At 38.4% G+C, this 59,821-nt stretch overlaps 4 protein-coding genes across 6 annotated transcripts; 3 read left to right on the top strand and 1 right to left on the bottom strand.

Moving 5' to 3' along the window:
• Nucleotides 1-830: 830 nt before the first annotated feature.
• LOC113157338 (cell wall protein DAN4-like) lies at nt 831-13,407 on the top strand. The gene is made up of 4 exons (XM_026352773.1): nt 831-1,067; nt 8,709-9,742; nt 11,129-11,205; nt 12,166-13,407. The coding sequence occupies exons 1-4, from the start codon at nt 910-912 to the stop codon at nt 12,247-12,249; spliced, it is 1,353 nt and encodes a 450-aa protein (XP_026208558.1). The 5' UTR covers nt 831-909; the 3' UTR covers nt 12,250-13,407.
• A 395-nt stretch (nt 13,408-13,802) lies between these two features.
• Nucleotides 13,803-23,151, top strand: LOC113157339 (mucin-2-like). 2 transcript variants are annotated; one of them, XM_026352775.1, is made up of 12 exons: nt 13,803-14,089; nt 14,348-14,532; nt 15,391-15,531; nt 18,228-18,366; nt 18,490-18,667; nt 19,566-19,707; nt 19,846-19,989; nt 20,093-20,145; nt 20,247-21,092; nt 21,165-21,251; nt 21,499-21,575; nt 22,529-23,151. In XM_026352775.1, exons 1-12 carry the CDS (start codon nt 13,973-13,975, stop codon nt 22,601-22,603), a joined length of 2,184 nt encoding a protein of 727 aa, XP_026208560.1. In that variant the 5' UTR covers nt 13,803-13,972; the 3' UTR covers nt 22,604-23,151. The 2 variants fall into 2 exon arrangements, with proteins under 2 accessions (XP_026208560.1, XP_026208559.1); XM_026352774.1 differs by having other exon boundaries at nt 13,806-14,089; nt 20,247-21,251.
• A 2,660-nt stretch (nt 23,152-25,811) lies between these two features.
• Nucleotides 25,812-34,523, bottom strand: zgc:77880 (zf-DHHC domain-containing protein). Its single transcript, XM_026352778.1, has 9 exons — nt 34,369-34,523; nt 33,443-33,531; nt 33,274-33,347; nt 32,630-32,742; nt 32,466-32,527; nt 32,211-32,331; nt 31,589-31,661; nt 31,016-31,190; nt 25,812-30,880 (listed from the first exon to the last, which is right to left on the bottom strand). Exons 1-9 carry the CDS (start codon nt 34,491-34,493, stop codon nt 30,789-30,791), a joined length of 924 nt encoding a protein of 307 aa, XP_026208563.1. The 5' UTR covers nt 34,494-34,523; the 3' UTR covers nt 25,812-30,788.
• Nucleotides 34,524-35,750: 1,227 nt separating this feature from the next.
• Nucleotides 35,751-57,500, top strand: stk26 (serine/threonine protein kinase 26). Of its 2 annotated transcripts, none has more exons than XM_026352777.1 (12): nt 35,751-36,010; nt 48,898-48,966; nt 49,089-49,250; nt 49,512-49,568; nt 50,106-50,214; nt 50,946-51,103; nt 54,216-54,401; nt 54,729-54,871; nt 55,115-55,211; nt 55,399-55,461; nt 56,316-56,443; nt 57,103-57,500. In XM_026352777.1, exons 1-12 carry the CDS (start codon nt 35,990-35,992, stop codon nt 57,116-57,118), a joined length of 1,209 nt encoding a protein of 402 aa, XP_026208562.1. In that variant the 5' UTR covers nt 35,751-35,989; the 3' UTR covers nt 57,119-57,500. The 2 variants fall into 2 exon arrangements, with proteins under 2 accessions (XP_026208562.1, XP_026208561.1); XM_026352776.1 differs by having other exon boundaries at nt 35,752-36,010; nt 56,316-56,452.
• Nucleotides 57,501-59,821: the final 2,321 nt, after the last annotated feature.

The following is a 59,821-nucleotide window of genomic DNA, read 5'->3' on the forward strand; positions in this document are numbered from 1 at the left end:
AAACCAAATACAACAACCAGGACCACAGAAAGTAACACCATCGATTTGTTGACATCAACTATACCACAAACAACAACAACAACCACAACTATACTTTCTTCCACAACTATTCCAGAAACCGCAACATTAAGTACAATTACAAATTCCACTGTAAGCACAACCACTAATTCTTTAACACCTACTACACAAAACACGACAAACATCACTACATCAACAACAAATTTAACACTAAGTACAATTACCACGGCAACAGAAAGTAGCACCACTGATTTGTTCACATCAACTGTACCACAAACTACAACAACTCCAGTTACAACAGCCACAACTATGCTTTCTTCCACAACTATTCCACAAACTACAATTGTCACACCAAGTACTTTTACAACTACCACTGCGACTACTGCCACAGATTCTTCAACAACTACTGGACAAGACACGACAATCATCACCACGTCAGCTACAACTTCCATCCCAAGTACAACTACCACTGAAACTACTCCCACGTTGTCTTTAACAACTACTGCCGGAGACATGACAAGCTTCATTACTCCAACTACAACTTCCATCCCAAGTACAACTACCACAACCACAGAAAGTAGCACCACTGATTTGTTCACATCAACTGTACCACAAACTACAACAACTCCAGTTACAACAGCCACAACTATGCTTTCTTCTACAACTATTCCACAAACTACAATTGTCACACCAAGTACAACTACAACTACAACTGCAACTACTACCACTGATTCTTCAACAACTACTGGACAAGACACGACAATCATCACTACTTTAACTACAACTTCCATCCCAAGTACAACTACCACAACAATAGAAAGTAGCACCACTGATTTGTTCACATCAACTGTACCACAAACCACAACAACTCCAGTTACAACAGCCACAACTATGCTTTCTTCCACAACTATTCCACAAACTACAATTGTCACACCAAGTACTTTTACAACTACCACTGCAACTACTGCCACAGATTCTTCAACAACTACTGGACAAGACACGACAATCATCACCACGTCAGCTACAACTTCCATCCCAAGTACAACTACCACTGAAACTACTGCCGCGTTTTCTTCAAGAACTATTGCAGAAGACCCGACAAGCTTCACTACTTTAACTACAACTTCCATCCCAAGTACAACTACCACAACCACAGGAAGTACCACCACTGATTTGTTCACATCAACTGTACCACAAACTACAACAACTCCAGTTACAACAGCCACAACAATGCTTTCTTCCACAACTATTCCACAAACTACAATTGTCACACCAAGTACTTTTACAAGTACCACTGAAACTACTGCCACAGATTCTTCAACAACTACTGGACAAGACACGACAAGCTTCACTACTACAACTACAACTTCCATCCCAAGTACAACTACAACTACAACTGCAACTACTACCACTGATTCTTCAACAACTACTGGACAAGACACGACAATCATCACTACTTTAACTACAACTTCCATCCCAAGTACAACTACCACTGAAACTACTGCCACGTTGTCTTTAACAACTACTGCCGGAGACATGACAAGCTGCATTACTCCAACTATAACTTCCATCCCAAGTACAACTACCACAACCACAGAAAGTAGCACCACTGATTTGTTCACATCAACTGTACCACAAACTACAACAACTCCAGTTACAACAGCCACAACTATGCTTTCTTCCACAACTATTCCACAAACTACAATTGTCACACCAAGTACTTTTACAAGTACCACTGCAACTACTGCCACGGATTCTTCAACAACTACTGGACAAGTCACGGCAATCATCATCACGTCAGCTACAACTTCCATCCCAAGTACAACTACAACTACAACTGCAACTACTACCACTGATTCTTCAACAAGTACTGGACAAGACACGACAATCATCACTACTTTAACTACAACTTCCATCCCAAGTACAACTACCACAACAACAGAAAGTAGCACCACTGATTTGTTTACATCAACTGTACCACAAACCACAACAACTCCAGTTACAACAGCCACAACTATGCTTTCTACCAAAACTATTCCACAAACTACAATTGTCACACCAAGTACTTTTACAACTACCACTGCAACTACTGCCACAGATTCTTCAACAACTACTGGACAAGACACGACAATCATCACCACATCAGCTACAACTTCCATCCCAAGTACAACTACCACTGAAACTACTGCCGCGTTTTCTTCAAGAACTATTGCAGAAGACCCGACAAGCTTCACTACTTTAACTACAACTTCCATCCCAAGTACAACTACCACAACCACAGGAAGTACTACCACTGATTTGTTCACATCAACTGTACCACAAACTACAACAACTCCAGTTACAACAGCCACAACAATGCTTTCTTCCACAACTATTCCACAAACTACAATTGTCACACCAAGTACTTTTACAAGTACCACTGAAACTACTGCCACAGATTCTTCAACAACTACTGGACAAGACACGACAAGCTTCACTACTACAACTACAACTTCCATCCCAAGTACAACTACAACTACAACTGCAACTACTACCACTGATTCTTCAACAACTACTGGACAAGACACGACAATCATCACTACTTTAACTACAACTTCCATCCCAAGTACAACTACCACTGAAACTACTGCCACGTTGTCTTTAACAACTACTGCCGGAGACATGACAAGCTTCATTACTCCAACTACAACTTCCATCCCAAGTACAACTACCACAACCACAGAAAGTAGCACCACTGATTTGTTCACATCAACTGTACCACAAACTACAACAACTCCAGTTACAACAGCCACAACTATGCTTTCTTCCACAACTATTCCACAAACTACAATTGTCACACCAAGTACTTTTACAACTACCACTGCAACTACTGCCACGGATTCTTCAACAACTACTGGACAAGTCACGACAATCATCATCACGTCAGCTACAACTTCCATCCCAAGTACAACTACAACTACAACTGCAACTACTACCACTGATTCTTCAACAAGTACTGGACAAGACACGACAATCATCACTACTTTAACTACAACTTCCATCCCAAGTACAACTACCACAACAACAGAAAGTAGCACCACTGATTTGTTTACATCAACTGTACCACAAACCACAACAACTCCAGTTACAACAGCCACAACTATGCTTTCTACCACAACTATTCCACAAACTACAATTGTCACACCAAGTACTTTTACAAGTACCACTGCAACTACTGCCACAGATTCTTCAACAACTACTGGACAAGACACGACAATCATCACCACATCAGCTACAACTTCCATCCCAAGTACAACTACAACTACCACTGAAACTACTGCCGCGTTTTCTTCAAGAACTATTGCAGAAGACCCGACAAGCTTCACTACTTCAACTACAACTTCCATCCCAAGTACAACTACAAATACCAGTGTAAGGACAACCACGTATTCCTCAATAACTACTGCAGAGGACACGACAATCATCATCACGTCAGCTACAACTTCCATCCCAAGTACAACTACAACTACCAGTGTCAGCACAACCACTGATTTTTCAACAGCTATTACAGAGGACGCGACAAGCTTCACTACTTCAACTACAACTTCCAACCCAAGTACAACTACCACAACCACAGAAAGTAGCACCACTGATTTGTTCACATCAACTGTACCACAAACTACAACAACTCCAGTTACAACAGCCACAACTATGCTTTCTTCCACAACTATTCCACAAACTACAATTGTCACACCAAGTACTTTTACAACTACCACTGCAACTACTGCCACGGATTCTTCAACAACTACTGCAGAAGACACGACAATCATCACCACGTCAGCTACAACTTCCATCCCAAGTACAACTACAACTACAATTGCAACTACTACCACTGATTCTTCAACAACTACTGCAGAAGACACGACAATCATCACCACGTCAGCTACAACTTCCATCCCAAGTACAACTACCACCGCAACTAAAACCACTGATTCTTCAACAACTACTGCAGAAGACACGACAATCATCACTACTTTAACTACAACTTCCATTCCAAGTACAACTACAACTACCAGTGTAAGCACAACCACTGATTTTTCAACAACTATTGCAGAGGACGCGACAAGCTTCACTACTTCAACTACAACTTCCATCCCAAGTACAACTACCACAACCACAGAAAGTAGCACCACTGATTTGTTCACATCAACTGTACCACAAACTACAACAACTCCAGTTACAACAGCCACAACAATGCTTTCTTCCACAACTATTCCACAAACTACAATTGTCACACCAAGTACTTTTACAAGTACCACTGCAACTACTGCCACAGATTCTTCAACAACTACTGGACAAGACACGACAATCATCACCACGTCAGCTACAACTTCCATCCCAAGTACAACTACAACTACCAGTGTAAGCACAACCACTGATTTTTCAACAACTATTGCAGAAGACACAACAAGCTTCACTACTACAACTACAACTTCCATCCCAAGTACAACTACAACTACAATTGCAACTACTACCACTGATTCTTCAACAACTACTGGACAAGACACGACAATCATCATCACGTCAGCTACAACTTCCATCCCAAGTACAACTACCACAACCACAGGAAGTACCACCACTGATTTGTTCACATCAACTGTACCACAAACTACAACAACTCCAGTTACAACAGCCACAACAATGCTTTCTTCCACAACTATTCCACAAACTACAATTGTCACACCAAGTACTTTTACAACTACCACTGCAACTACTACCACGGATTCTTCAACAACTACTGCAGAAGACATGACAAGCTTCACTACTACAACTACAACTTCCATTCCAAGTACAACTACCACTGCAACTACTACCACAGATTCTTCAACAACTACTGCAGAAGACATGACAAGCTTCACTACTACAACTACAACTTCCATCCCAAGTACAACTACCAGTGTAAGCACAACCTCTGATTTTTCAACAACTACTGCAGAAGACACAACAATCATCACCACGTCAAATACAACTTCCATCCCAAGTACAACTAATACTGCAACTGCAACTACTACCACTGATTCTTCAACAACTACTGGACAAGACACGACAATCATCACTACTTTAACTACAACTTCCATCCCAAGTACAACTACCACAACCACAGGAAGTACCACCACTGATTTGTTCACATCAACTGTACCACAAACTACAACAACTCCAGTTACAACAGCCACAACAATGCTTTCTTCCACAACTATTCCACAAACTACAATTGTCACACCAAGTACTTTTACAAGTACCACTGCAACTACTGCCACAGATTCTTCAACAACTACTGGACAAGACACGACAAGCTTCACTACTACAACTACAACTTCCATCCCAAGTACAACTACAACTACAATTGCAACTACTACCACTGACTCTTCAACAACTACTGGACAAGACACGACAATCATCCCTACTTCAGCCACAACTTCCATCCCAAGTACAACTACAACTACCAGTGTAAGCACAACCACTGATTTTTCAACAACTATTGCAGAAGACACAACAAGCTTCACTACTACAACTACAACTTCCATCCCAAGTACAACTACAACTACAATTGCAACTACTACCACTGATTCTTCAACAACTACTGCAGAAGACACGACAATCATCACCACGTCAGCTACAACTTCCATCCCAAGTACAACTACCACAACCACAGGAAGTACCACCACTGATTTGTTTACATCAACTGTACCACAAACTACAACAACTCCAGTTACAACAGCCACAACTATGCTTTCTTCCACAACTATTCCACAAACTACAATTGTCACACCAAGTACTTTTACAACTACCACTGCAACTACTGTCACAGATTCTTCAACAACTGCTGCAGAAGACATGACAAGCTTCACTACTACAACTACAACTTCCATTCCAAGTACAACTACCACTGCAACTACTGCCACGGATTCTTCAACAACTACTGCAGAAGACACGACAATCATCACCACGTCAGCTACAACTTCCATCCCAAGTACAACTACAACTACAATTGCAACTACTACCACTGATTCTTCAACAACTACTGCAGAAGACACGACAAGCATCACCACGTCAGCTACAACTTCCATCCCAAGTGCAACTACCACAACCACAGAAAGTAGCACCACTGATTTGTTCACATCAACTGTACCACAAACTACAACAACTCCAGTTACAACAGCCACAACTATGCTTTCTTCCACAACTATTCCACAAACTACAATTGTCACACCAAGTACTTTTACAAGTACCACTGCAACTACTGCCACAGATTCTTCAACAACTACTGGACAAGACACGACAAGCTTCACTACTACAACTACAACTTCCATCCCAAGTACAACTACAACTACAATTGCAACTACTACCACTGACTCTTCAACAACTACTGGACAAGACACGACAATCATCCCTACTTCAGCCACAACTTCCTTCCCAAGTACAACTACAACTACCAGTGTAAGCACAACCACTGATTTTTCAACAACTATTGCTGAAGACACGACAAGCTTCACTACTTCAACTACAACTTCCATCCCAAGTACAACTACCACAACCACAGGAAGTACCACCACTGATTTGTTCACATCAACTGTACCACAAACTACAACAACTCCAGTTACAACAGCCACAACTATGCTTTCTTCCACAACTATTCCACAAACTACAATTGTCACACCAAGTACTTTTACAAGTACCACTGCAACTACTGCCACAGATTCTTCAACAACTACTGGACAAGACACGACAATCATCACCACGTCAGCTACAACTTCCATCCCAAGTACAACTACAACTACCAGTGTAAGCACAACCACTGATTTTTCAACAACTATTGCAGAAGACACAACAAGCTTCACTACTACAACTACAACTTCCATCCCAAGTACAACTACAACTACAATTGCAACTACTACCACTGATTCTTCAACAACTACTGCAGAAGACACGACAATCATCACCACGTCAGCTACAACTTCCATCCCAAGTACAACTACCACAACCACAGGAAGTACCACCACTGATTTGTTTACATCAACTGTACCACAAACTACAACAACTCCAGTTACAACAGCCACAACTATGCTTTCTTCCACAACTATTCCACAAACTACAATTGTCACACCAAGTACTTTTACAACTACCACTGCAACTACTGTCACAGATTCTTCAACAACTGCTGCAGAAGACATGACAAGCTTCACTACTACAACTACAACTTCCATTCCAAGTACAACTACCACTGCAACTACTGCCACGGATTCTTCAACAACTACTGCAGAAGACACGACAATCATCACCACGTCAGCTACAACTTCCATCCCAAGTACAACTACAACTACAATTGCAACTACTACCACTGATTCTTCAACAACTACTGCAGAAGACACGACAAGCATCACCACGTCAGCTACAACTTCCATCCCAAGTGCAACTACCACAACCACAGAAAGTAGCACCACTGATTTGTTCACATCAACTGTACCACAAACTACAACAACTCCAGTTACAACAGCCACAACTATGCTTTCTTCCACAACTATTCCACAAACTACAATTGTCACACCAAGTACTTTTACAAGTACCACTGCAACTACTGCCACAGATTCTTCAACAACTACTGGACAAGACACGACAAGCTTCACTACTACAACTACAACTTCCATCCCAAGTACAACTACAACTACAATTGCAACTACTACCACTGACTCTTCAACAACTACTGGACAAGACACGACAATCATCCCTACTTCAGCCACAACTTCCTTCCCAAGTACAACTACAACTACCAGTGTAAGCACAACCACTGATTTTTCAACAACTATTGCTGAAGACACGACAAGCTTCACTACTTCAACTACAACTTCCATCCCAAGTACAACTACCACAACCACAGGAAGTACCACCACTGATTTGTTCACATCAACTGTACCACAAACTACAACAACTCCAGTTACAACAGCCACAACTATGCTTTCTTCCACAACTATTCCACAAACTACAATTGTCACACCAAGTACTTTTACAAGTACCACTGCAACTACTGCCACAGATTCTTCAACAACTACTGGACAAGACACGACAATCATCACCACGTCAGCTACAACTTCCATCCCAAGTACAACTACAACTACCAGTGTAAGCACAACCACTGATTTTTCAACAACTATTGCAGAAGACACAACAAGCTTCACTACTACAACTACAACTTCCATCCCAAGTACAACTACCACAACCACAGGAAGTACCACCACTGATTTGTTCACATCAACTGTACCACAAATTACAACAACTCCAGTTACAACAGCCACAACTATGCTTTCTTCCACAACTATTCCACAAACTACAATTGTCACACCAAGTACTTTTACAACTACCACTGCAACTACTACCACGGATTCTTCAACAACTACTGCAGAAGACATGACAAGCTTCACTACTACAACTACAACTTCCATTCCAAGTACAACTACCACTGCAACTACTGCCACGGATTCTTCAACAAGTACTGCAGAAGACACGACAATCATCACCACGTCAGCTACAACTTCCATCCCAAGTACAACTACAACTACAATTGCAACTACTGCCACAGATTCTTCAACAACTACTGGACAAGACACGACAATCATCACTACTTTAACTACAACTTCCATCCCAAGTACAACTACAACTACCAGTGTAAGCACAACCACTGATTTTTCAACAACTATTGCTGAAGACACGACAAGCTTCACTACTTCAACTACAACTTCCATTCCAAGTACAACTACCACAACCACAGGAAGTACCACCACTGATTTGTTCACATCAACTGTACCACAAACTACAACAACTCCAGTTACAACAGCCACAACTATGCTTTCTTCCACAACTATTCCACAAACTACAATTGTCACACCAAGTACTTTTACAACTACCACTGCAACTACTGCCACTGATTCCTCAACAACTACTGGACAAGACACGACAATCATCACCACGTCAACTACAACGTCCATTCCAAGTACAACTACAACTACCAGTATAAGCACAACCACTGATTTTTCAACAACTATTGCAGAAGACACGACAAGCATCCCTACATCAACAACAACTTCCATCCCAAGTACAACTACCACGACCACAGGAAGTACCACCACTGATTTGTTCACATCAATTGTACCACAAACTACAACAACTCCAGTTACAACAACCATGTCTAAATCATCCACCCCAATCACATCATCTTCCATAGGAAATTTAACCTCTGTACCTTGTATAACTAGTCCACAAACTACAACTATTAGCATTACCATCACACAGAGTTTTCCCTCTACAGCATGTATGTCAGTAACATCAATTACAACCACACAAACCCCTAACATGAACATAACTGCTATGCAAAATACAACCTCATTTCCTTTGATCAATACTGATACACAATCTACAACATCTTTCAATAAGTCTAACACACAGAGTTCAACAACATTGCCACTAAATACAACAACTTTTCTAAATGAAAGTCTTTCTCCAACTACAACTGAAGCCGATCCATCTAGCAGTGCAAGTACTATACAAAATGCATCAACAGTCATGCAGAGTAGCATTGCCATTACATCTTCAACTACTTTACTAATTACTTCAACTGTGTCAGCAACAAGTTCACCTACCAACATGACACAAGAAGCCACAGCACCCCTTTCAACTCCATCTGCAGCTTCAAGTAAGTAATATAAATGTAATATGTTTTATTTTTATTATGTCATATTGACACAGTTGATGTTTTGTTTGTTTTACAAGAAAAGGTGTAATTTTCAGGGTTACTGTAATGTACATTATTAAACATTTGATGTGTGTGTGCCAGAATAAGCTTGAATCTAATTTCCAGGCCAAAAGATATTTAATCACATCACATACAAGAGACTTGAATTCAACAGCATCTATAAACATTTTCATTTCAATCAAACCTGGTCATTGAGAGTTTGTTAAAGACAGATTTGTTGTTTTAATAAGTTTTTTAAAGCATTTTATCAGGTTCCTTAAGATAAATATTTAAATACAGTAAATCTGTACCTTTCTCTTCCCTTGTGTGTGATGTGTATGTGTATTTTGATTTTTGAACTCCAACTGAGTGTTACAGTGGCAAGTTACAGTATCTGGAATTACCTGATTTTCTGCATTAATTTGTCGTAAATGTCATCTGATATATATCGAGTATAAAAAAATGTTGACGGTAATAACACCCAACAAACAATAATATGTGGTGTGTGAACCACACCAGCTATTCGGGGCAGCAAGTAGCTCAGGTGGTAGAGCAGTCGTGTACTAACACCAGGGTGAGTGGTTTAATTCCCTGTTCCTCCTGCCTACTTGTTGAGGTGTCCTTGGACAAGACACCAAAACCCTGTTGCAGCGCCAACATGTACTGTCAGCTGTCCAACCATAGTTTCCCCAAGAGGATCAATAAAGTATTCATTATTATTGGAATTGGACTCTTTTGTTATCTATAGTCAATCTAGACTCCAGTCAACAAAACAAGATTGGAGAATTTAACAACTCAGTTGTTTTATACATTTTCAGTTTGCTGTTCACATGCAGTATCTCCTTATTTGATCTATACCTAGCAAATAAGATACAGAATCACATACCAAAGGCCACATCCCAATGGTAAACTGTTCAGCTTGTGACTGTGGTTAAAAAAAACCCAGGCATACCCAACAAAGATACTGTGGAATGGAAACAAAAGACTTGTTCACACCAGATAAAGGACATTTAAATCTGTAGGCTTATTTATCTTTTCTTTCAGCTATTTGAACATTAAATACATATGTTTAAGACATTTTTTGTGCATATTCACCTTAAGCACATTGTGTTGTTTGTGTGACTTAATGTAAATGAATATCAGATCATGTTTGAGTGACAAATTGATGCAGCTAAACATTGCAAACACACACATCAAATCTACCTATACCTATACACAAATTCATCATCATATTAGATTAAAAAGTGCTTTAAGTACTTTAAGCAAAACCAGAAATGATGGACATTAAACCTCTTGCTCGACTGTAAAAAGCTTTGTACTGATATCTGATGTAAGTGATGCTCCTAGTTGTCTTAGGTCTAAGAGCAAGGATTTCCTCTTTGTTCCCACTGTCTGAGAACATCAAGAACACCTTTGTGAAACAGGTCAGTCTTTTCTAATCATTTTTAAAGCATTAAACAACCATCCCTCTAAAATAATTCCAGCTCTTGGTTATGATGTATACGTTCAGGTGTTGTTTCTGCAGTAGCCAAGAAAACAAACCTGATAGTTAAAGAGTAAAGGTATGGCAAAAGTTTCTACTGCCATCTAAGGTTTTGCTATCTAGTAGATAAATTACATTTCTCTATTATGGTTGTTTCTGTGATTAAAAAGTAAATTTATCTATACATTTTATATAAATATAACTGAAAACAGTCTAACCATTTCTATGAAATAAGAAATCCGAACAAGGAAGTATGAAACTAATTCACAGTCCTTTAAACACAATTTTGAAAAGCATCCAACAGATGCTGACAGAAGGGTTCCACCTAAACACTAGTTATGTACACACAAGAAACAGAATGTGGTCCAACAAGAATGTGAATAATTTATTATCACAATAAGTGCATTAAAATTAGTGTTGTTGTACTGTGTTTTGTTTCCTTTCAATTTATTCTCATATATATATATATATATATTTATTAGTCTGTAATTTGTTATGTAATGTACACTGAGAACTGCACTGATTGTTTAGTTCTTCCTAGGGCAGCTGCTGAGAAAGCATTAGTCCAATCTAGCCATGCTTGTCTACCTGCTTCATAATCTTTAAAGGGGAACAAAACCCCTGTTTAAATTTAGATGTTTAAGATTTATAAGTTTTGTTCTGCTGAATCCTCTGGTCCCTGACAAATCATTAGATTGGATTTTTACATGTCTGTGGCTCATCAAAGCCTAATGTGAGTCCAGATTTGTTCCACAAACTCAGTGTGTTGAAGGTCAGTCTTAGCACAGAAGGTTTTCAGATACTCAAAAACACTTGTTATGATCACAGATAACACTTACATAACAACAACAACAACGACGACAACAACAACAATTAACATTACATTTGTTTCCTTCCCAAGCTTAAAGAGGAACTGGTGAGACGAAGGCTACCAGCAGATATCACTGTAAGCATTGACCAACAGTGGGAAACCTCTGAAAATTGAGCTTTAAGTTGCTGGTAAGAGTTAAAGTCAGCCTGGAGGATTGATTGAAAACTGGTCCTGTCGTGAGTCTTTTTGTTTGTTTTTGTTTGTTTACTTGATGTTTTTTTAATACAGATTTTAGGTTATTTATTTAGATTAAATATTTTGTTTTATGTATTGCACAGAGTGCTTGGCACCTTAATCTTGTTGTACGATGTTGCAATGAGAATAAAGTCTATCTATCTATCTATCTATCTATCTATCTATCTATCTATCTATCGTGGCTGGTTGTAGTGGTAACATCACTGGTTCCCATGTGTTCAATCCCAGCTGTGGCCTAACTCCGGTAGGGGTCCATGGCAAGGCCTCCTAACGCTTACCCTGTCTTCCCTAGTACCCTACTTGAAAATCGCTTTGAATAGCGTCTGCTAAATGTAATGTATCTATCATCAATGTTATTATTTTACAATGTATTTTTATGTTTTAACAACTAAACTAAGTCAAGAAAAGTCTTTTTTTACTATTTTGTTGATATGTGAAATGTAATTTTGTTTACTCTCAGTTCTTTTCTACCTTATTTTACCCCAAAGCACTTTCTTATTCATCCATTAACACAATAATTGCAGAGAAGCTGCTATATTATTTCTTTGTTAATTGACTGTTATAGCCTAAGGCTTTATTATTAACATGTTGTTTCTCACTTTGAATATGATGACCAATCAAAGTCTATGACTAAAATGTTGTGTTTCTAATAAATTCAGTTCTCAAACATTGAACTGGATCTGAACTCAAACTCTTCTTTTTAAGAAATACAGGTATAAAGGTTGAGTTTCATTGTGTTATTTAAAAAGAAAATAACAGTTAATAATAACAGTTCTGCTTGGAAAAATTCAACACAGGGACATGATGTTTGTTTTCTATTGACATCTAAAGTGAGATTGAGTTTCAGAACAGGTAGAGGGAGCTGTTGCCTAAAGAAAATAACACATCAAACACCATCACTATCAAGCCGAGAGCACTGGTTCACCTTAAAACAGCCTAACAAGTGATTAAAACACCATCAGATTTAAATCCTAAAACAACAATCAAATAGTGTTTTAAAATCCTTCACGCAGCCACAGAAGCAACGGTTCCCAGCCTAGAGAGAGAGCACCTTTTAAAAATCCTACATCAAAACAGAAAAATAGAAGAAACTTCTATGAAAACTGAGATTCCCTTTATTTAATTTGACTACGTTAGCACCTCTTATAATAGCATTTATAAAGAAGTCAGTAGAAATAGAAAATACAAATTCTGCTCACAATTGCTACAATATCATATGGGGCTTTTAAAGTATAGTACATTTTATACTTCACATATTTTTTGACAATATTTTAGCAGTTCACAATTAGCAGTTCCAGTCTGCTGTCCTTGTCTCTGGATCATACGACACTGAACAAAACCTCAAAGCCTTCAAAACCTGATAGTGCCCACATGGACAAATGGTAATTTATTTATACATAACATTAGCCTTTGAAAGTAGAAGTAAAGTCCACTCCAAAAATATGTGTTCCTGTCTGTAAGCTCAGATTTGACAGTTGACTGAGAAGCAGCAGTGGAAGCTGATCATTATCTCACATCTACGGGTAAGAGAAATTTCCTCATTCCACATTTCCTGGTTCATTGTTTGCCTGACAGTCCCATACAAAAAGAGAGACAGGAATGTCTTACCACACATTTAAGGTGAGTCGCTACCACATTCACCATGCCGCTGTCTTTGCTGCTGTTGTTGGTGCTCATCTACAACACCCAAGCTAATCAATTCTTGGGGACAGTGATGACATACTATCCAAACACCAATAACACAGATGGGTCTGTCATGGTACGTATAGTTTCTTTGTAAAACAACATAGCTACTTTTCCATTTTATATGACTTAACTTTTTTTTTTTATAATTTTCCATTTTTCTTACTTTCTTTGGAGAGTTTTGAAGAGTAAGAACTACAGGCATATACTGTTTTAGAAGTCAGAAAACAAGTCACACCACACATTGTTTTGTGTTTGGATATATCAATGCATCTAATATAGTCAATATATGCAAAATATATCAATATATGAAAAACCTTTTAACTGTCTGTAGGTTGACCTTCGCTATAAGCTGAACTTCCAGTCTTGCACAGATTTAACATGGCAGTGTCTGACTGGGAACTGTGGTAATGAAAGTATAGCTGTGAACAATGTCAGCGTGGACAGTAGTGGGCAATGGTGTCAGACAGAGGGAATCTCGACTCGGCAGGTTCCCAGCAATGCCCCATTTCAGCTGTGGTAAGTGACAGATGGTCAGCTGATGACGGCAACAATATTCAGTATTTTGTCAACAATTACCAACAATGTCTCAACCCATCTCTGAATTGGCTTTATTGGCCTAACAATAAGTGCTGATAGCATTGCTATCAGCACTGAAGAAATCTGAGATATCTGAACTAAAATATGTTCCTGAAACCAGAATCCATTCAATTGTACTGAAAATGTAAATCTTTTGAAAATTCATTCACTGAAGATCAAATCATTTTCTAAAAGTCATGGTCTGGGCTATTGCCAAACATTGATTTTTTTTTTTTTTTTGGTGCACTAGTGAGTGCTGTGATTGTTTTAATGATAATGAAGGAGCACGTGATCCAGTGCAACAATATAGCCTTCACTCAACAATGGAACTCTGTCACAGAAAACTAAGACGTGTCAGGCTTACAGACAACACTTGTTACGTAGGAACAAGTCATTGTTTGAGATTTTTCCATAGGATTAACTGACTGAGGCCAATATAGAATAGCAATCACCAGACCAGAATAAAACACTCAAGATGTGAGCAAGTTAGTCTGGAGTCTGGAACTGAACGTGACCAAACGCTGAGTTTCCTCCCTTGGGACGCTGCTCTAGCCTGCTTTGTAATGTCACCATAAATTGAAATAAACTAGATTACAACAAGTTTTACACACAGAACTGAGGGGAAAGGGAGAAAAATGGTTTCCTCCTTGGAATTAATAGAGAAAGATCAGGTAACTGCTGGACAGGTGTAAAAGTAAAGCTTTTCTGATGGAGGCAGAACTGGCAATGTTGTTGATGCAGCTGTGTGATATTTTACAGCACAGGAAAATCTGACCCTCCTGTTATCTTGCTCCACAGGTTGAATGGTGGTAACTGGATAGATAACATCACAAATAGAATCGTAAGTTGGAGGGCAGTGACTCTTGTGGAGCTACGGACCCGGTCAGACACTGGCAAAGCTAACGCCTCTCCCCAGACCACTATTCTGCCAACTGTGAGGTGAGCCTTCTCGCTGTTCTGAAACAAATCCTGTTAAGTGGGGTTAATACAAAGTAGAAAATCACAGCAAGTTCAATCATGGCAATACACTGCCTGTCCAAAAAAAAGTCACACACTCGCGAAGTCACACTAATACTTAGTTTGACGGCCTTTAGCTTTGATTACTGCGAACATTTACTATAGTATTATTTCAATAAGCTTTTGCAATATTTATTCCCATCTAGAGTTACAGTAATTTTTTTGCCAATATCTAGTATTGATGATGGGCGAGTCAGACTGCTGGGCAAAAGTGGAATATGCCTGTGCCATCTAGGAAGGAAAAATCCACTGATGGAATAACCTGGTCATTCAGTATATTCAGGTATCCAGCTGAAATCATTCTTTGGAGCCATAATGTTGCTGAACCTAGACCTGACCAACTGCAGCAACCCCAGATCATAGCACTGCCCCCACAGGCTTGTACAGCAGGCATGATGGGTGCATCACTTCACCTGCCTCTCTTCTTACCCCTCACTCTAGAACAGGGTAAATCTGGAGTCATCAGACCATATAACCTTCTTCCATTAGACAGTTCTTAACTCAGTTTTAGTAGATTCATCAATCTCCTTAAATGTTTTCTTTAATTGATTCATGCCAATAATTTGACCCTTCTGAAACAGAAATCTTTTCCTTGACAACAGGATGTGTTTTCTGACATAGTTGTTTAAGAAATGAAAAGCTACTCACTGCATCACTCAAAAAGGGTGAAATAAATTGTTGCCAGCTGAAAAATAATAAAAGTAAAATCAAATTTCACAGAGAACTCGGGTGAAATTAGAGTTCACTTATTGACAGGCAGACAGAAAATAAGAGCAACCAAAGCAAAATGTCTGGTTGCTTTTTAACCAGGTTTAAGGGTAAAAGTAAGGTAACGGATGTTCCTGATTGGAAAGCTCTTATTGTGAAAACTGTAGGCCCAGATGTACAGTGGCAAGAAAAAGTATGTGAACCCTTTGGGATTACGTGGAGTTTTCCATGAATTGGTCATAAAATGTGCTCTGATCTTCATCTAACTCACAACAATACAAAAACACAGTCTGCTGAAAATAATAATCCATGTAGGAATTATCCAATGGCAGGCTCTTACCTATTTGCTTAGTAACAGTAAATCCAGTTGATGACGGACAAAGTAAAATCAAATTTCACAGAGAACCCGGGTGAAATTAGAGGTCATAAAATGTGCTCTGATCTTCATCTAACTCATAACAATACAAAAACACAGTCTGCTGAAAATAATAGTACACAAACATTATATGCTTTCATGTTTTTATTGAACATAACATGTAAACATTCACAGTGCAGGGTGGAAAAAGTATGTGAACCTTTGGACTTAATAACTGGTTGACCCGTCTTTGGCAGCAATAACCTCAACCAAACGTTCCCTGTAATGATCTGGAGTAATTTTGGACCACTCGTCTTCACAAAACTGTTTCAGTGTAGCAATATTCTTGGGATGTCTGGTGTGAATGGCTCTCTTAGAGTCATGCCACAGCATTTCAATCGGGTTGAGGTCAGGACTCTGACTGGGCCACTCCAGAAGGTGTATTTTGTTCTGTTGAATCCATTCTTTTGTTGAATGACTTGTATGCTTTGGATCATTGTCCTGTTGCATCACCCATCCTCTGTGGAGCTTTGGTTGACGGACAGATGGTCTTACGTTTTCCTCCACTACTCTGGAATTCATTTTTCCATGAATGACAACAATCTGTCCAGTCCCTGAGGCAGCAAAGCAGCCCCAAACCATGATGCTCCCTCTGCCATTTTACAGTGGGGATGAGGTTTTGATTTTGGTGTGCTGTGCCTTTTTTCTCCACACATAGTGTTGTCTGTTTTGGTTTTGGTTTCATCTGTCCACGGAATATTTTGCCAGTAGTGCTGTGGAACATCCAAGTGCTCTTTTGCAAACTTCAAACTGCAATATGTTTGTTTGGACAGCAGTGGCTTCCTCCGTAGTGTCCTCCCATTTACTCCATTCTTGTTTGATGTTTTCCTTATTGTAGACATGTCAACAAACATGTTAGCATGTGCCAGAGATTTCTGTAAGTCTTTAGCTGACACTCTAGGATGCTTCTTTACCTCATTCAGCATTCTGCGCTGTGCTCTTGCAGTCATCTTTACAGGACGACCACGCCTAGGGAGAATAGCAACAATGCTGCAACAGTAAACCCAAGACTGGTGTGTGTTTTTAAAGGGCAGGACAGCTTTCAGCAACACATCCAATATCATCACACTGAGTGGACTCAAGGTTGGGTCACTCCTGACTCCAATTAGCTCTTGCAGAAGTCATTTGGCTAGGGGTTCACATACTTTTTACACCCCGTCCTGTGAATGTTTACATATTATGTTCAATAAAAACATGAAAACATATAATGTTTGTGTACTATTATTTTCAGCAGACTGTGTTTTTCTATTGTTGTGAGTTAGATGAAGATCGAAGCACATTTTATGACCTATTCATGTAAAACTCCACGTAATCCCAAAGGGTTCACATACTTTTTCTTGCCACTGTAGATGTGATAATGTGGCCTATGTGATTCATCCATGGCATGTTGGCTCTCAATGGCCAGTCTGCACAGTAAGGTCTTATTAAACGAAAGTTAAGGGAAGGTCCTTCTAGGCGTTTCATTCTCTCTGTCTTCTCTGTCTCTCTCTCTCAGAGTTCCTTCAAATTGTCAGAGAGATTTCAATCTGTTGGCCTTTGACCCTGATGGAGACAATGTTCAATGTAGAAATGGCAACACATCACTGTCAGAGTGTAACCCCTGCACACCACCGTCTGTGCTCAACCTCTCATCAGTGAGTAGTGAAGTCAACACAGTAACTTATTAACAGTAGTCTCATGTACAGTCTTGTATGTTAATACCTGAGAAAATAAACTTGGTTATTTTGACCTCACTTTCCCTTTTTGTCTTTTTGCAGTCTTGCACTTTGTCATTTAGCCCCACCAGTAGCAGCAATGAAGGACCATATGCTGTACAGCTTATGATGGAAGACTTTCCCAGACAGAGTATCACTCTGACTGAAACCAACGGGGCACAGACTACATTAACTACCAATAATGCTATCAGCCAAATACCTGTGCAGTTTGTTTTATGGGGTAAGACTTGCTGACAGGCAACTTCATTTAGATATGTTCATACACCTGCCATGGAGTTACGTAGTCTACTCTACTCTATGTAGACTCATTAATCCTTCAATGCAGACACAGAGCAACACTGCCAAATGACATTTGTAGGTTAGGTAACGTCAGGTGATTTTGTGTTTGCCTTTATTGTTCCTGTTTGTTGCCTCCAGCTAACATCATGATCTCCATGCCCAACTTCTGGCTGGAGATCTCGTCGCCTGGATCCACCGTTTGCCCTTTGGGATGCGTTTGGAGACTGGATTGGTCACAAGCTACTATGATGTCGGTCCCGGCCTCGGCGGACGTCGGAAGCTGTTTCTTGGAGGTCTCGACTCAACGCTCGATAGTCAAGGAATGGAACAAGTCTGCCTGCAATAACTAACTGGACTCCATAATAACTTAAAAGACTTTAACTGTTATACTGGACTGCCTGCTGCCTACACAGCATGTAATCACCCATATGAGGATGGGTTCCCTGTTGAGTCTGGTTCCTCTCAAGGTTTCTTCCTGTTGCCTTCTCAGGGAGTTTTTCCTTGCCACTGTCGCCCTCGGCTTGCTCATCAGGGACAATCACATTATTATGACTCATACACATACACTGTTCATGTACTGTTCTTTGGTTGTGTAAAGCTGCTTTGTGACAATGTCAATTGTAAAAAGCGCTCTACAAATAAAATTGAATTGAATTGAATTGAATTGAATGTAATCAACCCTGTGAAAGTCATAGTAGAGCCGTTTTTAAAACATGTTTAGCATCTAAACAAACATACTTGTTTGTCTGATTTTTTTTAATCTGAACTTCACTTGGCAGCAAAAGCATGTGGAAAATATTACTAATTTGTGTTTTTTTTTTCTCTCTTTATTGTTACAGTGGATCCTGTGGTGCCATCCTGCACAGAGGGTCTCTACCTTCCCCAGTTCCTGCCTCCAACGCCAGCCAATGGAGCTCAGCTGTTCACCCTTGTCAATCAGACCCTGGAAATAAACATAAATGCAGGGGCAAATATCTCCACGTAAGTCAAACAGCATACAAAAATATATACTTTCCTCAGCTATAATACATCTGGAAATCTACACACACTAAGCAATTTTTTATATATATATATATGTTTAACATGTTGAAAAACTCCCTCTCCTTCTGCTTCTTATAGGGTTTCTGAGCTTCTTTTCAGTGGGCCATATAATGTAATCCAGAGCACATCAGGACCAGGGCAGTTCACTCTAAGATGGACGCCATCTCAGAGGGAAGATGGCGAAAGCTACCCCATCTGCTTTGTCGCCAAAGCGCTTGACAAGTTAGTGTCTGAAAACTGTGTGCACATACTGAGAAATGTTTACGGCTGCACTATATTGTGTAAATGTGGTGTTATATTTTGTGCGAAATGTGTATTTCCTCAGTCGGACCGTGTATCAATCAAACCTTCAATGTGTCATTGTGAGCGTTGGAAACAGTGAGTACAGTAGCATCTTTTCACTCTTTTTAAATTCCATTATTGATCTCTGGGATTGTTGAGATGAACGTATAATTAATTTCTTTTAACTTTCTTTACAGACCCAACAACAAGCACACGTGATTTCACTAATTTATTACTTAATGTAACATTGGTGGCAAACATAACTGACATAAGCACTGTTAATTCTACAATTCCTCCACCAACTGATTCCACTGCTACTCCATCACCAGACATATTAGGAACCAGCACCGTTACTTCTACAACTCCACCCTCTAATTCCACTAATACTCCATCACCACACACAACTGACACTAGCACCGTTACTTCTGAGCCTCCTCCACCAACTAATTTTACTACTACTCCATCACCAAACACAACTGCCACAAGCACCGTTACTTCTACGCCTCCTCCACCAACTAATTTCACTTCTACTCCATCACCAAACACAACTGCCACAAGCACCGTTACTTCTACGCCTCCTCCACCAACTAATTTTACTACTACTCCATCACCAAACACAACTGCCACAAGCACTGTTACTTCTACGCCTCCGCCACCAACTAATTTCACTTCTACTCCATCACCAGACACAACTGCTACAAGCACCGTTACTTCTACGCCTCCTCCACCAACTAATTTTACTACTACTCCATCACCAAACACAACTGCCACAGGCACTGTTACTTCTGCAATTCCTCCACCAACTAATTTCACTTCTACTCCATCACCAGACACAACTGCCACAAGCACTGTTACTTCTGCAATTCCTCCACCAACTAATTTCACTTCTACTCCATCACCAGACACAACTGCCACAAGCACTGTTACTTCTGCATCTCCTCCACCTACTAATTTTACTACTACTCCATCACCAAACACAACTGCCACAAGCACCGTTACTGCTACATCTCCTCCACCTACTAATTTTACTACTACTCCATCACCAAACACAACTGCCACAAGCACCGTTACTGCTACATCTCCTCCATCTACTAATTTTACTACTACTCCATCACCAAACACAACTGCCACAAGCACTGTTACTTCTACGCTTCTTCCACCAACTCCCACTCCTTCAGGAAGTACACCAGCCTCTGCAAATTGTGAGTATGACAGGTTAATGTTTTATACTAGAATGATTCTGCACAAAATGAGCAAATCCTGTGGATTTGCCTGCTAAACATTTAAGGAATAATTATGAACTTGAAACATCGGATACACAGATAAGAAAATTGTTTGGCTAAAGTAGGGTTTGCACTTTCACCATACAGTTTCCCATTATTTAAAACACCTCTAGCAATGACACAGCCAAAGTAAATTGTTTTCTAACTTTCCTTGTCATTTTTCTAGATGTTGTCGGTCTGAGTGTAAGAGTTTCTTCTTCGCTTGCACTGGCTAGTTCTGACTTTGCAGTTGCCATACAGCAGGTTAGTCTCTTTTTATCCACTACAACCTTCCATTACTTTGCATAAGTAACATTAGTATTTGTGGTTACTGGTATGAACATTCATACAATATGAAATTTGTGTGCTGTAACTCTGGTTTACTACCAACAACTGATCAAACCAACAGTGAAATTATGAAAATATAGCATCAATAAATCAGGTTTCCTTTATTTTATACTTGAACCTACCAATATAACTAATTGGTATGTTTGTAATGATCAGTTTATTCATTCAGAATGGAAGGTTTTGAATAGATTTAGGATATAAACAACAGTTGGGCATCTACGTGGCTTTACGAACAATGAATCAATAAATGAATCAGTTCAAATCATTTGTAAAGCACTTTAAATTAAGCTTACACAATAAAGAAAAACTGTGTCGGGTGCTTTACCACCAAGGGAATAAACATTAGTATTGCCAATATTGCAACACATTCCAATTAAGCAATAAGCCTTCTGAAAAGATCAACCTTAAAGTTTTAGAGGTTTACTGATGAACTGTTTGAGCAAGCCTAAATTCTGTGTGCACTAAAATGTGACCAAAATGTGACAGTAAACTAGTAAATTCAAACTAGGTGTTGGATGGACAGAAAAAGCTCTTTGATTTCTGATATTTTTAAAAATTATTTTATATCCTTCAATTAAAATGTTCAACCTTTCTAGATCAGATGTCACAAAACACCGGACAACAAAACAAAAGAATAAATACAAAATACATTTAAAAATCAGAGGGATTAAAAATCTAATCTATTACACTGCTGGTTTATAAAATGCATGACGGAGAAGACCGTAAATGTATGAGCACAGTCCTCCAGTGCAGACATTTGATGAAATCTTAATGAAAACCTGTTCTCCAACTTTAGACACAACCAACATATCTGAGAAAACAGTGATCATAACCTCTGTTTCACTTTTCTTTTCCTTTGTCCTCTCTAGCTCCAAAGTAGACTGGTGGATCTGGGGCTGCCATCAGGCATCACTATACAGATCGTGAGAGCTGTACAGCGGTAACAACAGCAACATACTTCAACAACATTGTTCCATGGACCATGAATGGAAGAGTTTGTGTTTTTCAAGTTTAAAAATCAAATTCCTTTTATCTTTCCTGCTGTTTAAACATAATTTTACTTTTGTTGAAGTTATGTTTCCTGTAACCATAAGTTACATTAAATTGTGTTAATTCTTATTGTCAAAAATAATGACAAATAAATGGTTTGCACTGTAGATTTGAATTTTAAGATATTCATATCCACATGTGCGACCCTTGTGTTTTGTAACATTGGGTGATGTAATTAAAAACTGATAAGTTTTGATGAAGATTTCATCAGGTCGATTAACTCATGGTGATATTTATTCAAGTTGTGGATGTGCTTGATGTAAAGTTGTCTTTTTGTTATGCATTTAATAAAATTTTGGAGTATTTATGTATTTGATAACTAATTATCACACACTACTGTATATCTTTTATTCGCAGATCATGCAACATATTGGTTCTCTGCACACTGGATGCATTTCTCTCCACAAACAACCTTCTTTTAATAAATCTTACTGTTGCCATAGTTATAATATTCAGATTTGTTATTTCAACCATATGATAATTTTACTGGACCCCTTACAGTTTACAGAGCTATTAAATTTTATTGTGTTATACTGCCAGGTTTTCTTAATTTTGTCTAAAGTCACCGAAATAATGAAGGTGGACATATTAGATACACAGAAAACATGTTCATTGTTTATCTGCATCACTTTAATTACCAGGCAAACCATATAAAACCTGTCAAAAATAAAAGCTTAGCAACCATCTTGTTTTGCAGAAGTGTGGACAGTGGATGTTTGCCCGCCAACAGAGAGCCAACTAAGGTTCAAACAAAAACAACTCTCCTTAAAAAAACTCATCAGTTAATACTTGTCTTGAGTAAATAAAATGTATTCTCCATAAAATAGACAAGAAATTAAAGATTTCTTTAAAAGGAGGACAATAAAGTTCTCCAGTGAAAAGTAGATAAACCAGTGCGCAAAAATCTAACTTGAATATCTGCAACTGCTGATGAGTTGAATGCCACAGATTTGTCAGCCAGTTACTGCTGCAAAAGCCAGCACGATAAAGCAAAGTTATTAGAATAATTCATTTTTATAAGTAGGAGAATTAATTGTTGTTAATCTTTTGTGTTTTGTGATCCATTTACAACCATTTGGTTGAATGAAACAAACAAGCAAAATTGTTTTTGCCAGTGTAGAATCAAAATGACAACAAGATAATCTCTAGGCACTTCACACAGTAAGGTCAACACCTACATAATTATAGAGAAGAATGCAAAAAAATCCCCTTTGAGCAAGCACTCAGCATTAAAAATCCATTTTATGGAAGACACTTCTGACAGGAGCAATCAGTCCCTAAAACACACACTGTGAAACACATGAAAATACTCATATCATTCAAATATGATTTTAAAAAGAGTAATAGGTCAGAATTTAGATTGAAATACTCTAAAAAGCAGCATAGGCTGGATTTTCAGGAGTGTTCAGTTCATCAGCCACAAACATTTCATGAGTTCAAAAGTTTCACCCAAGCTTTAAACAATGCAAAACAATGTTGTGGCTTGGAAAGAAACTGCAGTCATAATCAAATCAAACTGTGACTGCCTGTTGTCACAGTCTGCCAAAGAAATGAGTCACCTTGGAGCTGTAGGACCGGTAGCGGCAATAGCTCCTGAAAAAGTGATTTAGTCCTTCTACGCAACAACATCAGAAACCAACATGTAACTCTTCTGTTTCTCCACACGGGGGAAATTCATTTATGTGTTTAACTTTAACTAACTGACTAGAATTAACTGACTTTAACTAACTTCATTAAGCCAGATCATGCTCTTTACCTTAACTAAGTGCTGTGAGTGCCCAAAAACACACCCATTCTTTATTACTTCTTAATTTGTCCATTAACCTGTTACACACAGTCATTATCATAACAGCAAACATTTCCCCGAACCAAGTAATTACCTTGTAATTACCTGGCAAAAAAGAATTTCTGCATGTGAAACAAACAATGAGTAAAACTCTGTGTGTGTTTGTGACTCCACCTAATGGGTGGATGTTCTGCTCAACACACCAAATACTTTACATGTGTCATCAACTTTCATGTGGTCCCTTGTTGTATTCTAATTGTATAAGTACCAGAAATTGTGTTCACAGCCATTTTCTATCTGTCCATGTTAGAAACTCTATTGTTTTACTCATAGATTAAATTAATAGAAAGTGTAACCATAAATTTCCAAATTGCAAGCAACTACCAACACTACAACATTCTCACTGGTGAAAAATTATATAATCAAATACTTGTATTCAAGGATTTCTACTTTCTGCTTCTTCCTACTTTTTACTTCACGAGAATTTAGGGGTGACTCTTGTACATTTTATACTCTTCACTTCAATAATGTCATTTTTTAAGAATGTGACTAATAATACCAAGTGTAAAAATACAAAATACAGTGAAGTACAGGTTAAGATGTCAAAAACAAACAAAAAAAACATTACGGAGTCAAAATGTGTACGTGTACATACATTACTCTAAAATGGGGCATTTTAAGTACATTAACTTTGGTACAGTGGTACTTCAGGTGCATTGTATGGCTAGTACCTAAGTCTAACTCGACGCGTAATGGAGTAGTTCTACACTGTACTTACTTAGTATATTTTAATAATGTAAACTATACTTTCTGCTCCTCTGAAATTCCCACTGACATGTAAACCAAAGACAGTAAATCAGGTGGACTAAATAGCTGATACATGATAAGATTCACTGGACACACCATAGAAATGATTTTCCTTTCCAAGCAATAAATATTTAGATCACGTGAAGAAAAGAAAGACCAAGACATCACAACAAACTGCTATTTTGTATTGGATATTTTCAAAGTCTCACAACTTGTGACATTAGCATAAGCAAAAGATTGTACCAGTGTCAGGTAAATTGTTTCATTGTTCCTGGTAAAGTCTGTTGGTAAGATGTCTGGAAGGAAGTCTGTTTTTCCCTCCAGGTAGGTTGTGACATTATGTAAAAACTATTATAATAGATGAAGCAATTTTACTTTGTAAGCTGTGTTATACTATACTTTTTTTTAATTACACCTCCTCTGTTAAAGTATCAACTGCCTGTGTTTACTCACCCCAGGAAAAAATGTAGTAGACCTGTGAAACATTAACCAGACAAACTGCTGAAAAAGTATTTTAAAAGACATCCGTTTTACTTTCAGAATGAGTCAGAGCAGCATGTCAACAGTTATAATACATGCAGGTCACGGTTTCAAGATAGGAACAATAACTTAAACATCAGTTGTAAACTTTTTCACGGTGAAGCCACATGGTAACAAACATATTATTGTTTTTGTTTGCAGGGCGGGAAAATTAACTTTTTCAGCCAACCAGCCGACAAATATAAAGTTTTATCAGCTTAAGAAGATTCCAAAGTGCGCTGCAGTGCAAAATATGAGCATAATTCTGTGTAAGTGACACTTTATTGACCTCACTGGTTTAATAACACACTTCACTACATTCACTCCAGGGATGTAGTGAAGTTGTACTGGTTTTGTATTAAAACTGTTTGTTTTTTTTCAAAGTTCTTTGGTTGATGTATCAGCTCTGCTTTCATTAACCAACTACTATTCTAAATGATAAAAAAAGATTCGAGACAGCTCTTAGTCACGACAGGGGTGGGGTACTAATGCCGTTCTTCTGTTTGCCCAGAGAAGTCAATAAAGTTCCAGTTTTTTGAAGAAGTGAAACATCCAAGTGTTGGCTGGTGGCTAGTTGTTCATTTCAGGCCCAACTAAAACAAGGGCACCCCACTGATCAACATTACTACAAACCCCCACCACCACCCAAAAAACTATTAAATAAACAACAAAGGAAAAAAACAGATCAACTGCATTTCTCCACCGAGTCAAACAAGCAAATCAGTACCCTGATATGTAACACTTACTTAGACAAAAAACATTTACAGTTTAAAATGTTTTCAGATGTTGTGAGCATTTGGTGTAATTTGTACAAGTGTGCATCATGTGGTACCCACAAGTCATCATCATAAAAAAGGGAACATAGCTTGATTTCTTTCAAAGATCAATGCTTCATTTTGGTCAAAATGTTAAACTGAAAGGAAAATTAACTAATTAATTTTTTGCTGATATGCATTCACATAACCAAAAACATTTCAGGAATTTTTTGTTTTAACCACGTCATGATATAAAACAACAAAAACCAGCCTGGTAACTTTCCCTTCGTGAGAACATTAGTGTTCGGGGAGCTGTTAGCAGTGCTTATGAGAAACATCTAAGAAACTAGCTCTTTACTCGAGCTAAAAACTCAAGCAGTATAAAAACCAGCAGAAAGGACAGTTCACAGTGGGAGCAAAATGATTGAGAAACCACCAAAAGTCTCTTGACTAATGATAAACTACATAGCTTTAAGTGCTGCTAAAACCGACCAAACACAAGGTCCCTGCACTTTTAATATGACGCTGCCAATCGCAACCTCCCAATGGAGGGAGCGGTTGTACTTAAATTTAAATGTTATTACACATTTCTGGATATGAACTAATAATGATCTACTGCTTTTAATACAAATCATGATCTGTTTAGCTAATGCAAATCTGTCGCTGAAACGCTAAACTGTTGTTTGAATGCAAAATGGAGGAAACTAGTAAGCTGTGCCATATAGATAATCATAGTCTAATGCCTTTAAAAAATACAGTGGCTATGCAGAAATAGGCAAATAAAGGAACAAATAAATATTAACAAACAGCTTCAACACTGTTGGACTACAAATGCTGATCCTCAATCATATTGCCCTTTGTTAGTTTTGACATAGCACCAATCCATTCATATACTACATTCTGTGTGTCGTAACGTGTGTGGTAAGTACAGTACAAAAAGCCCTGTAATATATTAGTGAAAGAGCCTCATGTACAAAACAGAACTTTTAGAAATGTAGTATTAACCAAGTTGCTCAGAGTAGGGGTAAGGGTATCCATCAAGCAGAGTGCACGCTTCTCAAATTCACTGCTAACAACTCTCCAGGTTTTCAATTAGATCTAATTTATAAATAGGAGTAATTTTTGAATATTAAAAAAGATTTAAAAAGATCACTGCATGTGATGAAAGTCACATGATATCAGAAAACAAGCTTTTCATAGGAATCCAGTGAGGCATTCTCATTATGACTAAAATCTGAAGACCATCATGAGGAGATGAATGAATAATTCACACAATTCAAACACAAAATTCAGAAAAGACTATATGCACACACACATAAACACACAGTGAAGGGTGACACTGTCATTGTGTCTGAAAGCACTCCGATTTTCAAATTAATACTTATTTCAGTGACCGTTGAGCAGTAACATCTGTAACATGACATCTGTCGTCCTGTTGCTTTAAAATGTTCTGCTGTGTCATTTATTCTTAGATGCAGAATCATGTAACTGCTGCAGCAGTCTTTTCAAGTGAAATGGTTTCATCCCTGCCGACCCATTATACAGAAAACTCCATTTGAACTTTATTTCTATTCCTCATCTTTCATTAATCACATGATGGTTGATGGGAGCCATGGCTATGTGGCGGAGACAGACCAGGATCAAAACCACTGGATTAAATTAAGTGGATATAAAAATTGTTAAAAGCAACTTCACCTCAAGCAGTCACAACAGCATAATGCTTCTTATGTACTGATGGTCTAATAAAATAAATGAGCAGCAAATGAAAACCCAGTGCAGTAGAAAAAGGCAGCTTCATCCTTCACATAATAACACAGTTATTGAAATCGCAAACTCCATTAAATATACAGAAACAATAAGATATGAATTGTTTGTTCATGTCTTGTTCACGTGTGTGTGTTTATAGTAGTCGTAGTAGTAGTGGTGTAAATCTACAACAGACACAAGAATGAGGAAACAAGCTAAACCAACCACCAAACAATGAATAAATAATCTCTTTGTGGACCATCTCCATGTCCTGTTTGCTTTTATCATACTATCACTGATACACTTGCAGTTATTTATACAGGGAGGGATAGTTGGATAGTTTTTGCCACCTGGTCAGTGGCATCATTTGTAACTTGAGCTAAAGTGGTCAACTTGAGAGTAAAAATAAATGAATATATGTTGAGCTCCTGTGCTTTTGGTGTTGGTATGGAGACTTTGGGCCTTAAGCCTCTCTCAGAAAGAGTTACATTGGATATGTACTAATACAATCTGTGGCCAAAGGTATGAAGACCGTTTCCTTCAATCATTGTTTGGTGATGCCCTTATCCTATTTCACCATGGCAATCTTAATATGCACCATGTCAACTCCATAAACAGCAGGTTTTCCCAGTTGGATTGGAAAGACCTGGTCTGGTCTGCACAGTCTTGACCTCAACTCTATTCTACACCTTACAGGGAACCTAAACACAGATCAAAAATCTAAAACAGTGGAGTTTTTTTAAAGCACCAGACTAGTTGACATGACAGCTATGAACATCTCTATGTGTGCTCAGTGTTCACGTGTCCACGTAATTTTAGTCAAGCGATAAATATATGCACATAGTGTAAGTAATCAGAATTAATAAATACCCCAAGACAACTTAACCTGTGTTGCACCAAGTAATGTATTACTAATTCAAATCATTCCACGAATGCAGAAATAAATGACATATTGGTTTTAAAAATCTCAGTGCATTTCCAGTAATTATTTAAAGCTTCACTTGGACATTCAATTGGATTGGCATCCAATTTAATTCTATAAAACAAATCTGAACATAATTCAGTAACAAACTTATTTTAGCTCATTTTGATCCGTTTTACTCGGGTATAAAAACAATAAGTTGAACCTAGAACACTGCCTTATTAAGTAGCTTTTTAAGGAACTTGATGTTTGGTAAAGTCAGAGGAACTGTCCAAGGAAAAATAAAAAAACATCAGAAGTCAGATGCCTTTCACTTCTACAGAGACTACTTTTACAGCCGCAACACCCCAAGCAGTCGGCCATCAGTGAGCTTCTGTTTGCCTAATTTTTGCAGTGTGTCCCAAACCATGGGTACTAATCGAAAGCTCGTCAGCAGCTTTTTAGTCAAGAGAAACCAGTGAGAAAGACAACTCTGATTCTTTTTCAGCTCAATGAATCAGAAATCAGAACAGAAATTGACCCGAGTGCCATTTACAACATCTTATCAGAAATAGTCTTAATGATAGGCAGCTTTAAACTGTCAATAGTGAGTGACAGTGGTATGAAAATAGAAAGGAGTGCTGCTTGTATATGGTTCACATTGTGCATCTGCAGTTGTAGGTCTTCTGCTGCTTTCCCTTTTTGAATACTGCCACCTGCTGGCACACTTATTTCATAGTGCCAATTCTTGGCCCATACAGGGGCAAAGTGAGGTAAGACAACAGTCAGCTTGGTGCGTCATGGCACTTACAGCAAATAAATGTTGTGAATTTGCCGTACCCCAAAATCTCTGGAGTCATAAAGTTTGTGTAGTCCTTATTTACGGGGAGCTCATCCAACCTTATCAGCAGCTACCTTTACCTTCAGGTGATTTGGTGCACACAGCCTCTGACTTTCACATGTACAAATACATCTTTTGCATATTGTGTACCGTTCTCTGTTAACTTGGACAGCGTCAATGTATCATGGCGGCCTTAATGTTGCTGCACGGGGAAGAAACCTGAACATTTGAACTAGTAAACATGAATATTTAAGATAAAATGTTAAGTTGCTGATGCAGACACTCAGCTTCAGTGTAGAAATATCCATATAAGCCTTGTTAAATCCATTCAAAGCCCAGTGTCCACACAAGGACAAACCCTCCACACACAGTATGTCAAACTAATCAAAGGACATAAAAATACACATTTGAACTTAATGCGGAAAATAGGGACATCAGTGCTCTTCCCTCATGACCATAAACAAAGGAAATTGAATTCCATCAGTCTGACCTTTGTTTTTAGGTCCTGGGGGACAAAGTCACACAAACTCAGTGCATTATTCACTGACACACACGCTCTTAATTCATCCTCAGTCTTCATCCTCCTTCCTCTTCACCTCTCAACTCCCAAGATAAGACATCGTAGGTAGGCAGAAAATTCATTCACACTAATGCACACACACACACGCACGAGACCTTCCTCGCCGTCCTTTCCTCGTTTCCGTTGCCTCAAACGGGTCATAGGTCAGACGTCGTAGTCGGGCAGGGCAGAGTAGGTGATGCCACCGACAGAAGGAGGGCTGGAGTGGAGAGGAAGGAGCCAGCACAACACGGAACCTGGAGAAAAAAAAAAATTTAAAAGAAGTGAAATGATGCAATTTGTTAGTGCTGTGACACAACACCATGGACATTTTAGTTTCACAATCGTCACACCTTCAACTTCAAAAACGAAAATAACGAACATAAACCCACCACGTCCAAAGACTTCCCGCAGCAGAGCCAGCTTTGGCTTGCGGGTGTGTGAGGGCTGGTGGGGCGGCCGCGAGGTGGAGGAAGATGAGGAGGATGAAGATGTAGAGCTTCTGTCCTTAATGAGCCTGTTTTTCATCTGCTCTATGGGAGTTTCGTCTGTGATTATGGACACCAGCTGGGATGAAAAACACATGGGATTTTAGCTAAATAACGTTCATGACTACATGAAGACACAGACTGTTTCACTTCAATTAGACTGCATGTTGCAGGAAGATACATGTAAAATTGACTAATGTCTAAATGAGATAAAGAGGCTTTTTCAGCATATTTAGGAAGGCAGAAACGTTACGTATCCTATGTCTAAAAAAAAAAAAAAGCTTACGAAGCAGTCTTGACCTGCTTCTTCTTTTCATGAGACGTTCATAGGTTTGACACAACATTTTTTGTCTGTTTTTTAGGTGTGGTTATGTGGGAGACAGCTGCACACACTTAAAGCATTATCATTTCTATTATCCATATCATACAGAGCAGAGTTTGAAGACTATATGCATGTGTGTGTGTGTGTGTGTATACCTGATCATAGAAGATGACCATGACAAACACACCAAAGAGCACAGACTCCACCAGGAGGATGATGTAGTGAGCACTGAGAAAAAGAGGGAAAATACATGAGTAGAAATAGTAGAAGTAGAATGTAAATAACAAATCAAAAGACAAAACTAAACAGTACGATAAAAAAAATGCCTCTGAATAGAAAGAAAAGTTAATTTTATAGCTGTGCAGAGATGTTTGCTTCTAAGGTTTTTGAGCCATGTTTCCCTTCCAAAGGAGTTTCAACCACATGTGCTTAGTTAATACATTTTGCAGCTTCTCATTTTTTGGAGTTTGACAATAACTAATACTTTAAGTGCTGTACATAGCGTAGCAGACAGGAGAAGAGCATAGTGCAGCAGGGAGAGGTGGGGCTGGGCCATTTGTGCTAATCCATCCAATAGTTGTTGAGACATTTCATGAATAAGACAAAACTTTAACCTGCTGGTGGAGCGACTTATAAATGAACAGAATCCCGGGGGAACCAGCGTCCATTCCTGTTTGGGGACTGAACCTCACAACCAAATGAAACCCTATCCCTGAACATTGTGTTTGCACACACACTCTCTCCTTCTCCACCTGTGTTCCTCACTGTAGCACTCACACTATCAGGTGTTTGCTGGGCACCTCCTCTCCCTCTTTCTCTGCATCACCTTCTCTTTCGTTTCTTATCCGCCACACCCATGCCGTCACCACCAACACCATTGAGTACAGACTGGCAATGCCTGCGGACATCAAGGATATAACATCAATCGTGGTACCTACTGTAAGTAGAGTAACGCAAGTCTGAGCTTGTAAGAATTTAGTTTTTTCCATCACTCCTTATGAAAACATCCTTCTGTGTTCTGCATGTACTCGCCTGTGTAGAAGAGAAACTGGATGAAATACTTCTGGTTTAACTCTCCGACACAGTTGTTGATCCTAAAATGGAAAATAGGAAGTTGAAGATGACTAACAGAAGAAGGGGAAGAGACAAATTTGAGAAACAGCAAAGCTGGCTGGATGTCTGCTTGGCTTTCTCACCACGGACAGTGATGATCCATGCGGCGTATGCACCTCTGACAGACACGGCAGTGGTGCGCTCTGGGAGGCCTGTAGGTTTCACAGCGACTGCACACCGTCCAACCTTCACAGCCCTGAGAAAAGGAAGGACAACAGTTAAAACCCACAACCTGATGTTACATGTGTTGTAGCTTTGATAACTTGGAAAACCATCAGAAAAACAAGCTGTGGACAACTGCAACTAATTATTATTTTTTTTAAATATTTAATTTATTCTATTAAAATGTTGATTCATTTTCTTGCCTAGGCGCAGTCTGTAGGTCTATATCCCCGCCAACAGAAGACGTCTTAGTCACACTTAGTGTCTGCAGCACTATCAAGACAACACTTTACAGACATCTGTCACTAAGCTCATGAATACAAAATAACAAGCCCCACAGCAGACACAAGTACACCTGTTAAGATGTAAATACAGGGTAAGCCTGAGATAAATACATAGTTGTTAATACTATACTTATAATCAGAGATTCCCTCACCATTTGTCTCCCTATTATTATCATTCTTTATTGCCTTATTAATACTTGCAATGCAAATACCAAGACAAAGGTTTAGGAGAGCGAAAAGCAACAGAAAACAAACACTATTTGTTAAACTTTGCGGCTCACCCGCTCATTCATCCGAGATGACTGCGAGCGAAGGTCAGAGAAGTCTATGGCTGTGTCGGGAAGAGGCACCATACCTGGACAAAAACACACAAGTTCATTTAATAGAAAAATTGTTTTTCACTCTCTCTACAAGCTGGATAGTAAACACATATTTTAATCGTTTACTGACCAGGATCTGAGAAGACAGCTTTGGCATGGCAGGCCAGCAGTAGCAGCAGAATCAGGTTAAACACTGAACCGTGGAGAGTACACCACACACTGACAGAGAGATACAAAAAGAAACTTAATATGCAAAAAGGTATGTGTCGTACAACCAAAAGAAGACTTTTATCCACTGCTGCATTTGATTTATTCCTCTGGTACATGACCAAACTAATGATATGTTTATTAGTGATTAGTGAGCTATTTTTAAGGCCAGAAAATACAATATTAAGAGTTCATGGTGACATCTTCAGATACATCTTCAGAACTATGTTCTGTCTTTTGTAGAAACTATATGTGATTATTAAAGACACTATTAAATACAATGAATGGACTTTAGTGCATTTCTCCTTGACTACTGCCAGTTTAATGTGTGGGGAAACACCCAGGAAATAACGGGAAATGACCAGTTAAAAAGTTTAAATATAATGTAAAGAAGAGCTTCATGGTGTCTTGAATGAATGCCGAATTAAAGGGCGGTTGTCATTGATTTTAGCAGCTCTGCGGTTCGGTTTTAACATGTACCACATTTTGCAGACACGCAGGGGAAACATTAAAAGACAAGAAATGTGAATGAGAACTCAGCCCGAGAGGAAACCGCACAACCTCACAGCTGACAGGCGACTGAGCCGCACTGTTTTGGAGCGCCTCAAACGCCTCACTTGTAAACAAACACACACAAAAAACATGTTTTCGAGCTTCCCTTAATACAAAACGGATACAAAAACATACATGAAGATATTTAAATACGCGTCACAGTTAGAAAAACAATGCATTTCGGCCGTTCAGCGCAGTAAAACCCTGAGGATGCTGTCAAATGACTGGAGACAGCGCAGGAATGCAGGCGCCATGTCGTTTAAATGTTTAAATGACATACAAACAGAAAGTACCGACCTGTCCGAGTAGGCTGGGATGAGGACATACTGTATAACCACGTAGTCCGCGTAAAACACGCTGAAATAAGTTAAAATCAGACAGATAACGCCGCAGGGATCTCGCCGACAGCGCATCGACGCCATGTTCTACCGGGCTCCGCCCCCTAGCCCGCTTCCGCGTGACGTCAGTTCGAAACCAGGCGCTGCCTTCCAGGACCACTGGGAACTAAAGAGTCACTCTTAAAGGGCTAGTCCTCACTACTGAGTTGGACAATTTCTTTGAGGTTCAGGCGCTGCAAATAAAAGCATATATTTTATGCTTTGTACATCTGTAGGCATTAAAGAACAACCTTCAGATGGCCTATATTTAATGCGAGTAAGTGTTTGAGTGAACAAATTATTTAAAAGTAAATGAAAGCTAATGAAACAACATACCTAGTTTATATAACCTGAGACTCACTGACATATTTTCGTCTTCTGAATTGCTTTTCCAAGTTTTTACCGCAGCCTCCGTCTGTTGTTGATGTTTTAGGGCAGTGGTGTCAAATCCTGGTCCTTCAAGGCCACGGTTCTGTTTGTTTTCCAACCATCCCTACCCTTACAGCTCCTGATTGGCTGGACACACCTGATCCAGGTAATCAGCACTGGGAAGTGAGAGGACAGTTACAAAACAAGCAGGAAATTGGACGCAGGTGGTTGAAGGAGTTCCTCCCCTCAGTTTCCTGTTCAGCTGGTGACATGCATGTTCGGTTGGGTTAATATCTGTTGAGTGACTTGGCCTTTATTGAGTTGGCTTGTTTTTTGGCTCATTGTCCTGATGCATGATTAAACCCTCACCAGTTTTCTTTGATGCATTTCTGTGTAAATAAGAATTTAAAATGCTTTATCCAATTCAATTTATCCAATTGCTACCATCATGACGTATATCATCAATAAATGTAAAGAAAACTAATGAATTACCCTTACACTTTCAATACTTTGACAAGGATCTGTAAATCACTTATTTTATACTGCATAGAAACATTCAAATGTATATGTTAAGCGTCCTAACGCTAAGCACAGAAGCACAATTGAATTTACTACGCTATCTTTATTTTTGGCTATTTGAAATAGCACATGGAGCTGTACGAGCTGCACCTGAAGGCGTCATGACAAAAACAAAAAAAAAAAGTCATTTTCGTTGCGACTTGATTTCCAACTTTTTTCTTCAGCTTCTTAAATCATCTGCAGAGTGATAGACGGATCGATAGACAGATCGATAGACAGATCGATAGACAGATCAATAGATCGGTACGGTGACAGTAGAAAACACAGGGTGGCAGCACACGTCGCGGTGAGGCTGCAGCCGTCGCTCCTCCCCTGAAGTAGGCAGGAACCAGCTCGTCTGCTCGACACCTTCTGTAGCTGGAGAGTTTCAGGACGTGTGTGTGAGTCAGTGTGTGTTTATATATATATATATATATGTGTGTGTGTGTGTGTGTCTGAAAACACACTATCGGATATATTACTCTCTGAGTTGAACTCTGTTTCGGGGACTAGTTTTGCGAGTGAAACTCCGACTTGGAGCCTGAGAACAGAGGAGCCGAAGAAGAGTCGGAGCAGCCGGAGGAGGAAAAGGGCGTTCAGAGCAGCGAGGAGCCATGGACGTCCCTGGTATGCAGGTGAGTGGAAAGGTGGATTTCAAGGGGCTTTTTTTTTTATTATTATTATTTTATTTCCGTCCTTTGCTCGTCTTTACAAGGAAACTAAAGCCGTTTCTCGACAGTGGAGGGGACGCTGCGCAGGTACAGGTCGTGCCCTACACGTTTGAAAGTTATTAGCGGCTGGTTTGGTTTGTGTTTGTTGTGTTTTGTTGTGTTTTGCTGTGTTTTGTTGTGTTGAAGCCTCCAGCAGCACTTTTATAAACGAACCGTCTCCGGTGGGCGAAGAAAAGTTGAGCTAATGTAGGAACTAAAGACTAAAAGTCATCTTCATGAGGTTGTACTGAACCGTCTCTCTCTCATAGCGACTTTTGGTGACACATTGGACTTCCCAAATCAGGTTTATCCCTCTTATGGTGTTTATATCTGTTAGAATATCCAAATAATATAGATGTAGTGACGCAGACTGTGACGGTGAGCTCTTGATAATACACCCAGAGGTGACGTACACCTCCATACTGAGTCAGCACTAATCCTATGGTGTTTGAATCGCACGACCTATGATTTTAATCTTCTTCAAACTTTGTAGTCATCTTGTTGTGTTTGGATGTCCCTATAACATCCCTGTAGTGACTTGTGATGTTACTGTTGTTCCCCATATGTAGTTTATAGGGGGCTTAAGATGTTCATATCTATGTGGATGTACCTATGATATTCTAATAAGGACTTATAATTGCACTTTCATACCCTATATTGAGTATTTATTGGTTTTATGGAATGTAAACAGCATATCGCCACATCATTTTCATACATTGACTTTACAAGTGTGTATCCACACTTCAGTTGTCGTATGTAGTCATGTTGACATTATCAGCCGTGTTTACTGTGGCTGTTTATATCTGTTAAGATGTCCCTATAATATGTCTATAATTTTGGCATTTACAGTAAACAACAAAACTAGTATTACCCTGTGTAGTGTCATAAGTATGCCACCTTACAGTAACTGTCATTTCTAGTCGACAAAGAGGCCTAGAAGAAGCTGTGTCACACTTACAGTACCTCCACGAACCTTAAGGTGATCTTGATAAAAACTGATGTCACTTCTTTAGGAGTAAAGATTTTTTTTTCCCAGTGCCTTTATTTAGTCTGGCACACTAGGTTTAACCGACCAGGTCTTCAATATAGCTGACACAGAATGACAGTTTTTGCCATTTTACCTTTATTCTTATATAATATAATCAAACAGAAACGGGTAAGATGGACTAAAGGCTCTAAATGACTTCCTCAGGGCTTCCACAACCAGCATAAAAAGACCAGTTGTAATTTCAAATTAAAGCCAACTGCAGGTTGTAACATAAACTGTGAACACCACAGCTACATCAGTTTGAATGTTGAAGTTTTACGCTCAAATAGTAAAAAGATGACTCGCATCATAAAGAAGCTAGAAGAGAGGTACATTTCCCAACATTAAGATAAAAGAATCAATGTGTATTTGTTGCTTAACAGTGACTCTGCATTGCTTAATGTCTTTCATTCGGATCTCTTGTTGTGTAACTGTAGCATATTCTGCACTTTATCCAGGTTTAACGACAGATTTACACTGACACACCACTTTAACTATGCTGTGGGTTTATTTTTGAGGCTGTGGTGCGTGGTGTAGTTGTACTGAAGTGCATTAAATAAGAGGTGTTTGTAATGTTTTCATCCCTTATTTATGTAAATAGTGGCCAAGATATTAGTATTGGATTGACTTGGATGAGATGGTAAAAGTGTACCCAATGAAGCGGCCAGTGCATGTAGTATCTATTAAAATGCTTTGTAGTATTACACTTCTAGGATTTGGTTTATTGAAGGTAAATCAGTAGATAGACTTGCACTCAACAAGGTGTGTAAGGTGACTTTGTTTGGCTGCCTCTCAGGGTGTATACCTGTGGGACAGGCTGTGTGGCTGTCAGCTAGTAGGTGGGGCGTAAGTGTCACGGGCCATTTAGACAAACGTACACCTGACACCTGCTGCGGCAGCACACAGACTGACAGAAATATCTTGTACCTGCCAAAAGGACCGATGATACATAGGCAGATGTGTTATGCAAGGCTGAAAGAACTTGACACAAAATAAATTAGTTTTGATGAGGGCTGCAACTAATGATTATTTATTCCTCTGCTGCTAATTTGTTTAGATTAATCACTTTGTTTATACAGCTGTGAAAATCTGTCCAAAATATAACTGAAAGTAATGCATTGAAACCTTTTTGTTTAAACAGTCCAGAGCCCCACAAAAAGCCCAACATGTATGCTGATATCTGAAAATAGAAACATTCCCTTATAAAAATAAATTTTTATTTTTATAAGTAGATAATTAAATTAGCATATTAGTCTAAATATGTGAGCCACTTTGGCTTTAGTTAACTTAAAGCTATAAATGAATCAATATTCATTAACAAACAACCAGATGACTGACAAGCCCTGCTTGTTTTCCAGCTATACCCTGCCCTACCCACTGCTGATTACCTGGATCAGGTGTGTTCAGTCAGTCAGAAGCTGGAAGATACCAATTCACTTTCTTTCCCCACTCCACACTTGTCTGAGATGGTGTCTTCCAGTATCTAACTCACTGAAATGAGAGCTGTTAACAGAGGCACACTCATATACAATTATCACTTTGGTTTAGTCTCACAGCTGTAATTGCTGATTCAGCAGCATTAGTTTCCATCCAAACATGTTTAGATGTTTAGATTTAAAACCCTACTACCTGATCAACACCAAACATCAGATAAACAAAGTTAGCAACTGGTAGGTAAAGGGAGAAGGGCATTAAGGGGCTAAAGTGGTGCTTTGTTTGTCAGAAGGTTAAAACAAAAAGGTGAGCAAATAATGGACTTGATTTCAACTTTCTTTGTATTTGCTTGCTGCATATGTAAATAAGCAACCGTTTGTCCGCAAGTTTGCTGTATCACCTTAAAAGGTGATAATCCGTGTTTTCTTTAAAATACCACTAATCCGATAATGTACCTTTTTTCTTTCTTTCTTTTTTCAATGATCATCGCAACATGTTTTAAAAATCAAGCCAGTTCAGCACCTGGACACTTCTACTACGAAGTCATGCTGCTGCTGCTGCTATAGATGCAGTACGTGGTTTAGCTGTCTCCTGCTGAAATATGCAAGGCCTTGTCTGAAAAAGTCATCATCTAGGTGGAAGCCTATGCAGGGATGTTTATCACAAAATCATGTGTCTTTTCAATGCAGTGCCATCTAAGGCCCTGATGATCATGGGCATCCAGCACTGAATTTTGGTCTTGTCCGTTATGCACAGAGATTTTGCTAGATTCTCTGAATCTTTTGATGATATTATGTACTGTAGATGATGCTACGTTCAAAGTATTTGTTTTTTGCAATTTTACTTTGAGGATTCGGCAGATTGAATGATAACAACAGTAATTTGCAATGACAAGTGTATGTACATGTGAAGAGTTGCAGCGCAATTACTTCATCCTCCTATTTCAACCTGACAAGTTTCCACAGGTTAAGCAATTTAGCTGAATTTAATAGTTGTATTAAAGTGAAGTTAAGAGACGTCACAGTTAAACATGTACTTTGGACCTATGAACCACCAAAATGACTCAGTTTGTCCTGAATCTAATCAATAGACAGCACTGTGCTGTTGTGAAATATCTACTGTTGTTGCATCGAAAAGACTGTTTCCACATCCTTTTCCGAAGAAATGTTGCATAATGAAAGAAAGAGCCTAACATTATTTAGAAACTACAGGATTGTTACAGAGCTCCATGATAAGTTGTTCTATTGCGTGTTTATACACTCTGTTATGAACAGTACACGTATTGTCTACCTGCAACATTTGCTACCTTGGACACACCTTTTGTATCAGCTCTAACTGGCAGCCAACTCTAGTGGAGTTGAGCCACCCTGCATGCCAGCATCAGAACATATAACCTGTATGGGGGAAGAAAAAACACATGGGAATACAAGACTACTTAGGGATAGGGATACATCTGATCTTCTGATGTTGTTTTTAAATATGGCTAAATCCATTAATTTTGAGAAATCTTTTTATTGGCTTAACATTAACTTACAGAGAAAAACCTTTGGGGTTCCCTTTAACTTTTGTGTACCAATTTTTCCAGTATAAATCCTGTGCTGATGACAAAAGTTGAAAGGTCCTACTATTGAATAGATTTCTATGCCGGTCTTGTTAGGACTGAACTATTTTACAAAGCTATATAGATAATTTAAAAATTCTTAGTTTAATTCTTTTAAATTACAACACCACAAAATGCAAAAACTCTTTAAAGATCATGCTGTTCCTCGTAGCTAAGAACCAGATACCAATGTTTCCTATAAATAATATGGCCACTTGTTTTGATGATGGGTGGTGTGACTCTGAGAAATCTGCTGTTAGGAGTTGTCCCTTGATTAAACCTGATGACTCAGCTGATATGATGCATTTTGATTACACTTTTATTGTTTAACTGAATGACGACGATACAGTACTGGTCATTTATAGGAAACCCTTACAGTAATTCCACATGGTCAGTTATATAAAAAACACATTTTTCAAATTTTTGCTTGTTCTGTCATACTGGAGAATTGATTATATTAGAAAATGTCCATTATATATATTCTCATAGCCAAACAATTCAGATTCCTTGTTTTATTCAAGGTCCAAATCTCAAGGATATTTATTTTACTGTTATATTTGACAAAGAAAGCATTGAGCCAGTACTGACAGTATTTTTGCTTGAGAAATGACTCAGAGGATAAATTGTTTATCAAAATATTTGGCTGTTAATTTAATGGCAACAGGTTTGTCAATAAGATTGAATAATTGTTGCAGCTCCAGTGGACTTTTGGGTTCTGTCAAATTATAGGAGAACCTTTTCATTTCTGTATACTTTCTAGATACATGACAAATGATTTGATTGTTAAAACAATCAACAGATTGATTGACTGACTCATTTGTAATTTGTTAATTGTCTTATTTTGTTTAGATTCACATATTCTAATTTACATGCACTTAGACGCCTCAGGGAGACTGACAATTTTGGTGCATCAACAGCAATGTGGACGCTGATAGGACCACTGTGGTGAAGAGGAAGCTGAGCCAGAAGGCAAAGCTCTCAGTTTACCACTCAATCAACATTGCAACCCTCACTTATGGTCATGAGCTCTGGGTAACAGCTGAAAAAATGAATACAAGTGACCAAAATTAGGTTCTTCTGAAGGGTGTGTGCATCAGTTTGGTCATCTTGAAGGAGCTTTGAGTAGATCTCCTGTACCCCATGAGGAGGCTTCTTAAATGCCTTACATTTGGCACATCCAACTGGTGGAGCTGGAAAAAGCTGCTGGGTAGAGGGACATCTGGACTACCTTGCTGTGTAGTCAGTGTTCTGCCAATGTGATCTGGTAAGGCTTAGCTGGCAGAAAATGGATGGGTAGACAGTTATGCACTAGGAGGCTGAGACGTACAGAAACGGAGTACACTAAATAAATGATCTGCATTTGATCACATTTATTTTAGCTGAGAAGGTTCTAAATATGCATCTATGAGCCACTTTCAAACCTTAGAAATGGCTTCAATATCTTATAGTGTTAAGGTATTATTTAATATATTTAAAATAAATACTGTCTAAATGCTTAATAAGGGCAAAGTCTCATATTGGTGTAGACCAGAAACAGAGACATTAAGTACAGCAAGCTAAAAGCATTACAAACTTCTCAAAGCACAAGTGCTTTGTGAGCCTGACGCTGAATCCCAGTAGGCTTCAGAGCTGATATTCTCTGCATGACCTCTGAAGTCTCTTGATAAATGAAAACAGAGAAGAGAGGACTTCCTGTGTTTTTGCTGCAGGGAATCAATTTTTTAGTTTCAGAATAACTTTCCCACACTCTTGTTTTGAATCTTTCTGTAACAAATCAGCCTGATTCTTAGGTACAGTACAAACATTGGGTCTCTCAACCATGGTAGACATTGCGAGTAGCAATCTGCAGGCATGTCCACTGAGATGGACCTGATCAAACACCAGGGAGTGTCCTCCTCCTCCTACACTCTGTAATTTTAATGATGGCACCTTTTCAGTGCTTCACTTCTCACAGGCAGGCATCCCGTTGTGACATATTTACAGTCTCCACCCAACTGAAACCTAGAAGTCGCACATTACGTGAGTACTTCTGGGTGAGAAATTATCAGCAGCTTCCAGTCCACTGCTTGTAGTTTTTGATTATGGTGGGTGAGTCATTGTATCTTCATATTTTCCTAGTCCAGTGCTTGAAAGTGGATGGCAAACATCCCCCAGATCTATTGTACCTCACATTTATAGTGTGACGTTTGTGATATCTTATAAAGGATGACTCAAGAGCTAATGTGATGTTTTTGAGTTGAGCTTATAGAAACAGGAAATGTCGTAGAGTGGTCAGATTTTCACATGATGCGTTTGTCTAGAGGTCATTTTTGAGAGTACTGTGTACTGTGGCAAGAACTCTGTGAACCTTTTGGAATTTCATGGTTTTCTGCATTAGCTTTGTCATCTGAGCTTCATCTAAGTTAAGAGTATTAAAAGAGTAGTAAAAAAAAACTTCAGATCTTTCATATTTTTATTGTGAACAACCATAAAAACCTTAAATCGATGCAGAAACCAATGAAATTCTAAGAGTTTCACATACTTTTTCTTGCTACTGTATGTACTTCCTCCTCCAGCAGCTGTGACCTTTAACCTGTAATATACACAGGGTTTTTTGTTTGAATATTTGGACACTACTTGTTAGTAAAATGTGTACACCCTCCCCCACCTCACATACTTACTCACATGCAGAGTTTCCACGACCTTGTCCAAGTTTTCCTGGACAGCTGAATATTTGTGCATTGGACATGCCAGACAGAGTTTAGTGATCTTTAAAACCCAGCTCAGCCTCTCTCTGTCTTTCCTCTTTCCATCAATATAGCTTTGACCTGAAGCTACTTCTTACCACCTGTTTTTCCCGTATCACCACCTAATCCACAGCTGTCACTTATTGTTCGTCTGTCATACTTAAATCATCTGTCTCCTTTTTAAACTGTGACATAAAATATGCTGTCAGGCAAGAGACTAATCAGACAACATTAACGCTGGTTGGTAGATTGGGTCACAACACCTAGAGCATCACAGCTTGCTGCGCGTGGGGCTGTGTGGCCACCAGTCAGTGTCCAGTCTGCCTGGTGCCCACCACAACATCAAAACCAAATCACAAGCATGACATTAGTCCATGGATGTTTGTATCTTAGCATCTATACCATCTAGTCATGTCAAGTATCAAGATGTTGGTCCCCCCAGTAGCCATTTTTCTAGGAAAAGTTTTACAAATGAGAGATATTTGTGTTATTATAAGTTATTATAAATAGAATATCTAATCTTTATTGCTGTAAGTCTGTCTCGTGTGATTTAAATGATCATTATTGGGTTTTTTGCTCTCAGCTGAGGTTTTGTTTGCCACAGTAGCTAGGAGCAGCTGTGTTGAGTCTGACAAGTTTTTTTTATTTATTTATATAATGATCTCTATATAACTTCTTCATCCTGGAAGGATCACAAGGTCTGTGGTGGAGCACGTACAGTTCACAAGTCATTCTCTTAGTTTTAGCAAGTTTTAGAGATATGTTTTTTGTTTTTGGTTTTTGTATGAGGTTTTGTTTTGGTTCTACTCTCACCTTCTAGGCTGGCTAAAGTATCTGCTGATTATCACCCTTTGACACCACCTACATTTAGGATGACAGAAAATTATTATTGTATGGAGAGTGATTTTGTATATGAACTGTCTAGATGTGATGTGTTTTGCTACTTTCTCCTGGGTGGTCTTCAAATCAAAAAAAGAAAAAGAAAAGCCACTTTACTTAATATGTGCTCTGAATGATATAGAAAGAGTTTAATTTAGTTGTCTGCTGTTCTTTCTGTTGGGAACTGCACAATATTTTGTGTAGCAATATAAAAACAGACTGATGTGGTTGTTTACATATGAAACATTTCAATTTGACAGCTACCTGGAAAGTTCAGTCTGGAAAATATTGATATTTCGGATGCTGAAACAAGTTTTTTTGTATTTAGGGATCATCAGGAGGGCTGTAACAATTGCAGATCTGAATTTCTCACAAAGCAAACTGCTGGAAAATGGTCTGTAAATTCAGCAAGTTATCAATATGTTATTGTTGATGAATCCCTGCCTTCTGCCTTCAATGGACAGGAGCAGGTCATGCAGCATCTATGTGTGTGTACATATCTAGGCCTACTCAACATTAGCATGCTGGCATGCTAACAATAGTATTTATGTACCAACTCAAAGAGCCACTAGTATGAATGTACTCTTACTCTTGTTTTTATGCCTCTACACAGGCGATAGGACACGTTATGTTCTTGTGAACGTGATATTTAAGGAATGCTTGGAAAGAATTTCTTCAAATTTGGCTAAAATATCAACTTGGACTCAATGAACTGTTTAGATTTTGTTGGCCAAACATCAGGGTCAGAGTCACCTTATGTTCTTTTAAGAGTGTGTTATTCTCTTGTTTTGCTTAGAGAAAGGGTTTTACTCTTGTACCACAGATTGTGTTTTCTGTCTAGTGATCCTGCTAGCTGGTTAACAATCTCAGAGTTTGTTCAAGTTAATGGGTGGACAGTAAAGACGCACACAACAAGAATGTTTAAGCGTGTTCTTTCCTGTCTCTTAATAATTTTCACTGTACTTCTTTGAAGGTAACATAAAGCTGTGTTGTTTACAATACAGTATTTATCGGCATGAGCAATATAATCTAAACACAGCTCTTGACATTGTGTCTTTGGTTAAACGTTAACATGAAACAGCTCTTTCAGTCTGGTAGGTACGTTTGTTTACATTTGTGTAATTCTCCTTGAATGCACCTAACTGATAAGTTAAATTAAAAGGTTCTCAGTCTGTCTGTCTGACAGCCATGTGAAGATTATTTACCCTCACGTGAAACATTAACTGGAAGATTTTTTTCCTGAACTGTGAAACATGGCATTTTGGCAAGATGTTTTTGTATCTCTGTCGTCTTAAGGGTAGAGATGGCTACAGAATTTATTGTAACAGAACAGCCCATATAGTCAGTAATGATTAAGCCAACTTTGAATGTTTAACTTTAATCTGACTTTCAGCTGTTGTTCTTTCACCATGCTGAGACAGAGGTCAAAGTGTAGCTTCTCAGGTTTATATGATCCCTCTCTGCAAGTTCAGTCTGTGAAGCTTGATTATTTCTGTTTTTTTTTTTTTTTTTTTTTTTTTTGTATCTGTTTTAATGTTTTTATTTCAACACATTTTAGCCAGTAAAAAGTGTCATTTCAATAGGAAAATTATATCATGGCCTCAATATTTTCACAGACCTGAGGACAAAATCTGCAAAAATGTTCCTATTTGAAGTAAAATAAAGGTTGATATTGGCACAAATTAAGATTGGAGTTGTTTCAACTATTTATCAATACTGTAAATGTGAAAACACTTATCAGAAATTATCATGGCCGTATTCAGACATGTATCTTTGTTATAATAACTTACTCAGTGGAGATATTTTAAGTATTCTTGCTGTTTTGCAGTAACAATGATGAGTTGTAGTCTACATTGATAACATTTGCTTGAGTGTCCGAATTTTCTCAAAAGTCATAATTTTTAGGGAATAATATTATGCAATTACCTGTGTTTATAAAGTCAGAAGATAGTGAAAAGTGGCATGGCACAATCAGTTAATGGCTTTTTTCTTTTTTTTTTGTATTTATAAAAATGACGTTGCATTCATATCTACATTTGAGAAGCTGGAACAAGTAAATTTTGGACATTCTTATCAGATAAAAACTGTCAAATGGCTAGAAAATCAGTGTGTTTTGCCTCTACACAGCAGTCTCTTTTAAACCCCCCAGTTTTGTAGTCATATTTTCCAGCAGCAGTCCTGTTAGGTGTTTAGTTAACACTCAGGAGAAGTGAGTCAACTTCACCTTCACTTTTTGTTTTGTTTTTTTTAGGTTTAAATAATTGGGTTTTCTGTAGAAATCTGCATTAGATTCACTTCTTTGGCAGGACAGGAACCTGCATATAGATGGTTCCTCATCTTAAATCATAATTTGGCTATTATTTAGACTCTTTGTATTTAGATAGCAAGAAGTCCGGCTTCTTTTTTTTTTTTTTTTTTTTCCAACTGAAAATGGACAACTGCAGTCTTACATGAGAAAAAACAAATTATTATTGAACGTTAATGTTAGGTAAGGCCGCAGAGAGCTTACCACAGTGTTTCTGTTTCGTTATGTACAGTACTGGCAAAAACCTGCACACAAAATCTAATTAAAGAGCTGTCAATCAAAAAATTATTTTTTTACTTTAAAATAAATGCAAGTAGAGAAAGTAAGAGTGAGTTCTCAGTCGCTCACACCCTGGGGAATCCCCATTGTTGGCTTTTATATTATTGCATCATTACTAATATCAAACAAATGGTTTTTGCACTTCCTTATTGGCTCGAGCGGAATCATGACGCATGTGGCTACGTTTTCTCTGGATGACACGCAAAGAAGGCTATTACACTATGATGTTATTTTTACCTTTAAGTATTTAGCCAAATTTAGACTGCACCAGGCATGTTTAATAAACACATTCCCCTCCCCATTTTCAATATAGATTTCTATAAAGCTTTACGAAATCATAAGCACCTTCCTTCTATATGTTTAATTTTATACATGTATTATAATTTTTCCTTAAGTTACACGTGACACTTTCATACATTGTGTTTAGGACCATCATTGTAAAGACCAAACAGGCTTTTGTATAGTATTGAGTTACATGGTAATTCCCATGTTATTGTGTATTTTATCTCTCTGTTCTTCTGTGTGCTCTGTCTCTCATCTGTACTTGTTCTAATCCATTTTCTCTTGGTCTTTCTACACCAAGCTAAAAGTATCATTAGACGGTAACCACTGTATTTACTGACAGGGTGTGGCAGCGTTGTGGGTACTGTGTTGTGACTGTTCCTTTTTTTAGTTCAGAGAGGAAACTCAACCAGCATCATAGGAATATCATACGCTTCTGTGGGTGTGTTTATTAACCTCTCAAACAACTCTTGGGAATTTAAGAACACATTGTGTGTGTTTACATCTTGACTCCTGACTTGCATAGCAACTGCTTGTTAAGGCCACGATGGCAGAATTATAAACACAAACTCTCCATAGTACATACTGACAGGGAACAGACTTACTTTGCTGCATTTATTATAGTGTGTGTGTGTGTGTGTGTGTGTGTGTGTGTGTGTGTTATACAAAAAGCAATAACAGATCTATATGACGATTCTTTGACAATTCCTTATGGTGTCTGTTCATGACACCTGCACTCAGACACAATCTGTGCCAACTGGGTTATTACAGCGATGCTTTTCCCCCCACTGTTACTTTAGATATTATTTTTCTGTGCAGGCCTCAACCTATTTGAGATGAACCACACAGTACATGCTCCGAGCTGACACTAGCAAACTGAACGAGTCAGATTTGTTAATTGAACCATTCCACCACATTATTTACACTTCACACAAACCTCGACAGTTACAGTTGGAGCCAGTCCACAGACCCCGCATATGCCTCTCAAAACTGAAACACAAACTGCTATGTTGCTGCAAAAAAAGGCAACACGCTTGGACAAGATCTCCAGTGCTGTAAATGTCAATAAGTGTTACTGGAGTAGCAATCCTTAAATCGGAAACAGAAATGTTGATTTTTTTTTTTTTTTTAACTATTCCTAGTAGTGTCCTACCTGTCAGATGATGATGATGATGATTACTTTAGGCTAGGTGGCAGGGGTGTTGTGGTTTTGTCCGGCCGATCTGTAACACAAGCCAGGAAGTTTCAATATGTGTTTAAAGGAACAATATGTGTTTAAAAGACGTACAGTGGTCAGCTAAATGGAACCAGACTAGGCTTTGGAGTTGGTCCATGACATGGTAGTTTAACTTAACTCAATGCTAGTTATGAAATTTGCAGTAGTTATGGTCTCCTGAGCATTAATGCTCCTGAGGATTTCAGTGACTCTGACTTTTACATTTTTCCTCTAATACAACAATGAGACAAAAATGTTCATTTCCACATTAAATATCAAGTATTTGTTGAGCTCTGCTTTGCTAAAAGAAAGAGGGAAAGAACGCTTTGATTTAATGATCTTGTGGCCTTTTTCTGGCGTCACACTCAGGGCAAAAACTAAACATAAAAATCTGTGTTTAAACCCCAGTAGTCACTTTTTGATCTCAATGTAATGCATATTTTAGAAAAGCCTGTTTAAATGTGATATCATATGGCATTTATTTAAAAGCACAAGTGGGGGGAAAAAAAGGACATTTATGAACTCTTGATGATGTTTATTCCTGTAAAAGAGCTGCCTTTGAGTTTTACAACCGCAGCAGTAACAAAGAGCGTACAGTTTAGGAAATGTAAGTCAGTGGAAAGCCGTCAGAGATAAGTGTGTGTGTGTGTGTGTGTGTGTGTGTGTGTGTGTGTGTGTGTGTGTGTGTGTGTGTGTGTGTGTGTGTGTGTGTGTGTGTGTGTGTGTGTGTGTGTGTGTGTGTGTGTGTGTGTGTGTGTGTGTGTGTGTGGTCAGGCAGCTGCGTGTGTTCAGTTCCTGTTATCTTTAACTGTCATGCTTGTTTCCTTTTGAGTTTTATGGCTTGTCTGTAGCTCTGTGGTGACAACATTGCAGTCATGTTGCAAAGTTGTGTGTATGTGTGTGTACATGTATGTATGCATGTGAACAAAAAATAGGGAATATGGAACTCGCACTTGTGTAATTTAAGTAGTAAACCTTTTTTTCTTACATTAACAGAAGTTAATAGAAATATTTTTTTAAGAATCATGATATTGTGTGACCTTCTCTTGTCTTTTTCTCCTCAGAGTACTCAGCTTGATCCAGAGGAGTTATTCACCAAATTGGATCGGATTGGAAAGGGATCTTTTGGAGAGGTGTGTGTCTGTGTGTGCTGAAGCCATTTATTACTGTATGTGCAAAACTGTATGTGTCATTTCTGCTTTAATAGTCTTTACACCTTTTCCTTCTTTCTCTGTCTCTCTTCTAATTCCTCCAGGTGTTTAAAGGGATCGATAATCGCAGTCAGAGTGTTGTTGCCATAAAGACCATTGATCTAGAGGAAGCGGAGGATGAGATTGAGGACATCCAGCAGGAGATCACAGTTCTCAGTCAGTGTGACAGTCCCTACATTACCAAGTACTACGGCTCCTACCTGAAGGTGAGACAGCCTCCATGTTTTCATTCTCTCCAGCTGATCTGTGTCACAAGGATAGAAATTGCTCTGGATTGTTTTATGGCAAAAAACAAGGCCAAACATATAGATGAAAGTGGACTGTGAGATAATGGCGTGATGTGGTCCTGACATTTGTAAAAGTCATTGCGTAATTAGTATGTTCCCAGAACAGCTGTTAATGCAGGTGTTCCTGGAAACAGGTCATCCATAAGCTCATTTGCATTTCCTATCTTCTATCTCTTTCAGGGCAGTAAACTATGGATCATCATGGAATACCTTGGTGGGGGTTCAGCGCTCGACTTAGTGAGTGTTAGGGTTAAACAGATTATAACCTGACTTTACTTCGTCTCTCTGTGCTGAGAAAATAAGATGCCTTCAATTTAAGTCTTGAATAAAGCAACTAGAGCTGTGCAATTTCCTCAACAAGTGAAAAAGTGCTGTTTTTATACCTTTTGAATTCGTGCATGTGGCCTTTATAGAGTTAAATCTCAAATGATCCTCCCTGTAAAGGTTTTTTTTTTCTTTTTCTAAAAGACGGCTGTTGTAGTGCCACCTTCTGGACAATAATCCCCTCAATTTAGTTAGCTGGGTATACCTATCTAATCTACTAGTCTGTGATGTTTGGTGGGTTTTTATTTTATCCGTGTTCAACTTTACAAAAAATTAAAATAAAATATACAATATACCACAGTACATCTAATCCTTAGGTGTGTTTGTGTGTGATGTTCTGTCATGAATGCAAGTGAATAGGGTGTGTTTGAGTACCTACGTAGGGCCTTCACCATAGCAGTGAGTGTTTTATGTCTGTGTCATCTCTTGTTTTTCTGTGTATACGCACAGCTGCGGGCGGGTCCGTTTGACGAGTCTCAGATTGCCACAATGCTCAAGGAGATCCTAAAGGGGCTCGACTACCTGCACTCTGAGAAGAAGATCCACAGAGACATCAAGGGTAAAGATGGGATTAAACACATTATTGCTGCCCTCATTGTAAAGATCAGCTCGAGGCCTTGACTAGCTGCTAACTGCTTTGTAGAAAATAGTACTCTGGTGATTTAGTATTATACACACCAGAAACTGGGGGATTTAACAAAGAAGTAACAAATCCTTGGATCCTACACTCATCAGCCTCTTGTTATAAATTAGATAACTCAAACCTTACAATTAAGGTCAGGATGTGTGTCATTTCTGGCTTTGGCTCCTGCAAGTTGACAAAATTCAGGTATACCGTACATCTGACCCACAAAACAAGAATGAATAGGCTGAAAGCATTACTATTGATTTTCTGTATATTCACGCACAATATCAACAGTATGTGTAGCTTTTCCAGTGGTGCTGGGTTCTAACTCAGCTTTAATATGGAGACTCAAGTTTGACTTGTAAGATGATAACTCCAGTGCGACTTCTTTCATAAGTATTTAAGCATGTTCCTTAAAAGTCAAAGATTTAAAAGATTTATACAATAGAAAAAGTGCCACTGCCTCTGAATAGCTGAAAACTAAGCTTGTTTTCAAAACCTGATTTGTGTAGATTGGAAGTGTGTATTTTTTCTCATCAGTTTCATATATTGTATGTTTTATCTATATTATTGGGACATCACCATTGTCCAAACAGCTAGTACATTGGACATCATGTGTATTTAGGTAGATAAAATTAATTATGTTTGATAATACTACTCTATAGCTGCAAACGTCCTGCTGTCGGAGCATGGTCAGGTGAAGCTGGCGGATTTCGGAGTGGCAGGTCAGCTGACGGACACACAGATCAAGAGGGAGACCTTTGTGGGAACGCCATTCTGGATGGCTCCAGAAGTCATCCAGCAGTCTGCCTATGACTCCAAGGTCAGATACAAATTTATTTATTAATGCAGTCATTCAGGCCCTCAATAAACACAGTCGCGTACACGAGTCTCTGGGCTGATATATATGATATAAAGTTGTCCTGTTCATCTCAGTCATGCCTTTGAGGCAAATTTGTGATTTGAGCCAATAGCAAAACGTGTGAAGAAAAAGAAATCTTATACATTATTCACAAGTTGGGTTTGACGGACAGTCAAACAGACCTTTTTGCTCCCCAGTCAAGTTACAATCCACTCAGCAGTTTCACTGGCCATAATTTTGTTGTTGGGAATGTTTTACATTATTGAAGCAGACTATGGTGTGCTAAGATTTACAACCTTATTAAATGTAAATGACCACAATAGTGTACACACCCAAATTGTGACTACTTATAAAAACTACTTTAAATTGTATTAGTCGACCTAGTACTAGGCCACTTAATGTATTTCACTTTACAGTTTCTCACACCCACACAGGAGCACAGACCTCGTTTTGTCATTTATATGGTTGTTAAAGTAAATTTGTGCCTGACGTCAAGGTTTCATTTCTTGTTTATGCTGTGGACGGTGAAGCTGCTCTGTAGTATTTTAAGTACTCAATGTCAAAAGCTGGGTGCTATTTTTACATATCGCCGTAGCAACTACTCAGCCACATGGATTTATTGTGTTTGGCTTTGAGGTCATTTGCATGACTTTCAGAGTCATCTTAGATTTACATTATTTGCATGTAATGGAAACACACCGATTGTTTTGGTGTATGTACACAGGAATAGATTCTGGTGATTTTGCTCTGTCTCTGACCTCTAATCTTAACCCTAAACATGTCCGCTTTTTTCTATTTAACCTAGACAACTTCAATAATATATGTACACAAGTCAAACTGTTACAGTCAGCTGCAGCTGCTACAGTCAAGTACACACACACACACACACACACACACACACACACAAATACATGCACGAGTAAAGGGCAGGGTTCAATAGCTGGATGTGATACCCAATACCAAAGTAAACAAGTGTCTTTATGAGATTACACAATAAGGTGACGTTTACTGAACTGCTTTCTTTGTTTCAGTACATGTCTGACAAAGGTGTGTGTGTGCGTGCGCGTGTGTGCGTGCGCGTGTGTGCGTGCGCGTGTGTGCGTGCGCGTGTGTGCGTGCGCGTGTGTGCGTGCGCGTGTGTGGTCATGGTGTCAGAGATCAAACACGACAGAAATGCTCATGAATTGATGAATGATTCTCTGGAGGCAGAACAGCAACATAAAATGCATGGACCTGGAAGAAGAATGAGACTAATTCTGAAAATCCAAAGGCAAAAATTACCAAGCATTCAAGTCGTGTCTTATTATTATCGTACTACTTTTCTTAGTTTTCCTATTGTTAACAATAATGGCACAGTCATAAAGGTATAGAGCATATTAAATAGATGTGGATTAGCGTAGTCCGTTTCTTATTTTCAAATTGGTGAAAGTCGTATTCGTAGTCGTCTTCTACAGTATAAATGGAAGAAAGACAAATACCAAAGACGGTTTGCAGACACCACTGAGATGACAACTAATGAATGATGTAACTTGATTAGTTAGAACAAGCTCACAAAAAGACACTGTGCTTTAGTGAGACTGTCTGCGTGTGCGTCTGTATGTTTCTGATGCCTGATTTAACATCAGACTTCCTGTACTGAGAAATCTTCATGTGTCATTTGTACCATTAAAATGGCGACCTTGTGGACTCAAACAAACATTTTGATATAACGGTAACTGACCAAACCATACTGTGACAATAACTTTAGTCAAATAATTAGGCTTAAAACGACTCGGAGCTGGGTTAAATACACCAAATATAACAGTGATGTCTGGGGATTTAAGAAGCAGTATATTTATGACAAGGGAGGAGGAGCTGCTATTTCAGATTTTTATCATCACATCTCAAAAGACTCACAATGCTTGAAAATACTATAGGTTAATGTTATGATCAGTAGTCCTTGCAGTCCAGGGATCCTTGCAACTCTATTGGGGAGATAATTAAGCAGTGTGTCTTTAACTGTAACACAAACCAAAGCCATATTGGAACTAAACTAAGCAAAGGAATAAGAACAGAAAGGCGTAAGAAAGGTATGAATCCTCTTACGTAAGTATTGCCATGGAATCAAAGCGCTCTTTTTGGTTGCAAGACAAAAAGTGATGTGTGTTGCAGTGTATGCACACTTCTGCTATGTGCTGCCATATGGTTGGTGGGTAACGATAATGGAGGTCACGAAGTTAACAGTTAAACAGTGACCAAGCAACCTGTTGTAATGTGAGTGCCTGAACAGCTCTGCAATGACCAGAGTGTGTGTGTGTGGGGGTGTGTGATAAGGAGGGAGAGATCATGTCTTCTTCTTACCTGGACTAACACATGGTCGTTGGAGCAAGTTGAGAAGAGGTGACATTCAAACTGTGTGCACCTGTATTTGGCGTATGTGTGTGAGTGTTCTTGTCCAAGCTGACATATGGTTAGTGGGTGTGACAGCCGTCGAGCAAACAGAAAGTCTGCCTCACTTCTCTGATCCAAACCACCTGACTATGTTTGCATGCTGTGTAAACTCTATTCCAAACAGCGAAACAAGCAAACAAACCTACCAGGCTGTCACAAAGTCGCACTAAAATAAAATAATCATACATACATGGAGATATCTATATATCCTTAAACACTGAGGAACTACTGACTGTAATTTAGTTACACTAAAAACCATGTAGCTTGATTTGTAGTCAGGTAAAATTTTGTTGTAGGAAAACAAAGCTATTCAGCCTCTTGGGCAGCTTTTTAAAGTCACCGGTAAAAGGTTTGTGGTTTAGTCTGTTTTTTTTTTTCCTCGACAGCAGCAGTGGTCAGTTTGAATTCACTGCAGTTAACCGGCTTGATAATTGTCTCAAATTACAGCAACCTGAGAATGAGTGTTTCCCTGTTGTGAGACTGACATGACTCCTGACTCAACGGACACTGTAAAGACATTATGGCATAACTGAGCACTGAGTCTCTATTTTTTATTGCTGACTGTTGACTGTTACCAGGTGCAGTGATTCCAGATCTTTTTTCTGCAGCACATGTTTAATCTCGACTGCGTTTGTGTCTCCAGGCTGACATTTGGTCCCTGGGCATCACCGCCATTGAGCTCGCCAAGGGTGAACCTCCGAATTCGGACATGCATCCGATGCGAGTGCTGTTCCACATTCCCAAATCTCCTCCTCCAACGCTGACTGGAGATTTTTCTAAGAGTTTCAAAGAGTTCACTGAAGCCTGCCTCAACAAGGACCCTACCTTTGTAAGACGCACACAAATCTAGCTCCTTGTTGACAAGTTACACCACTACAATGCAGTTTAAACATTGTCTGCCAGGCTTAATCCTCTTCTGCTTCGGATTCTTTTTAATCCAGCCTCTCTTTTGTTTGCAGTTACGTCTTGCTGCCCTCTTGTGGAGTATCTCTTAAAACTGTGAAGCATCTCCTCTTTCTTCTTCCTCTTCTGTCTTTACTGATTTCTCTTTTTCTCTTCTTCCTCCACATCTGAAACATGTGAGAAACTGTCTAGGAATGAAGATTTTGAAGTTTATTGTTTAGAGTATATTTTTCTCTCTGTTCTTTGTGTGCAGCGTCCCACAGCGAAGGAGCTCCTTAAACACAAGTTCATCGTCAAACACTGTAAGAAGACGTCCTACCTCAGTGAGTTGATTGACAGGTACAGGAGGTGGCGGGAGGAGGGGCATAGCGACAGCAGCTCTGAAGACTCTGACGGGTAATTTGCTTTTGTTACTGCAAAACATAGTTTTCAGGCTCAGAGGATCTCAGATTGTAATCATTAAAATTCTCCTACTTTAAAGTAAAGTAAAATTTTAGCAAGGAGAAGGTAGAGAGTGTCTACCTAAACCTAAACATCTAATCTGTCACATTTTTGTTTTTGTGTTTAAATATAACTACATACGTGGCCACAAGCTCATTGAGTAATGCTTGTGTATTTGTGTTAATTTTGTGTGTAAAGTGAATCCAGTAATAAGGAGAACAGTGAGTCTCCTGAGTGGTCCTTTACCACAGTCCGTAAGAAGAAGACCGAGGGCAGGAAGGTCCTCAATGGAACGGTCAGTAGCATCTGTGTGTGTGGCAAAAGTAATAAGATCAATGACATGCATGTACTTTAATATGAGTGAACAAAGGCTAACAGAAAATACTTGCTGTCATTATGTGGAAGTCACATGTCTTGTTCACATTGTTTTTTCTCTTGTTTTATCATCATCATCATCATCATTCATCTCTTCATCTGCACAGGGTCAGGATCAGCTTAGTAAATCTGCAAGTCTGACCACAGTCATCTCTCCTGTCTTCACTGAGGTTGGTTCACAAGTTAGCAGATTTGTAGGGTGTTTACTGCACACCCTGTGTCTAAGTTCCTGGATATGTGTAAAGACAACCAACAGTGTGGGGAATGAAAATATCCCTCTTAATATGAAATAAAAACTGTGTATCAAAACAAAAGGAAGCTCCAGAGCAAAACTAGACCAGATAGAGAAAGAGAGAGGTGAGATTAGAATTGCCTCAGTAATGGCCACCTCGAATAAATAATGAAGAAAACTTAACAACAAACAGACATGGGGCATATTTTAGCAATGATGGTTGTCACCTAGAGACATTCGTAGTGGGAAACATGCCTGTGTTATGGGAAGTTACAGTGAGCTGATGGCTGTGTGCTTCTCTATATAGCTCTGAAAAAATAAATCGAGTACCAACAAGCATGTAGCCCATACTTAATAGTCACTGTTGTAAGAAATGCTGAGGTGCCCCAGTGCAGCTGCACCTCCAGAAAAGTCAAAAGAAAATGTCTATATTAATTTAACAAAAATGTTTTCTTCTAACTTAATCTCCCTACACAACCTAATCTACTTAAATGCTGTTCCTGTATTGACAGGATGTAATACTGGTGGAGAAATAGGAAATAGAAAATTTTCTAGAAATAGAAATAGTTGACCTAAAACTGTAAAATGTACTATGTAATATTTTTGCTTTTTAAAAATTACCATAACACGATTATTAAAACCTATGTATATGTATGTGAGTGTCATTAAAACAATAGTTTGAACATTACCTTCTTGTTCACTAAGCACTATGCCAAACACTGTGTTCCTTTTATACTATTGCTTGCTTTCCGTGTGTGATGTTAATGTCAGAATCATTTTATTGTCTTGCAGCTGAAACAGCAGCACAAGGAGCACTCTGAGCAACGATTGGCTATTGAGGAGCTGGAACGCAACATCAGATTGGCTGAAGAGGTCTGTCCAGGTATCACGGACAGGATGGTCACACATATTATTGCCAGGTACCAGAAGTACGTACACCATTTCCTAAATTGGTCTCATCTTTTGCTCCTTCCTGTTTGTTTCTTCTCCTTTTTTCTTTCTTACTTCTCACATTATTGCCTAATTTGTTTTACTTCTTCTTTTCTTTTGTTATTGTTTTGAGTTGTTAAGTTAATATCTTGCTGGGTCATACTATAGAGGAAATCTGTTAAAATCTAGGTTTAGGAACTTATTTATTTTGTAAGATATTGTTCTCATCAAAGTGCTTAAATTAGTTTCTTTGCATCAAATAATAAACGCACAGAAAACCTCAGACAAGGTGGGAGTATTATGAATTCTGTAAGACTGGAGTAATCAATTTCTTTTATAATTAGTGAGTTGTAAGGTGTCTAAATGTCAGTGAAATATGACAATAATTAGTCTATATTTAAACCTCTGCATTTACTGCTATAGAAAACTGGGAAACGTAAACAAATATTTACATTTGAATGGCAGGATCAATGAGTTTTGGGTATTTTTGCTTGATTGATTACTTGTTAAATAAACTATTTAAATATTTGGTTTATTGATTAATCAGATAATAAATTGTAGCTCTAGAGTAGGAGTGGGCTTAGGTATAAAAATGAAATCACTAAGGGACCAATATCATCATTTGCTTACCAAATGTGCTCTCCCTCAGGTTCACCACCAACTGAAGCACAAATTGCTTGACAAAGGAAGTACGTACAATGAAGAGACTGTGTCTCCACATGGTGACGCTGCTGGATGATTGGAAACAGAGGAAATTTGCTGTGCAATGTCTCCTCTCTGTACACACACATCTCACACACCTGCACACACACACTACTAATGTAATATATACAGTACACTATATATTATGTATATTTTCACTGCTGCTGGTTAAGATCCTTTTTCTCCACAAACTAGGTTTAAAAGACAGCTGCATATTTGAATTGAATTTTTGAAAGTACAGTTTGAGCTGCAGGTACCTGTCCTACTTAAATAATACTTAAAGCTCTAAATGTTTTCTAATCTTTCACAATTGCCATTATGTGCCTTAATTCTTTATGCAATCAGTCATTTTCAAAAAAAAAAAGATCACTTTGTGTCATGTTTTTTAAAACTGCAAACACAGAAAAACATGTAGATGCAGGTTCTTGTCCATCAGCAGTGGTATTTCTTGTGTCATGACTTGCCTTGACTTTGTAGATGTATATGTTTGTTGAATAGCACTTGAGACAGATTATTTGCCAATATTACATTGTTGTTGTCTTCAGTAATGCTTAAGTTACAGCACCCTGATCTCAGATTATCAAAGTTCATGTATACTTTTCAAAGGGTAAAGTTTCAGGGTTTAATTTCATTATTTTAGTTTTCATTTGACATAACTTTAAATTATAAAGTCTATTAAGTATGTATTATTTCACTGAAACAGTGCTGAACAGACAGAAAATACCAAATACCAAACTGTAGCTTATCTAGGTGGCTAGTAACTTGCTAATCAGTAAGCTATTTGCTAACTATTATCTGAGGTTAGAGGTTATGTAACTATTATAAGTTAAGATAAAGTAACAACAAAAGATTCAAAAGGACTGCCATTTGAATTGAAAGTAGCTGTAGTTATTTGTTTGGTACCACAGAAATGACAGTGTCAAAATAGCGAAATGGGAGAAATGAAAAGAAGTGAAGAAATCTTATGTTATTTAGCTGTCAACTTGTGTTTAATAAGACCTGTCATTGGAAAGTAGCACAGATTCTTTTCAGGAGCATGAAGGGAGCTGTAATCAAAGATATTGCTGACAGTTTGTACCAAAGACACTATAAAACTTTGTATATTTTTGTCTTTTTATATAATAAGGGATGTGATAATGTTTGTTTAGGGGGGAAATGTAAAATGAAAGATGTAAGATTTTGCAGATATGTACTCCTCTTTTTTTTTTGTAGCGGGACTTAGAATTTTATGAATAAATATTTAAGTTTGATTGAGACACTTGCTTCATCAGTTTCTTTCCTTTTCCAAACAGACAAATTTTACTACTTGCACTGACTCATACATTTAATAGTCTTTAAGTTGAGATCTGACAGAATTGGTTATTATTGCCGTCTTCATACATTCCAGAAGGTTGCAGAAATTTCAGTGACTACTAGAAAGGTTTGATTTTATTATTACAGTATGTCCTCAGTATTGGATATACACTGCCCATCCAAAAACAATCACCACCTGGATTTAACTAAGCAAATAGGTAAGAGGCACCCATTGGATAAATGGTGAGTAGCTTCTCATTTCTTTAACAACCATGTCAGAAGACGCATCCTGTGATTGTGAGAAATTTGTTAATCTGTTTCAGAAGGGTCAAATTATTGAGATGTGGATTGGCCACCACAGAGTCCAGACCTTAACCCTACCCAGAATCTTTGGGATGAGCTGGAGAAGACTTTGCACAGCGGATCCACTCACCCATCACCAATACAAGATCTTGGCCAATGAATACAACTCTGGATGGGAATAAATGTTACAGAAATTTATCGAAACAATGGCACGGTGAATGGCTGCCATAATCAAAGCTAAAGGTGGTCCAATTAAATATTAGAGTGTGTGGCTTTCTTTTGGACAGGCAGTGTAGGTTGATTGCTCGGATTAAATTTCCCACTTTATATAACTGAATAACTTGATTCTATTGTTTAGATTTACTTTTTTCCTTCATTTTTATTATGATTTATTCACAAATGGTCTTTCAGTTCACATTTTGACAGAGTTCACAAGAACAATTCATACATTACCCAACTAGATCACCCAGAAAGAAACTCCACCAATGCATTACTGAGAGAATCACAAAATAATCTTTTAACTATTTTCCTCATTTCCACTAACTGGACAAACTGTGCTTACTATTTAAGATAAACTATTTAGTACAATTTTTTGTATTTTTTATAACTTTGGCCATTTGCTTGTTATGATAGCTCACAGAAGTAATAGTAGTAATAGTTGGTGGGCAGGTATAACAGATTGAACCAATAGCAGAAGCTACAAAACGCACATTCCTCAAACCTTTCTTACACAGAAGTGTATGATGCTTTAAATTCAGACATTTCAACCTGAGGAAAACTGGAGGTTGGGTAACATCCAGTTGCTACCAAGTGTTTTAAATCATGCTGCTTTTCTTTGAATGTTAGTAAAAATTGTGTTTGTGGGGTAAGAACAATAACCCTTATAGATACTGATGAGGCATGTATGGCTTGTTTAACGTCTACGCTTCAGCTAGGAGTGCTACGTTGATATATATATATATATATATTTTTTTTTTTTATGTGTAAGGTTGTACCCATGATATGCTAAACTGCAGCCCATGTGAGTTTTCAGAACTTGAGATTTTTGCTAAAACAAGGCAAATACATTA

This window comes from Anabas testudineus, chromosome 18 (genome assembly GCF_900324465.2).
Source record: "Anabas testudineus chromosome 18, fAnaTes1.2, whole genome shotgun sequence".
NCBI classification, from domain to species: Eukaryota; Metazoa; Chordata; class Actinopteri; order Anabantiformes; family Anabantidae; genus Anabas; species Anabas testudineus.

Bases quoted from the DNA above. Each gene is read 5' to 3' on its own strand.
- LOC113157338 (XM_026352773.1), top strand. From the start codon at position 910: ATGCTTTCTTCCACAACTATTCCACAAACTACAATTGTCACACCAAGT. The intron at 1,068-8,708 runs CACTGAAACTAC...AAGTACAACTAC, and splicing joins TCCATCCCAAGTACAACTAC to AACTACCAGTGTAAGCACAA. The intron at 9,743-11,128 runs GTAAGTAATATA...TGATGCTCCTAG, and splicing joins AACTCCATCTGCAGCTTCAA to TTGTCTTAGGTCTAAGAGCA.
- LOC113157339 (XM_026352774.1), top strand. From the start codon at position 13,973: ATGCCGCTGTCTTTGCTGCTGTTGTTGGTGCTCATCTACAACACCCAA. The intron at 18,367-18,489 runs GTGAGTAGTGAA...GTCTTTTTGCAG, and splicing joins CTGTGCTCAACCTCTCATCA to TCTTGCACTTTGTCATTTAG. The intron at 21,252-21,498 runs GTGAGTATGACA...TCATTTTTCTAG, and splicing joins TACACCAGCCTCTGCAAATT to ATGTTGTCGGTCTGAGTGTA.
- zgc:77880 (XM_026352778.1), bottom strand. From the start codon at position 34,493: ATGGCGTCGATGCGCTGTCGGCGAGATCCCTGCGGCGTTATCTGTCTG. The intron at 32,332-32,465 runs GCGAGTACATGC...TGATGTCCGCAG, and splicing joins CCAGTTTCTCTTCTACACAG to GCATTGCCAGTCTGTACTCA. The intron at 31,662-32,210 runs GTGAGTGCTACA...TCTTTTTCTCAG, and splicing joins CCCAGCAAACACCTGATAGT to TGCTCACTACATCATCCTCC.
- stk26 (XM_026352776.1), top strand. From the start codon at position 35,990: ATGGACGTCCCTGGTATGCAG. The intron at 54,872-55,114 runs GTAATTTGCTTT...TTGTGTGTAAAG, and splicing joins AGCTCTGAAGACTCTGACGG to TGAATCCAGTAATAAGGAGA. The intron at 55,212-55,398 runs GTCAGTAGCATC...TCATCTGCACAG, and splicing joins GGAAGGTCCTCAATGGAACG to GGTCAGGATCAGCTTAGTAA.